The sequence below is a fragment of the Elephas maximus genome, chromosome 12 (genome assembly GCF_024166365.1).
Source record: "Elephas maximus indicus isolate mEleMax1 chromosome 12, mEleMax1 primary haplotype, whole genome shotgun sequence".
Classification (NCBI taxonomy): Eukaryota; Metazoa; Chordata; class Mammalia; order Proboscidea; family Elephantidae; genus Elephas; species Elephas maximus.
The window spans coordinates 21,734,550-21,806,638 of NC_064830.1; positions in this window are offsets into that span (position 1 = coordinate 21,734,550).

Here is a 72,089-nt window from a genome sequence, read left to right on the forward strand (position 1 = left end):
GGCTCCAACGGGGTCCATTCGGTTCAAATCGGTTTGATTTGGCTCAGTTCAGCTCGATTTGGCTCGATTTGGCTCTAATCAGCTCTATTCGACTCAACTTCTGTATTCGATGCCATTCGACTCCATTCAAAAACATTCAGCTCCACTCCAGCATTCTACTCCATTCTAATCTCTTCTACTCTATCCTATTGTAATCTGCTGTACCCTATCCTTCTCTACTATAATCCATTCTAATAGATTTGATTCGATGCAACACGATTCAACACGAATTGCAGGGATTCGACGCCATTCAAAGTGATTCGACACCATACGATGAGATTGGGCACGATTTGTCTCCATTTGGTTCTATTCGTCTCTACTCGACTCGACTCTATTCTTTCTCTTTTGTTCTGTCCTCTTCTATTCTAGTCTACTCTACCCTACCTTAACCTGCCCTACTCTAATCTATACAATTTGATTTGAGAGATTTTGACGCGATTCGGCACCATTCGGTTCAAATCAGCTCAGTTGGGTCAGTTCAGCTCGATTCGGCGCGATTTGGTGGAATTTGGCTCGATTCGGCCCTATTCTGCCCTATTTGGCTCTAGTCAACTCTTTTCTACTCTATTCATCATTATTCGACTCCATTCGATTCCATTCTACTCCATTCTGGTCTACTCTATTCTACCCTACCCTACCCTGCTCTAGTTCACTCGAATTGATTCTCTTCGACGCCATTCAAAGCAATTTGTCTCGTTTCATCTCCATTTGGCTCTATTCGCCTCCATTCAACTCTATTCTGCTTTACTCTATTCTACTCGACTCTATTCTATTGTATTCTTTCTGTTCAGTTCTATTTTACTCTATTCTATTTTTCTACCCTACTCTACTCCATTGGATTCGACTTGACACATTTCGACACGATTCGACGCGATTCAGCTCAAATACAATTCGATTTGATTCGATGCAATTCGACACGATTTGACGGGATGCGACACGATTCTCCGTGATACAATGCGATTAGGCGCAATTCGGCTCGATTTGTCTCGATTCATCTCGTTTCATCTTGATTCAGCTCAGTTCGGCTCCATTCGGCTCTAATCAGCTCTATTTGGCTCTTTTCGACTCTATTCAACTCCACTCTTCCCTATTCTACTCTCTGCTATGCTTTCTTTTGTGTTCTGTTCTATGCCATTCTGTTCTACCCTCCCCTCCCCTACTCTGTCCAACTCTAATCTATTCGACTCTTTTCAATTGAATTCTCTTCTCTTCTATTCTTCTACTCTCTATTCCACCCTGTGCTACCCTACCCTACCCTAATCTATTCTATTCCATTCTATTTGACTCTACAGTACCCTACTCAATTCTACCCTGCCCTACCCTGTTCTGTTCCTTTCAGTTGTGTTCTATGCCGTTCTGGTCTATTCTGTTCCTTTCCAGTCTATCCTTCCCTACCCTACTCTAATCTATTCTATTCCATGTGATTTCATGCGATTCCACGAAATTTGATACAATTCGACTCTATTCTCTTTTATTCTATTCTATTCTCCCCATCCTAACCTACTGTACGCTAATCTATCCTTTTCTATTCTGCTCTGTTCTGTTCTATTCTAGTCTTCTATTCTCTCTATTCCAACCTACCCTACCCTAATCGATTCTATTCTATTCTGTTCTCTTCTACTCGATTCTACTCTGCACGACCCTACACTACCGTAATCTATACTATTCTATTCTGTTCTGTTGTATTGTATTCTATTCTACTCTTTCCTGTCCTAGTCTATTCTATCCTACACTACCCTGCTCTAATAGACTCTATTCAATGCGATTCGATATGATTTGATGATATTCGATGCAACTCGAGGCAATTCAACACAATTCAACTCTCTTCTCTTCTCTTCTTCTACTGTCTCTATTCCACCCTTCGCTCCCCTACCCTACGCTATCCCACATTACCCTACTCTTGTCTACTCATCTAGGCTACTAGCCTAGGGTAATAGTCTAGACTACTAGTCTAGTTTGTTCTAGTCTACTATAGTCCACCCTAGTCGACCCTACTCAAACTTACTCTACCTTATTCCGTTCAAATCTATTCCATTGGCTCCGATTCAAAGCCATTCAATGTGATTGGTCGGCATTTCATGGCAATCGACGGGATTCGACAGGTATCGAAGCGATTCAACACGATTTGACACGATTAGAGGCAATCGACAGGATTCAACGTGATTCGACAAGATTCGACGGGATTCCATGCCATTCGACTTGATTCGACCCAATTCGACGGCACTCGACTTTCTTTGAAGGGATTCAGTGCAACATGACACAGATTGACACGATTCAACCAACTGAATGAGATGCGATGGGATGTGACAGGAATCGACCCGACCAGACGCCAGTCGAAGCCATTTGATGCGATTCAATGGAATTCAACGGGTTTGGAACCGACTTGAAGCGATTCGATGCCATTGATGCAATTTGACAGGAATCGAAGCATTTCGACGTGTTGTGATGGAACTCAATACGATTTGACACGATTCAACAGGATTCGACAAGAATCGACAGGGTTCAATGGGGTTTGAAGAGATTCGTCGTGATTTGACGAAATTCAATGCGATTCAAAGGGGTGTGACGGGATTCGACGCGATTGGATGGAATTCGATGCGATTCGATGCGATTTGTTGGAATTTGTTGGGATTCGATGGCATTCAACGAGATTCGTTCGAGCTGACTCGATCCGGTTGGAATCGGATGGAACCGGTTGGATTCGCTTGGAATAGGAGGGATCAGGTTGGATCTGGTTGGATCCAGATGGAACCGATAGCAACCGGTTGGAACTGGATGGAACGGGATGGATCCAGTTGGAACCGGATGGACCCAATTGGAACCTGTTGGATCTGGATGGAAGTGTTTGGAGACAGATGGATACGGTTGGAGCTGGATGGATCCGGTTGGAAGCGTATGGATCCGGATGGAACCGGTGGGAAGCAGATAGTTCCAGAATGAACCGGTTGGAACCAGATGGATCTAGTTGGAACCGGTTGGATCCAGCTGGAAGCAGTTGAAACCTGATGGATCCGGCTGGATCTGGTTGGAGGCGGAGGGATCCGGTTGGAACCGGTTGGATCCAGCTGGAAGCAGTTGAAACTTGATTGATCTGGCTGGATCCGGATGGGACCGGTTTGAACTGGATAGTTCCAGGAGGAACCGGTTGGAACCGGATGGATCCATTTGGAACCGGCTGGAACGGGTTGGATCCAGCCGGAACCAGTTGAAACCTGATTGATATGGCTGGATCTCGATGGATCCGGTTGGAAGCGGATGGATCTGGATGGAACCGGTTGGAACCGGATAGTCCCGGAAGGAACAGATTGGAGCCGGATGGATCCAGTTGGAACCGACTGGAACCGGTTGGATCCAGCTGGAACCAGTTGAAACCTGATTGATCTGGATGGATCTGGATGGATCCGGTTGGAAGCTGATTGATGCGGATGGAACAGGTTGGAACCAGATCGATCCAGATGGGACTGGTTGGAACCGGATAGTTCCGTAAGGATACGGATGGATTCAGTTCGAACAGGTTGGAACCGGTTGGATTCTGCTAGAACCAGTTCAAACCTGATGGATCCGGCTGGGTCCACAGGGAACCAGTTGGAACCGGACGGATCCTGTTCCAATCCGTTGGATCCGGTTGGAACCAGATGGGAAAGACTGGAACCGGATGGATCCGGTTGGAAGTGGTTGGGACTGGTTGGATCCAGGTGTATCTGTTTAGAACTGGTTGAATCCATTCGGATCTGACTGGATCCTTTTATGTCTGGCTGGATCCGGTTGTACTCGGCTGGATCTGCTTCTATCCACCTGCATTCGATTGGATCCACTTGGATCCATTAGGCCTGGTTGGATCTGGCTTGATGCGGTTGGGTCTAGTTCGACCTGGTTTGATCTGGTTATGCCCGGCTGCATCTGGTCATATCCAGCTTGGTCTGACTGGGTCCCGTTTGATCCTTGCCTTGCTTTGCTCCATTCAGGTCCTTTCGGCTCCATTCGGCTCGAATCGTGTGGATTCAGCTTGATTAGGCTCGATTCGGCTGGATTCGGCTCCATTCAGCTTGATTCGGCTCAGTTAGGCTCGATTTGACTCACGTTGGCTCTATTTGGCCTTATTCAGCCCTATTCCGCTCTATTTGGCTCTATTCGACTCTTTTCTACTCTGTTCGTATCTATTCCACTCCATTTGACTCCATTCCAAACAATTCCACTCTATTCTACACTATCCTACTCTATTCCTTTCTACCCTACCCTAACAAACTCTAATCGGTTCGATTCTATTTGACGCGATTTGTCTTATTTCCTATGCATTTGGATTGATTCGGCTCGATTCGGCTCTATCGGACTCTATTCTACTCTACACTACTCTATTCTACCCTGCTCTACTCTCCTTACCCTATTCTGTTTTATTCTGTTCCGTTGTATTCTCTTCTCTTCTACCCTAATCGACCCTACTCTATTCAATTCGATTTGTCGCATTGCAACACTCTTCGACGCGATTCGATGTGACTAGGCTCGAATCGGCTCCAACGGGGTCCATTCGGTTCAAATCGGTTTGATTTGGCTCAGTTCAGCTCGATTTGGCTCGATTTGGCTCTAATCAGCTCTATTCGACTCAACTTCTGTATTCGATGCCATTCGACTCCATTCAAAAACATTCAGCTCCACTCCAGCATTCTACTCCATTCTAATCTCTTCTACTCTATCCTATTGTAATCTGCTGTACCCTATCCTTCTCTACTATAATCCATTCTAATAGATTTGATTCGATGCAACACGATTCAACACGAATTGCAGGGATTCGACGCCATTCAAAGTGATTCGACACCATACGATGAGATTGGGCACGATTTGTCTCCATTTGGTTCTATTCGTCTCTACTCGACTCGACTCTATTCTTTCTCTTTTGTTCTGTCCTCTTCTATTCTAGTCTACTCTACCCTACCTTAACCTGCCCTACTCTAATCTATACAATTTGATTTGAGAGATTTTGACGCGATTCGGCACCATTCGGTTCAAATCAGCTCAGTTGGGTCAGTTCAGCTCGATTCGGCGCGATTTGGTGGAATTTGGCTCGATTCGGCCCTATTCTGCCCTATTTGGCTCTAGTCAACTCTTTTCTACTCCATTCATCATTATTCGACTCCACTCGATTCCATTCTACTCCATTCTGGTCTACTCTATTCTACCCTACCCTACCCTGCTCTAGTTCACTCGAATTGATTCTCTTCGACGCCATTCAAAGCAATTTGTCTCGTTTCATCTCCATTTGGCTCTATTCGCCTCTATTCAACTCTATTCTGCTTTACTCTATTCTACTCGACTCTATTCTATTGTATTCTTTCTGTTCAGTTCTATTTTACTCTATTCTATTTTTCTACCCTACTCTACTCCATTGGATTCGACTTGACACATTTCGACACGATTCGACGCGATTCAGCTCAAATACAATTCGATTTGATTCGATGCAATTCGACACGATTTGACGGGATGCGACACGATTCTCCGTGATACAATGCGATTAGGCGCAATTCGGCTCGATTTATCTCGATTCATCTCGTTTCATCTTGATTCAGCTCAGTTCGGCTCCATTCGGCTCTAATCAGCTCTATTTGGCTCTTTTCGACTCTATTCAACTCCACTCTTCCCTATTCTACTCTCTGCTATGCTTTCTTTTGTGTTCTGTTCTATGCCATTCTGTTCTACCCTCCCCTCCCCTACTCTGTCCAACTCTAATCTATTCGACTCTTTTCAATTGTATTCTCTTCTCTTCTATTCTTCTACTCTCTATTCCACCCTGTGCTACCCTACCCTACCCTAATCTATTCTATTCCATTCTATTTGACTCTACAGTACCCTACTCAATTCTACCCTGCCCTACCCTGTTCTGTTCCTTTCAGTTGTGTTCTATGCCGTTCTGGTCTATTCTGTTCCTTTCCAGTCTATCCTTCCCTACCCTACTCTAATCTATTCTATTCCATGTGATTTCATGCGATTCCACGAAATTTGATACAATTCGACTCTATTCTCTTTTATTCTATTCTATTCTCCCCATCCTAACCTACTGTACGCTAATCTATCCTTTTCTATTCTGCTCTGTTCTGTTCTATTCTAGTCTTCTATTCTCTCTATTCCAACCTACCCTACCCTAATCGATTCTATTCTATTCTGTTCTCTTCTACTCGATTCTACTCTGCACGACCCTACACTACCGTAATCTATACTATTCTATTCTGTTCTGTTGTATTGTATTCTATTCTACTCTTTCCTGTCCTAGTCTATTCTATCCTACACTACCCTGCTCTAATAGACTCTATTCAATGCGATTCGATATGATTTGATGATATTCGATGCAACTCGAGGCAATTCAACACAATTCAACTCTCTTCTCTTCTCTTCTTCTACTGTCTCTATTCCACCCTTCGCTCCCCTACCCTACGCTATCCCACATTACCCTACTCTTGTCTACTCATCTAGGCTACTAGCCTAGGGTAATAGTCTAGACTACTAGTCTAGTTTGTTCTAGTCTACTATAGTCCACCCTAGTCGACCCTACTCAAACTTACTCTACCTTATTCCGTTCAAATCTATTCCATTGGCTCCGATTCAAAGCCATTCAATGTGATTGGTCGGCATTTCATGGCAATCGACGGGATTCGACAGGTATCGAAGCGATTCAACACGATTTGACACGATTAGAGGCAATCCGACAGGATTCAACGTGATTCGACAAGATTCGACGGGATTCCATGCCATTCGACTTGATTCGACCCAATTCGACGGCACTCGACTTTCTTTGAAGGGATTCAGTGCAACATGACACAGATTGACACGATTCAACCAACTGAATGAGATGCGATGGGATGTGACAGGAATCGACCCGACCAGACGCCAGTCGAAGCCATTTGATGCGATTCAATGGAATTCAACGGGTTTGGAACCGACTTGAAGCGATTCGATGCCATTGATGCAATTTGACAGGAATCGAAGCATTTCGACGTGTTGTGATGGAACTCAATACGATTTGACACGATTCAACAGGATTCGACAAGAATCGACAGGGTTCAATGGGGTTTGAAGAGATTCGTCGTGATTTGACGAAATTCAATGCGATTCAAAGGGGTGTGACGGGATTCGACGCGATTGGATGGAATTCGATGCGATTCGATGCGATTTGTTGGAATTTGTTGGGATTCGATGGCATTCAACGAGATTCGTTCGAGCTGACTCGATCCGGTTGGAATCGGATGGAACCGGTTGGATTCGCTTGGAATAGGAGGGATCAGGTTGGATCTGGTTGGATCCAGATGGAACCGATAGCAACCGGTTGGAACTGGATGGAACGGGATGGATCCAGTTGGAACCGGATGGACCCAATTGGAACCTGTTGGATCTGGATGGAAGTGTTTGGAGACAGATGGATACGGTTGGAGCTGGATGGATCCGGTTGGAAGCGTATGGATCCGGATGGAACCGGTGGGAAGCAGATAGTTCCAGAATGAACCGGTTGGAACCAGATGGATCTAGTTGGAACCGGTTGGATCCAGCTGGAAGCAGTTGAAACCTGATGGATCCGGCTGGATCTGGTTGGAGGCGGAGGGATCCGGTTGGAACCGGTTGGATCCAGCTGGAACCAGTTGAAACTTGATTGATCTGGCTGGATCCGGATGGGACCGGTTTGAACTGGATAGTTCCAGGAGGAACCGGTTGGAACCGGATGGATCCATTTGGAACCGGCTGGAACGGGTTGGATCCAGCCGGAACCAGTTGAAACCTGATTGATATGGCTGGATCTCGATGGATCCGGTTGGAAGCGGATGGATCTGGATGGAACCGGTTGGAACCGGATAGTCCCGGAAGGAACAGATTGGAGCCGGATGGATCCAGTTGGAACCGACTGGAACCGGTTGGATCCAGCTGGAACCAGTTGAAACCTGATTGATCTGGATGGATCTGGATGGATCCGGTTGGAAGCTGATTGATGCGGATGGAACAGGTTGGAACCAGATCGATCCAGATGGGACTGGTTGGAACCGGATAGTTCCGTAAGGATACGGATGGATTCAGTTCGAACAGGTTGGAACCGGTTGGATTCTGCTAGAACCAGTTCAAACCTGATGGATCCGGCTGGGTCCACAGGGAACCAGTTGGAACCGGACGGATCCTGTTCCAATCCGTTGGATCCGGTTGGAACCAGATGGGAAAGACTGGAACCGGATGGATCCGGTTGGAAGTGGTTGGGACTGGTTGGATCCAGGTGTATCTGTTTAGAACTGGTTGAATCCATTCGGATCTGACTGGATCCTTTTATGTCTGGCTGGATCCGGTTGTACTCGGCTGGATCTGCTTCTATCCACCTGCATTCGATTGGATCCACTTGGATCCATTAGGCCTGGTTGGATCTGGCTTGATGCGGTTGGGTCTAGTTCGACCTGGTTTGATCTGGTTATGCCCGGCTGCATCTGGTCATATCCAGCTTGGTCTGACTGGGTCCCGTTTGATCCTTGCCTTGCTTTGCTCCATTCAGGTCCTTTCGGCTCCATTCGGCTCGAATCGTGTGGATTCAGCTTGATTAGGCTCGATTCGGCTGGATTCGGCTCCATTCAGCTTGATTCGGCTCAGTTAGGCTCGATTTGACTCACGTTGGCTCTATTTGGCCTTATTCAGCCCTATTCCGCTCTATTTGGCTCTATTCGACTCTTTTCTACTCTGTTCGTATCTATTCCACTCCATTTGACTCCATTCCAAACAATTCCACTCTATTCTACACTATCCTACTCTATTCCTTTCTACCCTACCCTAACAAACTCTAATCGGTTCGATTCTATTTGACGCGATTTGTCTTATTTCCTATGCATTTGGATTGATTCGGCTCGATTCGGCTCTATCGGACTCTATTCTACTCTACACTACTCTATTCTACCCTGCTCTACTCTCCTTACCCTATTCTGTTTTATTCTGTTCCGTTGTATTCTCTTCTCTTCTACCCTAATCGACCCTACTCTATTCAATTCGATTTGTCGCATTGCAACACTCTTCGACGCGATTCGATGTGACTAGGCTCGAATCGGCTCCAACGGGGTCCATTCGGTTCAAATCGGTTTGATTTGGCTCAGTTCAGCTCGATTTGGCTCGATTTGGCTCTAATCAGCTCTATTCGACTCAACTTCTGTATTCGATGCCATTCGACTCCATTCAAAAACATTCAGCTCCACTCCAGCATTCTACTCCATTCTAATCTCTTCTACTCTATCCTATTGTAATCTGCTGTACCCTATCCTTCTCTACTATAATCCATTCTAATAGATTTGATTCGATGCAACACGATTCAACACGAATTGCAGGGATTCGACGCCATTCAAAGTGATTCGACACCATACGATGAGATTGGGCACGATTTGTCTCCATTTGGTTCTATTCGTCTCTACTCGACTCGACTCTATTCTTTCTCTTTTGTTCTGTCCTCTTCTATTCTAGTCTACTCTACCCTACCTTAACCTACCCTACTCTAATCTATACAATTTGATTTGAGAGATTTTGACGCGATTCGGCACCATTCGGTTCAAATCAGCTCAGTTGGGTCAGTTCAGCTCGATTCGGCTCGATTTGGTGGAATTTGGCTCGATTCGGCCCAAATCTGCCCTATTTGGCTCTAGTCAACTCTTTTCTACTCTATTCATCATTATTCGACTCCATTCGATTCCATTCTACTCCATTCTGGTCTACTCTATTCTACCCTACCCTACCCTGCTCTAGTTCACTCGAATTGATTCTCTTCGACGCCATTCAAAGCAATTTGTCTCGTTTCATCTCCATTTGGCTCTATTCGCCTCTATTCAACTCTATTCTGCTTTACTCTATTCTACTCGACTCTATTCTATTGTATTCTTTCTGTTCAGTTCTATTTTACTCTATTCTATTTTTCTACCCTACTCTACTCCATTGGATTCGACTTGACACATTTCGACACGATTCGACGCGATTCAGCTCAAATACAATTCGATTTGATTCGATGCAATTCGACACGATTTGACGGGATGCGACACGATTCTCCGTGATACAATGTGCTTAGGCGCAATTCGGCTCGATTTGTCTCGATTCATCTCGTTTCATCTTGATTCAGCTCAGTTCGGCTCCATTCGGCTCTAATCAGCTCTATTTGGCTCTTTTCGACTCTATTCAACTCCACTCTTCCCTATTCTACTCTCTGCTATGCTTTCTTTTGTGTTCTGTTCTATGCCATTCTGTTCTACCCTCCCCTCCCCTACTCTGTCCAACTCTAATCTATTCGACTCTTTTCAATTGAATTCTCTTCTCTTCTATTCTTCTACTCTCTATTCCACCCTGTGCTACCCTACCCTACCCTAATCTATTCTATTCCATTCTATTTGACTCTACAGTACCCTACTCAATTCTACCCTGCCCTACCCTGTTCTGTTCCTTTCAGTTGTGTTCTATGCCGTTCTGGTCTATTCTGTTCCTTTCCAGTCTATCCTTCCCTACCCTACTCTAATCTATTCTATTCCATGTGATTTCATGCGATTCCACGAAATTTGATACAATTCGACTCTATTCTCTTTTATTCTATTCTATTCTCCCCATCCTAACCTACTGTACGCTAATCTATCCTTTTCTATTCTGCTCTGTTCTGTTCTATTCTAGTCTTCTATTCTCTCTATTCCAACCTACCCTACCCTAATCGATTCTATTCTATTCTGTTCTCTTCTACTCGATTCTACTCTGCACGACCCTACACTACCGTAATCTATACTATTCTATTCTGTTCTGTTGTATTGTATTCTATTCTACTCTTTCCTGTCCTAGTCTATTCTATCCTACACTACCCTGCTCTAATAGACTCTATTCAATGCGATTCGATATGATTTGATGATATTCGATGCAACTCGAGGCAATTCAACACAATTCAACTCTCTTCTCTTCTCTTCTTCTACTGTCTCTATTCCACCCTTCGCTCCCCTACCCTACGCTATCCCACATTACCCTACTCTTGTCTACTCATCTAGGCTACTAGCCTAGGGTAATAGTCTAGACTACTAGTCTAGTTTGTTCTAGTCTACTATAGTCCACCCTAGTCGACCCTACTCAAACTTACTCTACCTTATTCCGTTCAAATCTATTCCATTGGCTCCGATTCAAAGCCATTCAATGTGATTGGTCGGCATTTCATGGCAATCGACGGGATTCGACAGGTATCGAAGCGATTCAACACGATTTGACACGATTAGAGGCAATCCGACAGGATTCAACGTGATTCGACAAGATTCGACGGGATTCCATGCCATTCGACTTGATTCGACCCAATTCGACGGCACTCGACTTTCTTTGAAGGGATTCAGTGCAACATGACACAGATTGACACGATTCAACAAACTGAATGAGATGCGATGGGATGTGACAGGAATCGACCCGACCAGACGCCAATCGAAGCCATTTGATGCGATTCAATGGAATTCAACGGGTTTGGAACCGACTTGAAGTGATTCGATGCCATTGATGCAATTTGACAGGAATCGAAGCATTTCGACGTGTTGTGATGGAACTCAATACGATTTGACACGATTCAACAGGATTCGACAAGAATCGACAGGGTTCAATGGGGTTTGAAGAGATTCGTCGTGATTTGACGAAATTCAATGCGATTCAAAGGGGTGTGACGGGATTCGACGCGATTGGATGGAATTCGATGCGATTCGATGCGATTTGTTGGAATTTGTTGGGATTCGATGGCATTCAACGAGATTCGTTCGAGCTGACTCGATCCGGTTGGAATCGGATGGAACCGGTTGGATTCGCTTGGAATAGGAGGGATCAGGTTGGATCTGGTTGGATCCAGATGGAACCGATAGCAACCGGTTGGAACTGGATGGAACGGGATGGATCCAGTTGGAACCGGATGGACCCAATTGGAACCTGTTGGATCTGGATGGAAGTGTTTGGAGACAGATGGATACGGTTGGAGCTGGATGGATCCGGTTGGAAGCGTATGGATCCGGATGGAACCGGTGGGAAGCAGATAGTTCCAGAATGAACCGGTTGGAACCAGATGGATCTAGTTGGAACCGGTTGGATCCAGCTGGAAGCAGTTGAAACCTGATGGATCCGGCTGGATCTGGTTGGAGGCGGAGGGATCCGGTTGGAACCGGTTGGATCCAGCTGGAAGCAGTTGAAACTTGATTGATCTGGCTGGATCCGGATGGGACCGGTTTGAACTGGATAGTTCCAGGAGGAACCGGTTGGAACCGGATGGATCCATTTGGAACCGGCTGGAACGGGTTGGATCCAGCCGGAACCAGTTGAAACCTGATTGATATGGCTGGATCTCGATGGATCCGGTTGGAAGCGGATGGATCTGGATGGAACCGGTTGGAACCGGATAGTCCCGGAAGGAACAGATTGGAGCCGGATGGATCCAGTTGGAACCGACTGGAACCGGTTGGATCCAGCTGGAACCAGTTGAAACCTGATTGATCTGGATGGATCTGGATGGATCCGGTTGGAAGCTGATTGATGCGGATGGAACAGGTTGGAACCAGATCGATCCAGATGGGACTGGTTGGAACCGGATAGTTCCGTAAGGATACGGATGGATTCAGTTCGAACAGGTTGGAACCGGTTGGATTCTGCTAGAACCAGTTCAAACCTGATGGATCCGGCTGGGTCCACAGGGAACCAGTTGGAACCGGACGGATCCTGTTCCAATCCGTTGGATCCGGTTGGAACCAGATGGGAAAGACTGGAACCGGATGGATCCGGTTGGAAGTGGTTGGGACTGGTTGGATCCAGGTGTATCTGTTTAGAACTGGTTGAATCCATTCGGATCTGACTGGATCCTTTTATGTCTGGCTGGATCCGGTTGTACTCGGCTGGATCTGCTTCTATCCACCTGCATTCGATTGGATCCACTTGGATCCATTAGGCCCGGTTGGATCTGGCTTGATGCGGTTGGGTCTAGTTCGACCTGGTTTGATCTGGTTATGCCCGGCTGCATCTGGTCATATCCAGCTTGGTCTGACTGGGTCCCGTTTGATCCTTGCCTTGCTTTGCTCCATTCAGGTCCTTTCGGCTCCATTCGGCTCGAATCGTGTGGATTCAGCTTGATTAGGCTCGATTCGGCTGGATTCGGCTCCATTCAGCTTGATTCGGCTCAGTTAGGCTCGATTTGACTCACGTTGGCTCTATTTGGCCTTATTCAGCCCTATTCCGCTCTATTTGGCTCTATTCGACTCTTTTCTACTCTGTTCGTATCTATTCCACTCCATTTGACTCCATTCCAAACAATTCCACTCTATTCTACACTATCCTACTCTATTCCTTTCTACCCTACCCTAACAAACTCTAATCGGTTCGATTCTATTTGACGCGATTTGTCTTATTTCCTATGCATTTGGATTGATTCGGCTCGATTCGGCTCTATCGGACTCTATTCTACTCTACACTACTCTATTCTACCCTGCTCTACTCTCCTTACCCTATTCTGTTTTATTCTGTTCCGTTGTATTCTCTTCTCTTCTACCCTAATCGACCCTACTCTATTCAATTCGATTTGTCACATTGCAACACTCTTCGACGCGATTCGATGTGACTAGGCTCGAATCGGCTCCAACGGGGTCCATTCGGTTCAAATCGGTTTGATTTGGCTCAGTTCAGCTCGATTTGGCTCGATTTGGCTCTAATCAGCTCTATTCGACTCAACTTCTGTATTCGATGCCATTCGACTCCATTCAAAAACATTCAGCTCCACTCCAGCATTCTACTCCATTCTAATCTCTTCTACTCTATCCTATTGTAATCTGCTGTACCCTATCCTTCTCTACTATAATCCATTCTAATAGATTTGATTCGATGCAACACGATTCAACACGAATTGCAGGGATTCGACGCCATTCAAAGTGATTCGACACCATACGATGAGATTGGGCACGATTTGTCTCCATTTGGTTCTATTCGTCTCTACTCGACTCGACTCTATTCTTTCTCTTTTGTTCTGTCCTCTTCTATTCTAGTCTACTCTACCCTACCTTAACCTACCCTACTCTAATCTATACAATTTGATTTGAGAGATTTTGACGCGATTCGGCACCATTCGGTTCAAATCAGCTCAGTTGGGTCAGTTCAGCTCGATTCGGCTCGATTTGGTGGAATTTGGCTCGATTCGGCCCAAATCTGCCCTATTTGGCTCTAGTCAACTCTTTTCTACTCTATTCATCATTATTCGACTCCATTCGATTCCATTCTACTCCATTCTGGTCTACTCTATTCTACCCTACCCTACCCTGCTCTAGTTCACTCGAATTGATTCTCTTCGACGCCATTCAAAGCAATTTGTCTCGTTTCATCTCCATTTGGCTCTATTCGCCTCTATTCAACTCTATTCTGCTTTACTCTATTCTACTCGACTCTATTCTATTGTATTCTTTCTGTTCAGTTCTATTTTACTCTATTCTATTTTTCTACCCTACTCTACTCCATTGGATTCGACTTGACACATTTCGACACGATTCGACGCGATTCAGCTCAAATACAATTCGATTTGATTCGATGCAATTCGACACGATTTGACGGGATGCGACACGATTCTCCGTGATACAATGTGCTTAGGCGCAATTCGGCTCGATTTGTCTCGATTCATCTCGTTTCATCTTGATTCAGCTCAGTTCGGCTCCATTCGGCTCTAATCAGCTCTATTTGGCTCTTTTCGACTCTATTCAACTCCACTCTTCCCTATTCTACTCTCTGCTATGCTTTCTTTTGTGTTCTGTTCTATGCCATTCTGTTCTACCCTCCCCTCCCCTACTCTGTCCAACTCTAATCTATTCGACTCTTTTCAATTGAATTCTCTTCTCTTCTATTCTTCTACTCTCTATTCCACCCTGTGCTACCCTACCCTACCCTAATCTATTCTATTCCATTCTATTTGACTCTACAGTACCCTACTCAATTCTACCCTGCCCTACCCTGTTCTGTTCCTTTCAGTTGTGTTCTATGCCGTTCTGGTCTATTCTGTTCCTTTCCAGTCTATCCTTCCCTACCCTACTCTAATCTATTCTATTCCATGTGATTTCATGCGATTCCACGAAATTTGATACAATTCGACTCTATTCTCTTTTATTCTATTCTATTCTCCCCATCCTAACCTACTGTACGCTAATCTATCCTTTTCTATTCTGCTCTGTTCTGTTCTATTCTAGTCTTCTATTCTCTCTATTCCAACCTACCCTACCCTAATCGATTCTATTCTATTCTGTTCTCTTCTACTCGATTCTACTCTGCACGACCCTACACTACCGTAATCTATACTATTCTATTCTGTTCTGTTGTATTGTATTCTATTCTACTCTTTCCTGTCCTAGTCTATTCTATCCTACACTACCCTGCTCTAATAGACTCTATTCAATGCGATTCGATATGATTTGATGATATTCGATGCAACTCGAGGCAATTCAACACAATTCAACTCTCTTCTCTTCTCTTCTTCTACTGTCTCTATTCCACCCTTCGCTCCCCTACCCTACGCTATCCCACATTACCCTACTCTTGTCTACTCATCTAGGCTACTAGCCTAGGGTAATAGTCTAGACTACTAGTCTAGTTTGTTCTAGTCTACTATAGTCCACCCTAGTCGACCCTACTCAAACTTACTCTACCTTATTCCGTTCAAATCTATTCCATTGGCTCCGATTCAAAGCCATTCAATGTGATTGGTCGGCATTTCATGGCAATCGACGGGATTCGACAGGTATCGAAGCGATTCAACACGATTTGACACGATTAGAGGCAATCCGACAGGATTCAACGTGATTCGACAAGATTCGACGGGATTCCATGCCATTCGACTTGATTCGACCCAATTCGACGGCACTCGACTTTCTTTGAAGGGATTCAGTGCAACATGACACAGATTGACACGATTCAACAAACTGAATGAGATGCGAGGGGATGTGACAGGAATCGACCCGACCAGACGCCAATCGAAGCCATTTGATGCGATTCAATGGAATTCAACGGGTTTGGAACCGACTTGAAGCGATTCGATGCCATTGATGCAATTTGACAGGAATCGAAGCATTTCGACGTGTTGTGATGGAACTCAATACGATTTGACACGATTCAACAGGATTCGACAAGAATCGACAGGGTTCAATGGGGTTTGAAGAGATTCGTCGTGATTTGACGAAATTCAATGCGATTCAAAGGGGTGTGACGGGATTCGACGCGATTGGATGGAATTCGATGCGATTCGATGCGATTTGTTGGAATTTGTTGGGATTCGATGGCATTCAACGAGATTCGTTCGAGCTGACTCGATCCGGTTGGAATCGGATGGAACCGGTTGGATTCGCTTGGAATAGGAGGGATCAGGTTGGATCTGGTTGGATCCAGATGGAACCGATAGCAACCGGTTGGAACTGGATGGAACGGGATGGATCCAGTTGGAACCGGATGGACCCAATTGGAACCTGTTGGATCTGGATGGAAGTGTTTGGAGACAGATGGATACGGTTGGAGCTGGATGGATCCGGTTGGAAGCGTATGGATCCGGATGGAACTGGTGGGAAGCAGATAGTTCCAGAATGAACCGGTTGGAACCAGATGGATCCAGTTGGAACCGGTTGGATCCAGCTGGAAGCAGTTGAAACCTGATGGATCCGGCTGGATCTGGTTGGAGGCGGAGGGATCCGGTTGGAACCGGTTGGATCCAGCTGGAACCAGTTGAAACTTGATTGATCTGGCTGGATCCAGATGGGACCGGTTTGAACTGGATAGTTCCAGGAGGAACCGGTTGGAACCGGATGGATCCATTTGGAACCGGCTGGAACGGGTTGGATCCAGCCGGAACCAGTTGAAACCTGATTGATATGGCTGGATCTCGATGGATCCGGTTGGAAGCGGATGGATCTGGATGGAACCGGTTGGAACCGGATAGTCCCGGAAGGAACAGATTGGAGCCGGATGGATCCAGTTGGAACCGACTGGAACCGGTTGGATCCAGCTGGAACCAGTTGAAACCTGATTGATCTGGATGGATCTGGATGGATCCGGTTGGAAGCTGATTGATGCGGATGGAACAGGTTGGAACCAGATCGATCCAGATGGGACTGGTTGGAACCGGATAGTTCCGTAAGGATACGGATGGATTCAGTTCCAACAGGTTGGAACCGGTTGGATTCTGCTAGAACCAGTTCAAACCTGATGGATCCGGCTGGGTCCACAGGGAACCAGTTGGAACCGGAAGGATCCGGTTCCAATCCGTTGGATCCGGTTGGAACCAGATGGGAAAGACTGGAACCGGATGGATCCGGTTGGAAGTGGTTGGGACTGGTTGGATCCAGGTGTATCTGTTTAGAACTGGTTGAATCCATTCGGATCTGACTGGATCCTTTTATGTCTGGCTGGATCCGGTTGTACTCGGCTGGATCTGCTTCTATCCACCTGCATTCGATTGGATCCACTTGGATCCATTAGGCCCGGTTGGATCTGGCTTGATGCGGTTGGGTCTAGTTCGACCTGGTTTGATCTGGTTATGCCCGGCTGCATCTGGTCATATCCAGCTTGGTCTGACTGGGTCCCGTTTGATCCTTGCCTTGCTTTGCTCCATTCAGGTCCTTTCGGCTCCATTCGGCTCGAATCGTGTGGATTCAGCTTGATTAGGCTCGATTCGGCTGGATTCGGCTCCATTCAGCTTGATTCGGCTCAGTTAGGCTCGATTTGACTCACGTTGGCTCTATTTGGCCTTATTCAGCCCTATTCCGCTCTATTTGGCTCTATTCGACTCTTTTCTACTCTGTTCGTATCTATTCCACTCCATTTGACTCCATTCCAAACAATTCCACTCTATTCTACACTATCCTACTCTATTTCTTTCTACCCTACCCTAACAAACTCTAATCGGTTCGATTCTATTTGACGCGATTTGTCTTATTTCCTATGCATTTGGATTGATTCGGCTCGATTCGGCTCTATCGGACTCTATTCTACTCTACACTACTCTATTCTACCCTGCTCTACTCTCCTTACCCTATTCTGTTTTATTCTGTTCCGTTGTATTCTCTGCTCTTCTACCCTAATCGACCCTACTCTATTCAATTCGATTTGTCGCATTGCAACACTCTTCGACGCGATTCGATGTGACTAGGCTCGAATCGGCTCCAACGGGGTCCATTCGGTTCAAATCGGTTTGATTTGGCTCAGTTCAGCTCGATTTGGCTCGATTTGGCTCTAATCAGCTCTATTCGACTCAACTTCTGTATTCGATGCCATTCGACTCCATTCAAAAACATTCAGCTCCACTCCAGCATTCTACTCCATTCTAATCTCTTCTACTCTATCCTATTGTAATCTGCTGTACCCTATCCTTCTCTACTATAATCCATTCTAATAGATTTGATTCGATGCAACACGATTCAACACGAATTGCAGGGATTCGACGCCATTCAAAGTGATTCGACACCATACGATGAGATTGGGCACGATTTGTCTCCATTTGGTTCTATTCGTCTCTACTCGACTCGACTCTATTCTTTCTCTTTTGTTCTGTCCTCTTCTATTCTAGTCTACTCTACCCTACCTTAACCTGCCCTACTCTAATCTATACAATTTGATTTGAGAGATTTTGACGCGATTCGGCACCATTCGGTTCAAATCAGCTCAGTTGGGTCAGTTCAGCTCGATTCGGCGCGATTTGGTGGAATTTGGCTCGATTCGGCCCTATTCTGCCCTATTTGGCTCTAGTCAACTCTTTTCTACTCCATTCATCATTATTCGACTCCACTCGATTCCATTCTACTCCATTCTGGTCTACTCTATTCTACCCTACCCTACCCTGCTCTAGTTCACTCGAATTGATTCTCTTCGACGCCATTCAAAGCAATTTGTCTCGTTTCATCTCCATTTGGCTCTATTCGCCTCTATTCAACTCTATTCTGCTTTACTCTATTCTACTCGACTCTATTCTATTGTATTCTTTCTGTTCAGTTCTATTTTACTCTATTCTATTTTTCTACCCTACTCTACTCCATTGGATTCGACTTGACACATTTCGACACGATTCGACGCGATTCAGCTCAAATACAATTCGATTTGATTCGATGCAATTCGACACGATTTGACGGGATGCGACACGATTCTCCGTGATACAATGCGATTAGGCGCAATTCGGCTCGATTTATCTCGATTCATCTCGTTTCATCTTGATTCAGCTCAGTTCGGCTCCATTCGGCTCTAATCAGCTCTATTTGGCTCTTTTCGACTCTATTCAACTCCACTCTTCCCTATTCTACTCTCTGCTATGCTTTCTTTTGTGTTCTGTTCTATGCCATTCTGTTCTACCCTCCCCTCCCCTACTCTGTCCAACTCTAATCTATTCGACTCTTTTCAATTGTATTCTCTTCTCTTCTATTCTTCTACTCTCTATTCCACCCTGTGCTACCCTACCCTACCCTAATCTATTCTATTCCATTCTATTTGACTCTACAGTACCCTACTCAATTCTACCCTGCCCTACCCTGTTCTGTTCCTTTCAGTTGTGTTCTATGCCGTTCTGGTCTATTCTGTTCCTTTCCAGTCTATCCTTCCCTACCCTACTCTAATCTATTCTATTCCATGTGATTTCATGCGATTCCACGAAATTTGATACAATTCGACTCTATTCTCTTTTATTCTATTCTATTCTCCCCATCCTAACCTACTGTACGCTAATCTATCCTTTTCTATTCTGCTCTGTTCTGTTCTATTCTAGTCTTCTATTCTCTCTATTCCAACCTACCCTACCCTAATCGATTCTATTCTATTCTGTTCTCTTCTACTCGATTCTACTCTGCACGACCCTACACTACCGTAATCTATACTATTCTATTCTGTTCTGTTGTATTGTATTCTATTCTACTCTTTCCTGTCCTAGTCTATTCTATCCTACACTACCCTGCTCTAATAGACTCTATTCAATGCGATTCGATATGATTTGATGATATTCGATGCAACTCGAGGCAATTCAACACAATTCAACTCTCTTCTCTTCTCTTCTTCTACTGTCTCTATTCCACCCTTCGCTCCCCTACCCTACGCTATCCCACATTACCCTACTCTTGTCTACTCATCTAGGCTACTAGCCTAGGGTAATAGTCTAGACTACTAGTCTAGTTTGTTCTAGTCTACTATAGTCCACCCTAGTCGACCCTACTCAAACTTACTCTACCTTATTCCGTTCAAATCTATTCCATTGGCTCCGATTCAAAGCCATTCAATGTGATTGGTCGGCATTTCATGGCAATCGACGGGATTCGACAGGTATCGAAGCGATTCAACACGATTTGACACGATTAGAGGCAATCCGACAGGATTCAACGTGATTCGACAAGATTCGACGGGATTCCATGCCATTCGACTTGATTCGACCCAATTCGACGGCACTCGACTTTCTTTGAAGGGATTCAGTGCAACATGACACAGATTGACACGATTCAACCAACTGAATGAGATGCGATGGGATGTGACAGGAATCGACCCGACCAGACGCCAGTCGAAGCCATTTGATGCGATTCAATGGAATTCAACGGGTTTGGAACCGACTTGAAGCGATTCGATGCCATTGATGCAATTTGACAGGAATCGAAGCATTTCGACGTGTTGTGATGGAACTCAATACGATTTGACACGATTCAACAGGATTCGACAAGAATCGACAGGGTTCAATGGGGTTTGAAGAGATTCGTCGTGATTTGACGAAATTCAATGCGATTCAAAGGGGTGTGACGGGATTCGACGCGATTGGATGGAATTCGATGCGATTCGATGCGATTTGTTGGAATTTGTTGGGATTCGATGGCATTCAACGAGATTCGTTCGAGCTGACTCGATCCGGTTGGAATCGGATGGAACCGGTTGGATTCGCTTGGAATAGGAGGGATCAGGTTGGATCTGGTTGGATCCAGATGGAACCGATAGCAACCGGTTGGAACTGGATGGAACGGGATGGATCCAGTTGGAACCGGATGGACCCAATTGGAACCTGTTGGATCTGGATGGAAGTGTTTGGAGACAGATGGATACGGTTGGAGCTGGATGGATCCGGTTGGAAGCGTATGGATCCGGATGGAACCGGTGGGAAGCAGATAGTTCCAGAATGAACCGGTTGGAACCAGATGGATCTAGTTGGAACCGGTTGGATCCAGCTGGAAGCAGTTGAAACCTGATGGATCCGGCTGGATCTGGTTGGAGGCGGAGGGATCCGGTTGGAACCGGTTGGATCCAGCTGGAAGCAGTTGAAACTTGATTGATCTGGCTGGATCCGGATGGGACCGGTTTGAACTGGATAGTTCCAGGAGGAACCGGTTGGAACCGGATGGATCCATTTGGAACCGGCTGGAACGGGTTGGATCCAGCCGGAACCAGTTGAAACCTGATTGATATGGCTGGATCTCGATGGATCCGGTTGGAAGCGGATGGATCTGGATGGAACCGGTTGGAACCGGATAGTCCCGGAAGGAACAGATTGGAGCCGGATGGATCCAGTTGGAACCGACTGGAACCGGTTGGATCCAGCTGGAACCAGTTGAAACCTGATTGATCTGGATGGATCTGGATGGATCCGGTTGGAAGCTGATTGATGCGGATGGAACAGGTTGGAACCAGATCGATCCAGATGGGACTGGTTGGAACCGGATAGTTCCGTAAGGATACGGATGGATTCAGTTCGAACAGGTTGGAACCGGTTGGATTCTGCTAGAACCAGTTCAAACCTGATGGATCCGGCTGGGTCCACAGGGAACCAGTTGGAACCGGACGGATCCTGTTCCAATCCGTTGGATCCGGTTGGAACCAGATGGGAAAGACTGGAACCGGATGGATCCGGTTGGAAGTGGTTGGGACTGGTTGGATCCAGGTGTATCTGTTTAGAACTGGTTGAATCCATTCGGATCTGACTGGATCCTTTTATGTCTGGCTGGATCCGGTTGTACTCGGCTGGATCTGCTTCTATCCACCTGCATTCGATTGGATCCACTTGGATCCATTAGGCCTGGTTGGATCTGGCTTGATGCGGTTGGGTCTAGTTCGACCTGGTTTGATCTGGTTATGCCCGGCTGCATCTGGTCATATCCAGCTTGGTCTGACTGGGTCCCGTTTGATCCTTGCCTTGCTTTGCTCCATTCAGGTCCTTTCGGCTCCATTCGGCTCGAATCGTGTGGATTCAGCTTGATTAGGCTCGATTCGGCTGGATTCGGCTCCATTCAGCTTGATTCGGCTCAGTTAGGCTCGATTTGACTCACGTTGGCTCTATTTGGCCTTATTCAGCCCTATTCCGCTCTATTTGGCTCTATTCGACTCTTTTCTACTCTGTTCGTATCTATTCCACTCCATTTGACTCCATTCCAAACAATTCCACTCTATTCTACACTATCCTACTCTATTCCTTTCTACCCTACCCTAACAAACTCTAATCGGTTCGATTCTATTTGACGCGATTTGTCTTATTTCCTATGCATTTGGATTGATTCGGCTCGATTCGGCTCTATCGGACTCTATTCTACTCTACACTACTCTATTCTACCCTGCTCTACTCTCCTTACCCTATTCTGTTTTATTCTGTTCCGTTGTATTCTCTGCTCTTCTACCCTAATCGACCCTACTCTATTCAATTCGATTTGTCGCATTGCAACACTCTTCGACGCGATTCGATGTGACTAGGCTCGAATCGGCTCCAACGGGGTCCATTCGGTTCAAATCGGTTTGATTTGGCTCAGTTCAGCTCGATTTGGCTCGATTTGGCTCTAATCAGCTCTATTCGACTCAACTTCTGTATTCGATGCCATTCGACTCCATTCAAAAACATTCAGCTCCACTCCAGCATTCTACTCCATTCTAATCTCTTCTACTCTATCCTATTGTAATCTGCTGTACCCTATCCTTCTCTACTATAATCCATTCTAATAGATTTGATTCGATGCAACACGATTCAACACGAATTGCAGGGATTCGACGCCATTCAAAGTGATTCGACACCATACGATGAGATTGGGCACGATTTGTCTCCATTTGGTTCTATTCGTCTCTACTCGACTCGACTCTATTCTTTCTCTTTTGTTCTGTCCTCTTCTATTCTAGTCTACTCTACCCTACCTTAACCTGCCCTACTCTAATCTATACAATTTGATTTGAGAGATTTTGACGCGATTCGGCACCATTCGGTTCAAATCAGCTCAGTTGGGTCAGTTCAGCTCGATTCGGCGCGATTTGGTGGAATTTGGCTCGATTCGGCCCTATTCTGCCCTATTTGGCTCTAGTCAACTCTTTTCTACTCTATTCATCATTATTCGACTCCATTCGATTCCATTCTACTCCATTCTGGTCTACTCTATTCTACCCTACCCTACCCTGCTCTAGTTCACTCGAATTGATTCTCTTCGACGCCATTCAAAGCAATTTGTCTCGTTTCATCTCCATTTGGCTCTATTCGCCTCCATTCAACTCTATTCTGCTTTACTCTATTCTACTCGACTCTATTCTATTGTATTCTTTCTGTTCAGTTCTATTTTACTCTATTCTATTTTTCTACCCTACTCTACTCCATTGGATTCGACTTGACACATTTCGACACGATTCGACGCGATTCAGCTCAAATACAATTCGATTTGATTCGATGCAATTCGACACGATTTGACGGGATGCGACACGATTCTCCGTGATACAATGTGCTTAGGCGCAATTCGGCTCGATTTGTCTCGATTCATCTCGTTTCATCTTGATTCAGCTCAGTTCGGCTCCATTCGGCTCTAATCAGCTCTATTTGGCTCTTTTCGACTCTATTCAACTCCACTCTTCCCTATTCTACTCTCTGCTATGCTTTCTTTTGTGTTCTGTTCTATGCCATTCTGTTCTACCCTCCCCTCCCCTACTCTGTCCAACTCTAATCTATTCGACTCTTTTCAATTGAATTCTCTTCTCTTCTATTCTTCTACTCTCTATTCCACCCTGTGCTACCCTACCCTACCCTAATCTATTCTATTCCATTCTATTTGACTCTACAGTACCCTACTCAATTCTACCCTGCCCTACCCTGTTCTGTTCCTTTCAGTTGTGTTCTATGCCGTTCTGGTCTATTCTGTTCCTTTCCAGTCTATCCTTCCCTACCCTACTCTAATCTATTCTATTCCATGTGATTTCATGCGATTCCACGAAATTTGATACAATTCGACTCTATTCTCTTTTATTCTATTCTATTCTCCCCATCCTAACCTACTGTACGCTAATCTATCCTTTTCTATTCTGCTCTGTTCTGTTCTATTCTAGTCTTCTATTCTCTCTATTCCAACCTACCCTACCCTAATCGATTCTATTCTATTCTGTTCTCTTCTACTCGATTCTACTCTGCACGACCCTACACTACCGTAATCTATACTATTCTATTCTGTTCTGTTGTATTGTATTCTATTCTACTCTTTCCTGTCCTAGTCTATTCTATCCTACACTACCCTGCTCTAATAGACTCTATTCAATGCGATTCGATATGATTTGATGATATTCGATGCAACTCGAGGCAATTCAACACAATTCAACTCTCTTCTCTTCTCTTCTTCTACTGTCTCTATTCCACCCTTCGCTCCCCTACCCTACGCTATCCCACATTACCCTACTCTTGTCTACTCATCTAGGCTACTAGCCTAGGGTAATAGTCTAGACTACTAGTCTAGTTTGTTCTAGTCTACTATAGTCCACCCTAGTCGACCCTACTCAAACTTACTCTACCTTATTCCGTTCAAATCTATTCCATTGGCTCCGATTCAAAGCCATTCAATGTGATTGGTCGGCATTTCATGGCAATCGACGGGATTCGACAGGTATCGAAGCGATTCAACACGATTTGACACGATTAGAGGCAATCCGACAGGATTCAACGTGATTCGACAAGATTCGACGGGATTCCATGCCATTCGACTTGATTCGACCCAATTCGACGGCACTCGACTTTCTTTGAAGGGATTCAGTGCAACATGACACAGATTGACACGATTCAACAAACTGAATGAGATGCGATGGGATGTGACAGGAATCGACCCGACCAGACGCCAATCGAAGCCATTTGATGCGATTCAATGGAATTCAACGGGTTTGGAACCGACTTGAAGTGATTCGATGCCATTGATGCAATTTGACAGGAATCGAAGCATTTCGACGTGTTGTGATGGAACTCAATACGATTTGACACGATTCAACAGGATTCGACAAGAATCGACAGGGTTCAATGGGGTTTGAAGAGATTCGTCGTGATTTGACGAAATTCAATGCGATTCAAAGGGGTGTGACGGGATTCGACGCGATTGGATGGAATTCGATGCGATTCGATGCGATTTGTTGGAATTTGTTGGGATTCGATGGCATTCAACGAGATTCGTTCGAGCTGACTCGATCCGGTTGGAATCGGATGGAACCGGTTGGATTCGCTTGGAATAGGAGGGATCAGGTTGGATCTGGTTGGATCCAGATGGAACCGATAGCAACCGGTTGGAACTGGATGGAACGGGATGGATCCAGTTGGAACCGGATGGACCCAATTGGAACCTGTTGGATCTGGATGGAAGTGTTTGGAGACAGATGGATACGGTTGGAGCTGGATGGATCCGGTTGGAAGCGTATGGATCCGGATGGAACCGGTGGGAAGCAGATAGTTCCAGAATGAACCGGTTGGAACCAGATGGATCTAGTTGGAACCGGTTGGATCCAGCTGGAAGCAGTTGAAACCTGATGGATCCGGCTGGATCTGGTTGGAGGCGGAGGGATCCGATGGAACCGGTTGGATCCAGCTGGAAGCAGTTGAAACTTGATTGATCTGGCTGGATCCGGATGGGACCGGTTTGAACTGGATAGTTCCAGGAGGAACCGGTTGGAACCGGATGGATCCATTTGGAACCGGCTGGAACGGGTTGGATCCAGCCGGAACCAGTTGAAACCTGATTGATATGGCTGGATCTCGATGGATCCGGTTGGAAGCGGATGGATCTGGATGGAACCGGTTGGAACCGGATAGTCCCGGAAGGAACAGATTGGAGCCGGATGGATCCAGTTGGAACCGACTGGAACCGGTTGGATCCAGCTGGAACCAGTTGAAACCTGATTGATCTGGATGGATCTGGATGGATCCGGTTGGAAGCTGATTGATGCGGATGGAACAGGTTGGAACCAGATCGATCCAGATGGGACTGGTTGGAACCGGATAGTTCCGTAAGGATACGGATGGATTCAGTTCGAACAGGTTGGAACCGGTTGGATTCTGCTAGAACCAGTTCAAACCTGATGGATCCGGCTGGGTCCACAGGGAACCAGTTGGAACCGGACGGATCCTGTTCCAATCCGTTGGATCCGGTTGGAACCAGATGGGAAAGACTGGAACCGGATGGATCCGGTTGGAAGTGGTTGGGACTGGTTGGATCCAGGTGTATCTGTTTAGAACTGGTTGAATCCATTCGGATCTGACTGGATCCTTTTATGTCTGGCTGGATCCGGTTGTACTCGGCTGGATCTGCTTCTATCCACCTGCATTCGATTGGATCCACTTGGATCCATTAGGCCTGGTTGGATCTGGCTTGATGCGGTTGGGTCTAGTTCGACCTGGTTTGATCTGGTTATGCCCGGCTGCATCTGGTCATATCCAGCTTGGTCTGACTGGGTCCCGTTTGATCCTTGCCTTGCTTTGCTCCATTCAGGTCCTTTCGGCTCCATTCGGCTCGAATCGTGTGGATTCAGCTTGATTAGGCTCGATTCGGCTGGATTCGGCTCCATTCAGCTTGATTCGGCTCAGTTAGGCTCGATTTGACTCACGTTGGCTCTATTTGGCCTTATTCAGCCCTATTCCGCTCTATTTGGCTCTATTCGACTCTTTTCTACTCTGTTCGTATCTATTCCACTCCATTTGACTCCATTCCAAACAATTCCACTCTATTCTACACTATCCTACTCTATTCCTTTCTACCCTACCCTAACAAACTCTAATCGGTTCGATTCTATTTGACGCGATTTGTCTTATTTCCTATGCATTTGGATTGATTCGGCTCGATTCGGCTCTATCGGACTCTATTCTACTCTACACTACTCTATTCTACCCTGCTCTACTCTCCTTACCCTATTCTGTTTTATTCTGTTCCGTTGTATTCTCTTCTCTTCTACCCTAATCGACCCTACTCTATTCAATTCGATTTGTCACATTGCAACACTCTTCGACGCGATTCGATGTGACTAGGCTCGAATCGGCTCCAACGGGGTCCATTCGGTTCAAATCGGTTTGATTTGGCTCAGTTCAGCTCGATTTGGCTCGATTTGGCTCTAATCAGCTCTATTCGACTCAACTTCTGTATTCGATGCCATTCGACTCCATTCAAAAACATTCAGCTCCACTCCAGCATTCTACTCCATTCTAATCTCTTCTACTCTATCCTATTGTAATCTGCTGTACCCTATCCTTCTCTACTATAATCCATTCTAATAGATTTGATTCGATGCAACACGATTCAACACGAATTGCAGGGATTCGACGCCATTCAAAGTGATTCGACACCATACGATGAGATTGGGCACGATTTGTCTCCATTTGGTTCTATTCGTCTCTACTCGACTCGACTCTATTCTTTCTCTTTTGTTCTGTCCTCTTCTATTCTAGTCTACTCTACCCTACCTTAACCTACCCTACTCTAATCTATACAATTTGATTTGAGAGATTTTGACGCGATTCGGCACCATTCGGTTCAAATCAGCTCAGTTGGGTCAGTTCAGCTCGATTCGGCTCGATTTGGTGGAATTTGGCTCGATTCGGCCCAAATCTGCCCTATTTGGCTCTAGTCAACTCTTTTCTACTCTATTCATCATTATTCGACTCCATTCGATTCCATTCTACTCCATTCTGGTCTACTCTATTCTACCCTACCCTACCCTGCTCTAGTTCACTCGAATTGATTCTCTTCGACGCCATTCAAAGCAATTTGTCTCGTTTCATCTCCATTTGGCTCTATTCGCCTCTATTCAACTCTATTCTGCTTTACTCTATTCTACTCGACTCTATTCTATTGTATTCTTTCTGTTCAGTTCTATTTTACTCTATTCTATTTTTCTACCCTACTCTACTCCATTGGATTCGACTTGACACATTTCGACACGATTCGACGCGATTCAGCTCAAATACAATTCGATTTGATTCGATGCAATTCGACACGATTTGACGGGATGCGACACGATTCTCCGTGATACAATGTGCTTAGGCGCAATTCGGCTCGATTTGTCTCGATTCATCTCGTTTCATCTTGATTCAGCTCAGTTCGGCTCCATTCGGCTCTAATCAGCTCTATTTGGCTCTTTTCGACTCTATTCAACTCCACTCTTCCCTATTCTACTCTCTGCTATGCTTTCTTTTGTGTTCTGTTCTATGCCATTCTGTTCTACCCTCCCCTCCCCTACTCTGTCCAACTCTAATCTATTCGACTCTTTTCAATTGAATTCTCTTCTCTTCTATTCTTCTACTCTCTATTCCACCCTGTGCTACCCTACCCTACCCTAATCTATTCTATTCCATTCTATTTGACTCTACAGTACCCTACTCAATTCTACCCTGCCCTACCCTGTTCTGTTCCTTTCAGTTGTGTTCTATGCCGTTCTGGTCTATTCTGTTCCTTTCCAGTCTATCCTTCCCTACCCTACTCTAATCTATTCTATTCCATGTGATTTCATGCGATTCCACGAAATTTGATACAATTCGACTCTATTCTCTTTTATTCTATTCTATTCTCCCCATCCTAACCTACTGTACGCTAATCTATCCTTTTCTATTCTGCTCTGTTCTGTTCTATTCTAGTCTTCTATTCTCTCTATTCCAACCTACCCTACCCTAATCGATTCTATTCTATTCTGTTCTCTTCTACTCGATTCTACTCTGCACGACCCTACACTACCGTAATCTATACTATTCTATTCTGTTCTGTTGTATTGTATTCTATTCTACTCTTTCCTGTCCTAGTCTATTCTATCCTACACTACCCTGCTCTAATAGACTCTATTCAATGCGATTCGATATGATTTGATGATATTCGATGCAACTCGAGGCAATTCAACACAATTCAACTCTCTTCTCTTCTCTTCTTCTACTGTCTCTATTCCACCCTTCGCTCCCCTACCCTACGCTATCCCACATTACCCTACTCTTGTCTACTCATCTAGGCTACTAGCCTAGGGTAATAGTCTAGACTACTAGTCTAGTTTGTTCTAGTCTACTATAGTCCACCCTAGTCGACCCTACTCAAACTTACTCTACCTTATTCCGTTCAAATCTATTCCATTGGCTCCGATTCAAAGCCATTCAATGTGATTGGTCGGCATTTCATGGCAATCGACGGGATTCGACAGGTATCGAAGCGATTCAACACGATTTGACACGATTAGAGGCAATCCGACAGGATTCAACGTGATTCGACAAGATTCGACGGGATTCCATGCCATTCGACTTGATTCGACCCAATTCGATGGCACTCGACTTTCTTTGAAGGGATTCAGTGCAACATGACACAGATTGACACGATTCAACAAACTGAATGAGATGCGATGGGATGTGACAGGAATCGACCCGACCAGACGCCAATCGAAGCCATTTGATGCGATTCAATGGAATTCAACGGGTTTGGAACCGACTTGAAGCGATTCGATGCCATTGATGCAATTTGACAGGAATCGAAGCATTTCGACGTGTTGTGATGGAACTCAATACGATTTGACACGATTCAACAGGATTCGACAAGAATCGACAGGGTTCAATGGGGTTTGAAGAGATTCGTCGTGATTTGACGAAATTCAATGCGATTCAAAGGGGTGTGACGGGATTCGACGCGATTGGATGGAATTCGATGCGATTCGATGCGATTTGTTGGAATTTGTTGGGATTCGATGGCATTCAACGAGATTCGTTCGAGCTGACTCGATCCGGTTGGAATCGGATGGAACCGGTTGGATTCGCTTGGAATAGGAGGGATCAGGTTGGATCTGGTTGGATCCAGATGGAACCGATAGCAACCGGTTGGAACTGGATGGAACGGGATGGATCCAGTTGGAACCGGATGGACCCAATTGGAACCTGTTGGATCTGGATGGAAGTGTTTGGAGACAGATGGATACGGTTGGAGCTGGATGGATCCGGTTGGAAGCGTATGGATCCGGATGGAACTGGTGGGAAGCAGATAGTTCCAGAATGAACCGGTTGGAACCAGATGGATCCAGTTGGAACCGGTTGGATCCAGCTGGAAGCAGTTGAAACCTGATGGATCCGGCTGGATCTGGTTGGAGGCGGAGGGATCCGGTTGGAACCGGTTGGATCCAGCTGGAAGCAGTTGAAACTTGATTGATCTGGCTGGATCCAGATGGGACCGGTTTGAACTGGATAGTTCCAGGAGGAACCGGTTGGAACCGGATGGATCCATTTGGAACCGGCTGGAACGGGTTGGATCCAGCCGGAACCAGTTGAAACCTGATTGATATGGCTGGATCTCGATGGATCCGGTTGGAAGCGGATGGATCTGGATGGAACCGGTTGGAACCGGATAGTCCCGGAAGGAACAGATTGGAGCCGGATGGATCCAGTTGGAACCGACTGGAACCGGTTGGATCCAGCTGGAACCAGTTGAAACCTGATTGATCTGGATGGATCTGGATGGATCCGGTTGGAAGCTGATTGATGCGGATGGAACAGGTTGGAACCAGATCGATCCAGATGGGACTGGTTGGAACCGGATAGTTCCGTAAGGATACGGATGGATTCAGTTCCAACAGGTTGGAACCGGTTGGATTCTGCTAGAACCAGTTCAAACCTGATGGATCCGGCTGGGTCCACAGGGAACCAGTTGGAACCGGAAGGATCCGGTTCCAATCCGTTGGATCCGGTTGGAACCAGATGGGAAAGACTGGAACCGGATGGATCCGGTTGGAAGTGGTTGGGACTGGTTGGATCCAGGTGTATCTGTTTAGAACTGGTTGAATCCATTCGGATCTGACTGGATCCTTTTATGTCTGGCTGGATCCGGTTGTACTCGGCTGGATCTGCTTCTATCCACCTGCATTCGATTGGATCCACTTGGATCCATTAGGCCCGGTTGGATCTGGCTTGATGCGGTTGGGTCTAGTTCGACCTGGTTTGATCTGGTTATGCCCGGCTGCATCTGGTCATATCCAGCTTGGTCTGACTGGGTCCCGTTTGATCCTTGCCTTGCTTTGCTCCATTCAGGTCCTTTCGGCTCCATTCGGCTCGAATCGTGTGGATTCAGCTTGATTAGGCTCGATTCGGCTGGATTCGGCTCCATTCAGCTTGATTCGGCTCAGTTAGGCTCGATTTGACTCACGTTGGCTCTATTTGGCCTTATTCAGCCCTATTCCGCTCTATTTGGCTCTATTCGACTCTTTTCTACTCTGTTCGTATCTATTCCACTCCATTTGACTCCATTCCAAACAATTCCACTCTATTCTACACTATCCTACTCTATTCCTTTCTACCCTACCCTAACAAACTCTAATCGGTTCGATTCTATTTGACGCGATTTGTCTTATTTCCTATGCATTTGGATTGATTCGGCTCGATTCGGCTCTATCGGACTCTATTCTACTCTACACTACTCTATTCTACCCTGCTCTACTCTCCTTACCCTATTCTGTTTTATTCTGTTCCGTTGTATTCTCTGCTCTTCTACCCTAATCGACCCTACTCTATTCAATTCGATTTGTCGCATTGCAACACTCTTCGACGCGATTCGATGTGACTAGGCTCGAATCGGCTCCAACGGGGTCCATTCGGTTCAAATCGGTTTGATTTGGCTCAGTTCAGCTCGATTTGGCTCGATTTGGCTCTAATCAGCTCTATTCGACTCAACTTCTGTATTCGATGCCATTCGACTCCATTCAAAAACATTCAGCTCCACTCCAGCATTCTACTCCATTCTAATCTCTTCTACTCTATCCTATTGTAATCTGCTGTACCCTATCCTTCTCTACTATAATCCATTCTAATAGATTTGATTCGATGCAACACGATTCAACACGAATTGCAGGGATTCGACGCCATTCAAAGTGATTCGACACCATACGATGAGATTGGGCACGATTTGTCTCCATTTGGTTCTATTCGTCTCTACTCGACTCGACTCTATTCTTTCTCTTTTGTTCTGTCCTCTTCTATTCTAGTCTACTCTACCCTTCCTTAACCTGCCCTACTCTAATCTATACAATTTGATTTGAGAGATTTTGACGCGATTCGGCACCATTCGGTTCAAATCAGCTCAGTTGGGTCAGTTCAGCTCGATTCGGCTCGATTTGGTGGAATTTGGCTCGATTCGGCCCTATTCTGCCCTATTTGGCTCTAGTCAACTCTTTTCTACTCCATTCATCATTATTCGACTCCACTCGATTCCATTCTACTCCATTCTGGTCTACTCTATTCTACCCTACCCTACCCTGCTCTAGTTCACTCGAATTGATTCTCTTCGACGCCATTCAAAGCAATTTGTCTCGTTTCATCTCCATTTGGCTCTATTCGCCTCTATTCAACTCTATTCTGCTTTACTCTATTCTACTCGACTCTATTCTATTGTATTCTTTCTGTTCAGTTCTATTTTACTCTATTCTATTTTTCTACCCTACTCTACTCCATTGGATTCGACTTGACACATTTCGACACGATTCGACGCGATTCAGCTCAAATACAATTCGATTTGATTCGATGCAATTCGACACGATTTGACGGGATGCGACACGATTCTCCGTGATACAATGCGATTAGGCGCAATTCGGCTCGATTTGTCTCGATTCATCTCGTTTCATCTTGATTCAGCTCAGTTCGGCTCCATTCGGCTCTAATCAGCTCTATTTGGCTCTTTTCGACTCTATTCAACTCCACTCTTCCCTATTCTACTCTCTGCTATGCTTTCTTTTGTGTTCTGTTCTATGCCATTCTGTTCTACCCTCCCCTCCCCTACTCTGTCCAACTCTAATCTATTCGACTCTTTTCAATTGAATTCTCTTCTCTTCTATTCTTCTACTCTCTATTCCACCCTGTGCTACCCTACCCTACCCTAATCTATTCTATTCCATTCTATTTGACTCTACAGTACCCTACTCAATTCTACCCTGCCCTACCCTGTTCTGTTCCTTTCAGTTGTGTTCTATGCCGTTCTGGTCTATTCTGTTCCTTTCCAGTCTATCCTTCCCTACCCTACTCTAATCTATTCTATTCCATGTGATTTCATGCGATTCCACGAAATTTGATACAATTCGACTCTATTCTCTTTTATTCTATTCTATTCTCCCCATCCTAACCTACTGTACGCTAATCTATCCTTTTCTATTCTGCTCTGTTCTGTTCCATTCTAGTCTTCTATTCTCTCTATTCCAACCTACCCTACCCTAATCGATTCTATTCTATTCTGTTCTCTTCTACTCGATTCTACTCTGCACGACCCTACACTACCGTAATCTATACTATTCTATTCTGTTCTGTTGTATTGTATTCTATTCTACTCTTTCCTGTCCTAGTCTATTCTATCCTACACTACCCTGCTCTAATAGACTCTATTCAATGCGATTCGATATGATTTGATGATATTCGATGCAACTCGAGGCAATTCAACACAATTCAACTCTCTTCTCTTCTCTTCTTCTACTGTCTCTATTCCACCCTTCGCTCCCCTACCCTACGCTATCCCACATTACCCTACTCTTGTCTACTCATCTAGGCTACTAGCCTAGGGTAATAGTCTAGACTACTAGTCTAGTTTGTTCTAGTCTACTATAGTCCACCCTAGTCGACCCTACTCAAACTTACTCTACCTTATTCCGTTCAAATCTATTCCATTGGCTCCGATTCAAAGCCATTCAATGTGATTGGTCGGCATTTCATGGCAATCGACGGGATTCGACAGGTATCGAAGCGATTCAACACGATTTGACACGATTAGAGGCAATCCGACAGGATTCAACGTGATTCGACAAGATTCGACGGGATTCCATGCCATTCGACTTGATTCGACCCAATTCGACGGCACTCGACTTTCTTTGAAGGGATTCAGTGCAACATGACACAGATTGACACGATTCAACAAACTGAATGAGATGCGATGGGATGTGACAGGAATCGACCCGACCAGACGCCAATCAAAGCCATTTGATGCGATTCAATGGAATTCAACGGGTTTGGAACCGACTTGAAGCGATTCGATGCCATTGATGCAATTTGACAGGAATCGAAGCATTTCGACGTGTTGTGATGGAACTCAATACGATTTGACACGATTCAACAGGATTCGACAAGAATCGACAGGGTTCAATGGGGTTTGAAGAGATTCGTCGTGATTTGACGAAATTCAATGCGATTCAAAGGGGTGTGACGGGATTCGACGCGATTGGATGGAATTCGATGCGATTCGATGCGATTTGTTGGAATTTGTTGGGATTCGATGGCATTCAACGAGATTCGTTCGAGCTGACTCGATCCGGTTGGAATCGGATGGAACCGGTTGGATTCGCTTGGAATAGGAGGGATCAGGTTGGATCTGGTTGGATCCAGATGGAACCGATAGCAACCGGTTGGAACTGGATGGAACGGGATGGATCCAGTTGGAACCGGATGGACCCAATTGGAACCTGTTGGATCTGGATGGAAGTGTTTGGAGACAGATGGATACGGTTGGAGCTGGATGGATCCGGTTGGAAGCGTATGGATCCGGATGGAACTGGTGGGAAGCAGATAGTTCCAGAATGAACCGGTTGGAACCAGATGGATCCAGTTGGAACCGGTTGGATCCAGCTGGAAGCAGTTGAAACCTGATGGATCCGGCTGGATCTGGTTGGAGGCGGAGGGATCCGGTTGGAACCGGTTGGATCCAGCTGGAAGCAGTTGAAACTTGATTGATCTGGCTGGATCCAGATGGGACCGGTTTGAACTGGATAGTTCCAGGAGGAACCGGTTGGAACCGGATGGATCCATTTGGAACCGGCTGGAACGGGTTGGATCCAGCCGGAACCAGTTGAAACCTGATTGATATGGCTGGATCTCGATGGAGCCGGTTGGAAGCGGATGGATCTGGATGGAACCGGTTGGAACCGGATAGTCCCGGAAGGAACAGATTGGAGCCGGATGGATCCAGTTGGAACCGACTGGAACCGGTTGGATCCAGCTGGAACCAGTTGAAACCTGATTGATCTGGATGGATCTGGATGGATCCGGTTGGAAGCTGATTGATGCGGATGGAACAGGTTGGAACCAGATCGATCCAGATGGGACTGGTTGGAACCGGATAGTTCCGTAAGGATACGGATGGATTCAGTTCCAACAGGTTGGAACCGGTTGGATTCTGCTAGAACCAGTTCAAACCTGATGGATCCGGCTGGGTCCACAGGGAACCAGTTGGAACCGGAAGGATCCGGTTCCAATCCGTTGGATCCGGTTGGAACCAGATGGGAAAGACTGGAAGCGGATGGATCCGGTTGGAAGTGGTTGGGACTGGTTGGATCCAGGTGTATCTGTTTAGAACTGGTTGAATCCATTCGGATCTGACTGGATCCTTTTATGTCTGGCTGGATCCGGTTGTACTCGGCTGGATCTGCTTCTATCCACCTGCATTCGATTGGATCCACTTGGATCCATTAGGCCCGGTTGGATCTGGCTTGATGCGTTTGGGTCTAGTTCGACCTGGTTTGATCTGGTTATGCCCGGCTGCATCTGGTCATATCCAGCTTGGTCTGACTGGGTCCCGTTTGATCCTTGCCTTGCTTTGCTCCATTCAGGTCCTTTCGGCTCCATTCGGCTCGAATCGTGTGGATTCAGCTTGATTAGGCTCGATTCGGCTGGATTCGGCTCCATTCAGCTTGATTCGGCTCAGTTAGGCTCGATTTGACTCACGTTGGCTCTATTTGGCCTTATTCAGCCCTATTCCGCTCTATTTGGCTCTATTCGACTCTTTTCTACTCTGTTCGTATCTATTCCACTCCATTTGACTCCATTCCAAACAATTCCACTCTATTCTACACTATCCTACTCTATTCCTTTCTACCCTACCCTAACAAACTCTAATCGGTTCGATTCTATTTGACGCGATTTGTCTTATTTCCTATGCATTTGGATTGATTCGGCTCGATTCGGCTCTATCGGACTCTATTCTACTCTACACTACTCTATTCTACCCTGCTCTACTCTCCTTACCCTATTCTGTTTTATTCTGTTCCGTTGTATTCTCTGCTCTTCTACCCTAATCGACCCTACTCTATTCAATTCGATTTGTCGCATTGCAACACTCTTCGACGCGATTCGATGTGACTAGGCTCGAATCGGCTCCAACGGGGTCCATTCGGTTCAAATCGGTTTGATTTGGCTCAGTTCAGCTCGATTTGGCTCGATTTGGCTCTAATCAGCTCTATTCGACTCAACTTCTGTATTCGATGCCATTCGACTCCATTCAAAAACATTCAGCTCCACTCCAGCATTCTACTCCATTCTAATCTCTTCTACTCTATCCTATTGTAATCTGCTGTACCCTATCCTTCTCTACTATAATCCATTCTAATAGATTTGATTCGATGCAACACAATTCAACACGAATTGCAGGGATTCGACGCCATTCAAAGTGATTCGACACCATACGATGAGATTGGGCACGATTTGTCTCCATTTGGTTCTATTCGTCTCTACTCGACTCGACTCTATTCTTTCTCTTTTGTTCTGTCCTCTTCTATTCTAGTCTACTCTACCCTTCCTTAACCTGCCCTACTCTAATCTATACAATTTGATTTGAGAGATTTTGACGCGATTCGGCACCATTCGGTTCAAATCAGCTCAGTTGGGTCAGTTCAGCTCGATTCGGCTCGATTTGGTGGAATTTGGCTCGATTCGGCCCTATTCTGCCCTATTTGGCTCTAGTCAACTCTTTTCTACTCCATTCATCATTATTCGACTCCACTCGATTCCATTCTACTCCATTCTGGTCTACTCTATTCTACCCTACCCTACCCTGCTCTAGTTCACTCGAATTGATTCTCTTCGACGCCATTCAAAGCAATTTGTCTCGTTTCATCTCCATTTGGCTCTATTCGCCTCTATTCAACTCTATTCTGCTTTACTCTATTCTACTCGACTCTATTCTATTGTATTCTTTCTGTTCAGTTCTATTTTACTCTATTCTATTTTTCTACCCTACTCTACTCCATTGGATTCGACTTGACACATTTCGACACGATTCGACGCGATTCAGCTCAAATACAATTCGATTTGATTCGATGCAATTCGACACGATTTGACGGGATGCGACACGATTCTCCGTGATACAATGCGATTAGGCGCAATTCGGCTCGATTTGTCTCGATTCATCTCGTTTCATCTTGATTCAGCTCAGTTCGGCTCCATTCGGCTCTAATCAGCTCTATTTGGCTCTTTTCGACTCTATTCAACTCCACTCTTCCCTATTCTACTCTCTGCTATGCTTTCTTTTGTGTTCTGTTCTATGCCATTCTGTTCTACCCTCCCCTCCCCTACTCTGTCCAACTCTAATCTATTCGACTCTTTTCAATTGAATTCTCTTCTCTTCTATTCTTCTACTCTCTATTCCACCCTGTGCTACCCTACCCTACCCTAATCTATTCTATTCCATTCTATTTGACTCTACAGTACCCTACTCAATTCTACCCTGCCCTACCCTGTTCTGTTCCTTTCAGTTGTGTTCTATGCCGTTCTGGTCTATTCTGTTCCTTTCCAGTCTATCCTTCCCTACCCTACTCTAATCTATTCTATTCCATGTGATTTCATGCGATTCCACGAAATTTGATACAATTCGACTCTATTCTCTTTTATTCTATTCTATTCTCCCCATCCTAACCTACTGTACGCTAATCTATCCTTTTCTATTCTGCTCTGTTCTGTTCCATTCTAGTCTTCTATTCTCTCTATTCCAACCTACCCTACCCTAATCGATTCTATTCTATTCTGTTCTCTTCTACTCGATTCTACTCTGCACGACCCTACACTACCGTAATCTATACTATTCTATTCTGTTCTGTTGTATTGTATTCTATTCTACTCTTTCCTGTCCTAGTCTATTCTATCCTACACTACCCTGCTCTAATAGACTCTATTCAATGCGATTCGATATGATTTGATGATATTCGATGCAACTCGAGGCAATTCAACACAATTCAACTCTCTTCTCTTCTCTTCTTCTACTGTCTCTATTCCACCCTTCGCTCCCCTACCCTACGCTATCCCACATTACCCTACTCTTGTCTACTCATCTAGGCTACTAGCCTAGGGTAATAGTCTAGACTACTAGTCTAGTTTGTTCTAGTCTACTATAGTCCACCCTAGTCGACCCTACTCAAACTTACTCTACCTTATTCCGTTCAAATCTATTCCATTGGCTCCGATTCAAAGCCATTCAATGTGATTGGTCGGCATTTCATGGCAATCGACGGGATTCGACAGGTATCGAAGCGATTCAACACGATTTGACACGATTAGAGGCAATCCGACAGGATTCAACGTGATTCGACAAGATTCGACGGGATTCCATGCCATTCGACTTGATTCGACCCAATTCGACGGCACTCGACTTTCTTTGAAGGGATTCAGTGCAACATGACACAGATTGACACGATTCAACAAACTGAATGAGATGCGATGGGATGTGACAGGAATCGACCCGACCAGACGCCAATCAAAGCCATTTGATGCGATTCAATGGAATTCAACGGGTTTGGAACCGACTTGAAGCGATTCGATGCCATTGATGCAATTTGACAGGAATCGAAGCATTTCGACGTGTTGTGATGGAACTCAATACGATTTGACACGATTCAACAGGATTCGACAAGAATCGACAGGGTTCAATGGGGTTTGAAGAGATTCGTCGTGATTTGACGAAATTCAATGCGATTCAAAGGGGTGTGACGGGATTCGACGCGATTGGATGGAATTCGATGCGATTCGATGCGATTTGTTGGAATTTGTTGGGATTCGATGGCATTCAACGAGATTCGTTCGAGCTGACTCGATCCGGTTGGAATCGGATGGAACCGGTTGGATTCGCTTGGAATAGGAGGGATCAGGTTGGATCTGGTTGGATCCAGATGGAACCGATAGCAACCGGTTGGAACTGGATGGAACGGGATGGATCCAGTTGGAACCGGATGGACCCAATTGGAACCTGTTGGATCTGGATGGAAGTGTTTGGAGACAGATGGATACGGTTGGAGCTGGATGGATCCGGTTGGAAGCGTATGGATCCGGATGGAACCGGTGGGAAGCAGATAGTTCCAGAATGAACCGGTTGGAACCAGATGGATCCAGTTGGAACCGGTTGGATCCAGCTGGAAGCAGTTGAAACCTGATGGATCCGGCTGGATCTGGTTGGAGGCGGAGGGATCCGGTTGGAACCGGTTGGATCCAGCTGGAAGCAGTTGAAACTTGATTGATCTGGCTGGATCCAGATGGGACCGGTTTGAACTGGATAGTTCCAGGAGGAACCGGTTGGAACCGGATGGATCCATTTGGAACCGGCTGGAACGGGTTGGATCCAGCCGGAACCAGTTGAAACCTGATTGATATGGCTGGATCTCGATGGAGCCGGTTGGAAGCGGATGGATCTGGATGGAACCGGTTGGAACCGGATAGTCCCGGAAGGAACAGATTGGAGCCGGATGGATCCAGTTGGAACCGACTGGAACCGGTTGGATCCAGCTGGAACCAGTTGAAACCTGATTGATCTGGATGGATCTGGATGGATCCGGTTGGAAGCTGATTGATGCGGATGGAACAGGTTGGAACCAGATCGATCCAGATGGGACTGGTTGGAACCGGATAGTTCCGTAAGGATACGGATGGATTCAGTTCCAACAGGTTGGAACCGGTTGGATTCTGCTAGAACCAGTTCAAACCTGATGGATCCGGCTGGGTCCACAGGGAACCAGTTGGAACCGGAAGGATCCGGTTCCAATCCGTTGGATCCGGTTGGAACCAGATGGGAAAGACTGGAAGCGGATGGATCCGGTTGGAAGTGGTTGGGACTGGTTGGATCCAGGTGTATCTGTTTAGAACTGGTTGAATCCATTCGGATCTGACTGGATCCTTTTATGTCTGGCTGGATCCGGTTGTACTCGGCTGGATCTGCTTCTATCCACCTGCATTCGATTGGATCCACTTGGATCCATTAGGCCCGGTTGGATCTGGCTTGATGCGGTTGGGTCTAGTTCGACCTGGTTTGATCTGGTTATGCCCGGCTGCATCTGGTCATATCCAGCTTGGTCTGACTGGGTCCCGTTTGATCCTTGCCTTGCTTTGCTCCATTCAGGTCCTTTCGGCTCCATTCGGCTCGAATCGTGTGGATTCAGCTTGATTAGGCTCGATTCGGCTGGATTCGGCTCCATTCAGCTTGATTCGGCTCAGTTAGGCTCGATTTGACTCACGTTGGCTCTATTTGGCCTTATTCAGCCCTATTCCGCTCTATTTGGCTCTATTCGACTCTTTTCTACTCTGTTCGTATCTATTCCACTCCATTTGACTCCATTCCAAACAATTCCACTCTATTCTACACTATCCTACTCTATTCCTTTCTACCCTACCCTAACAAACTCTAATCGGTTCGATTCTATTTGACGCGATTTGTCTTATTTCCTATGCATTTGGATTGATTCGGCTCGATTCGGCTCTATCGGACTCTATTCTACTCTACACTACTCTATTCTACCCTGCTCTACTCTCCTTACCCTATTCTGTTTTATTCTGTTCCGTTGTATTCTCTGCTCTTCTACCCTAATCGACCCTACTCTATTCAATTCGATTTGTCGCATTGCAACACTCTTCGACGCGATTCGATGTGACTAGGCTCGAATCGGCTCCAACGGGGTCCATTCGGTTCAAATCGGTTTGATTTGGCTCAGTTCAGCTCGATTTGGCTCGATTTGGCTCTAATCAGCTCTATTCGACTCAACTTCTGTATTCGATGCCATTCGACTCCATTCAAAAACATTCAGCTCCACTCCAGCATTCTACTCCATTCTAATCTCTTCTACTCTATCCTATTGTAATCTGCTGTACCCTATCCTTCTCTACTATAATCCATTCTAATAGATTTGATTCGATGCAACACGATTCAACACGAATTGCAGGGATTCGACGCCATTCAAAGTGATTCGACACCATACGATGAGATTGGGCACGATTTGTCTCCATTTGGTTCTATTCGTCTCTACTCGACTCGACTCTATTCTTTCTCTTTTGTTCTGTCCTCTTCTATTCTAGTCTACTCTACCCTTCCTTAACCTGCCCTACTCTAATCTATACAATTTGATTTGAGAGATTTTGACGCGATTCGGCACCATTCGGTTCAAATCAGCTCAGTTGGGTCAGTTCAGCTCGATTCGGCTCGATTTGGTGGAATTTGGCTCGATTCGGCCCTATTCTGCCCTATTTGGCTCTAGTCAACTCTTTTCTACTCCATTCATCATTATTCGACTCCACTCGATTCCATTCTACTCCATTCTGGTCTACTCTATTCTACCCTACCCTACCCTGCTCTAGTTCACTCGAATTGATTCTCTTCGACGCCATTCAAAGCAATTTGTCTCGTTTCATCTCCATTTGGCTCTATTCGCCTCTATTCAACTCTATTCTGCTTTACTCTATTCTACTCGACTCTATTCTATTGTATTCTTTCTGTTCAGTTCTATTTTACTCTATTCTATTTTTCTACCCTACTCTACTCCATTGGATTCGACTTGACACATTTCGACACGATTCGACGCGATTCAGCTCAAATACAATTCGATTTGATTCGATGCAATTCGACACGATTTGACGGGATGCGACACGATTCTCCGTGATACAATGCGATTAGGCGCAATTCGGCTCGATTTGTCTCGATTCATCTCGTTTCATCTTGATTCAGCTCAGTTCGGCTCCATTCGGCTCTAATCAGCTCTATTTGGCTCTTTTCGACTCTATTCAACTCCACTCTTCCCTATTCTACTCTCTGCTATGCTTTCTTTTGTGTTCTGTTCTATGCCATTCTGTTCTACCCTCCCCTCCCCTACTCTGTCCAACTCTAATCTATTCGACTCTTTTCAATTGAATTCTCTTCTCTTCTATTCTTCTACTCTCTATTCCACCCTGTGCTACCCTACCCTACCCTAATCTATTCTATTCCATTCTATTTGACTCTACAGTACCCTACTCAATTCTACCCTGCCCTACCCTGTTCTGTTCCTTTCAGTTGTGTTCTATGCCGTTCTGGTCTATTCTGTTCCTTTCCAGTCTATCCTTCCCTACCCTACTCTAATCTATTCTATTCCATGTGATTTCATGCGATTCCACGAAATTTGATACAATTCGACTCTATTCTCTTTTATTCTATTCTATTCTCCCCATCCTAACCTACTGTACGCTAATCTATCCTTTTCTATTCTGCTCTGTTCTGTTCCATTCTAGTCTTCTATTCTCTCTATTCCAACCTACCCTACCCTAATCGATTCTATTCTATTCTGTTCTCTTCTACTCGATTCTACTCTGCACGACCCTACACTACCGTAATCTATACTATTCTATTCTGTTCTGTTGTATTGTATTCTATTCTACTCTTTCCTGTCCTAGTCTATTCTATCCTACACTACCCTGCTCTAATAGACTCTATTCAATGCGATTCGATATGATTTGATGATATTCGATGCAACTCGAGGCAATTCAACACAATTCAACTCTCTTCTCTTCTCTTCTTCTACTGTCTCTATTCCACCCTTCGCTCCCCTACCCTACGCTATCCCACATTACCCTACTCTTGTCTACTCATCTAGGCTACTAGCCTAGGGTAATAGTCTAGACTACTAGTCTAGTTTGTTCTAGTCTACTATAGTCCACCCTAGTCGACCCTACTCAAACTTACTCTACCTTATTCCGTTCAAATCTATTCCATTGGCTCCGATTCAAAGCCATTCAATGTGATTGGTCGGCATTTCATGGCAATCGACGGGATTCGACAGGTATCGAAGCGATTCAACACGATTTGACACGATTAGAGGCAATCCGACAGGATTCAACGTGATTCGACAAGATTCGACGGGATTCCATGCCATTCGACTTGATTCGACCCAATTCGACGGCACTCGACTTTCTTTGAAGGGATTCAGTGCAACATGACACAGATTGACACGATTCAACAAACTGAATGAGATGCGATGGGATGTGACAGGAATCGACCCGACCAGACGCCAATCAAAGCCATTTGATGCGATTCAATGGAATTCAACGGGTTTGGAACCGACTTGAAGCGATTCGATGCCATTGATGCAATTTGACAGGAATCGAAGCATTTCGACGTGTTGTGATGGAACTCAATACGATTTGACACGATTCAACAGGATTCGACAAGAATCGACAGGGTTCAATGGGGTTTGAAGAGATTCGTCGTGATTTGACGAAATTCAATGCGATTCAAAGGGGTGTGACGGGATTCGACGCGATTGGATGGAATTCGATGCGATTCGATGCGATTTGTTGGAATTTGTTGGGATTCGATGGCATTCAACGAGATTCGTTCGAGCTGACTCGATCCGGTTGGAATCGGATGGAACCGGTTGGATTCGCTTGGAATAGGAGGGATCAGGTTGGATCTGGTTGGATCCAGATGGAACCGATAGCAACCGGTTGGAACTGGATGGAACGGGATGGATCCAGTTGGAACCGGATGGACCCAATTGGAACCTGTTGGATCTGGATGGAATTTTTGGAGACAGATGGATACGGTTGGAGCTGGATGGATCCGGTTCAAGCGTATGGATCCGGATGGAACCGGTGGGAAGCAGATAGTTCCAGAATGAACCGGTTGGAACCAGATGGATCCAGTTGGAACCGGTTGGATCCAGCTGGAAGCAGTTGAAACCTGATGGATCCGGCTGGTTCTGGTTGGAGGCGGAGGGATCCGGTTGGAACCGGTTGGATCCAGCTGGAACCAGTTGAAACTTGATTGATCTGGCTGGATCCGGATGGGACCGGATTGAACTGGATAGTTCCAGGAGGAACCGGTTGGAACCGGATGGATCCATTTGGAACCGGCTGGAACGGGTTGGATCCAGCCGGAACCAGTTGAAACCTGATTGATATGGCTGGATCTCGATGGATCCGGTTGGAAGCGGATGGATCTGGATGGAACCGGTTGGAACCGGATAGTCCCGGAAGGAACAGATTGGAGCCGGATGGATCCAGTTGGAACCGACTGGAACCGGTTGGATCCAGCTGGAACCAGTTGAAACCTGATTGATCTGGCTGGATCTGGATGGATCCGGTTGGAAGCTGATTGATGCGGATGGAACAGGTTGGAACCAGATCGATCCAGATGGGACTGGTTGGAACCGGATAGTTCCGTAAGGATACGGATGGATTCAGTTCCAACAGGTTGGAACCGGTTGGATTCTGCTAGAACCAGTTCAAACCTGATGGATCCGGCTGGGTCCGCAGGGAACCAGTTGGAACCGGACGGATCCGGTTCCAATCCGTTGGATCCGGTTGGAACCAGATGGGAAAGACTGGAAGCGGATGGATCCGGTTGGAAGTGGTTGGGACTGGTTGGATCCAGGTGTATCTGTTTAGAACTGGTTGAATCCATTCGGATCTGACTGGATCCTTTTATGTCTGGCTGGATCCGGTTGTACTCGGCTGGATCTGCTTCTATCCACCTGCATTCGATTGGATCCACTTGGATCCATTAGGCCCGGTTGGATCTGGCTTGATGCGGTTGGGTCTAGTTCGACCTGGTTTGATCTGGTTATGCCCGGCTGCATCTGGTCATATCCAGCTTGGTCTGACTGGGTCCCGTTTGATCCTTGCCTTGCTTTGCTCCATTCAGGTCCTTTCGGCTCCATTCGGCTCGAATCGTGTGGATTCAGCTTGATTAGGCTCGATTCGGCTGGATTCGGCTCCATTCAGCTTGATTCGGCTCAGTTAGGCTCGATTCGACTCACGTTGGCTCTATTTGGCCTTATTCAGCCCTATTCCGCTCTATTTGGCTCTATTCGACTCTTTTCTACTCTGTTCGTATCTATTCCACTCCATTTGACTCCATTCCAAACAATTCCACTCTATTCTACACTATCCTACTCTATTCCTTTCTACCCTACCCTAACAAACTCTAATCGGTTCGATTCTATTTGACGCGATTTGTCTTATTTCCTATGCATTTGGATTGATTCGGCTCGATTCGGCTCTATCGGACTCTATTCTACTCTACACTACTCTATTCTACCCTGCTCTACTCTCCTTACCCTATTCTGTTTTATTCTGTTCCGTTGTATTCTCTGCTCTTCTACCCTAATCGACCCTACTCTATTCAATTCGATTTGTCGCATTGCAACCCTCTTCGACGCGATTCGATGTGACTAGGCTCGAATCGGCTCCAACGGGGTCCATTCGGTTCAAATCGGTTTGATTTGGCTCAGTTCAGCTCGATTTGGCTCGATTTGGCTCTAATCAGCTCTATTCGACTCAACTTCTGTATTCGATGCCATTCGACTCCATTCAAAAACATTCAGCTCCACTCCAGCATTCTACTCCATTCTAATCTCTTCTACTCTATCCTATTGTAATCTGCTGTACCCTATCCTTCTCTACTATAATCCATTCTAATAGATTTGATTCGATGCAACACGATTCAACACGAATTGCAGGGATTCGACGCCATTCAAAGTGATTCGACACCATACGATGAGATTGGGCACGATTTGTCTCCATTTGGTTCTATTCGTCTCTACTCGACTCGACTCTATTCTTTCTCTTTTGTTCTGTCCTCTTCTATTCTAGTCTACTCTACCCTACCTTAACCTGCCCTACTCTAATCTATACAATTTGATTTGAGAGATTTTGACGCGATTCGGCACCATTCGGTTCAAATCAGCTCAGTTGGGTCAGTTCAGCTCGATTCGGCGCGATTTGGTGGAATTTGGCTCGATTCGGCCCTATTCTGCCCTATTTGGCTCTAGTCAACTCTTTTCTACTCCATTCATCATTATTCGACTCCACTCGATTCCATTCTACTCCATTCTGGTCTACTCTATTCTACCCTACCCTACCCTGCTCTAGTTCACTCGAATTGATTCTCTTCGACGCCATTCAAAGCAATTTGTCTCGTTTCATCTCCATTTGGCTCTATTCGCCTCTATTCAACTCTATTCTGCTTTACTCTATTCTACTCGACTCTATTCTATTGTATTCTTTCTGTTCAGTTCTATTTTACTCTATTCTATTTTTCTACCCTACTCTACTCCATTGGATTCGACTTGACACATTTCGACACGATTCGACGCGATTCAGCTCAAATACAATTCGATTTGATTCGATGCAATTCGACACGATTTGACGGGATGCGACACGATTCTCCGTGATACAATGCGATTAGGCGCAATTCGGCTCGATTTGTCTCGATTCATCTCGTTTCATCTTGATTCAGCTCAGTTCGGCTCCATTCGGCTCTAATCAGCTCTATTTGGCTCTTTTCGACTCTATTCAACTCCACTCTTCCCTATTCTACTCTCTGCTATGCTTTCTTTTGTGTTCTGTTCTATGCCATTCTGTTCTACCCTCCCCTCCCCTACTCTGTCCAACTCTAATCTATTCGACTCTTTTCAATTGAATTCTCTTCTCTTCTATTCTTCTACTCTCTATTCCACCCTGTGCTACCCTACCCTACCCTAATCTATTCTATTCCATTCTATTTGACTCTACAGTACCCTACTCAATTCTACCCTGCCCTACCCTGTTCTGTTCCTTTCAGTTGTGTTCTATGCCGTTCTGGTCTATTCTGTTCCTTTCCAGTCTATCCTTCCCTACCCTACTCTAATCTATTCTATTCCATGTGATTTCATGCGATTCCACGAAATTTGATACAATTCGACTCTATTCTCTTTTATTCTATTCTATTCTCCCCATCCTAACCTACTGTACGCTAATCTATCCTTTTCTATTCTGCTCTGTTCTGTTCTATTCTAGTCTTCTATTCTCTCTATTCCAACCTACCCTACCCTAATCGATTCTATTCTATTCTGTTCTCTTCTACTCGATTCTACTCTGCACGACCCTACACTACCGTAATCTATACTATTCTATTCTGTTCTGTTGTATTGTATTGTATTCTACTCTTTCCTGTCCTAGTCTATTCTATCCTACACTACCCTGCTCTAATAGACTCTATTCAATGCGATTCGATATGATTTGATGATATTCGATGCAACTCGAGGCAATTCAACACAATTCAACTCTCTTCTCTTCTCTTCTTCTACTGTCTCTATTCCACCCTTCGCTCCCCTACCCTACGCTATCCCACATTACCCTACTCTTGTCTACTCATCTAGGCTACTAGCCTAGGGTAATAGTCTAGACTACTAGTCTAGTTTGTTCTAGTCTACTATAGTCCACCCTAGTCGACCCTACTCAAACTTACTCTACCTTATTCCGTTCAAATCTATTCCATTGGCTCCGATTCAAAGCCATTCAATGTGATTGGTCGGCATTTCATGGCAATCGACGGGATTCGACAGGTATCGAAGCGATTCAACACGATTTGACACGATTAGAGGCAATCCGACAGGATTCAACGTGATTCGACAAGATTCGACGGGATTCCATGCCATTCGACTTGATTCGACCCAATTCGACGGCACTCGACTTTCTTTGAAGGGATTCAGTGCAACATGACACAGATTGACACGATTCAACAAACTGAATGAGATGCGATGGGATGTGACAGGAATCGACCCGACCAGACGCCAATCGAAGCCATTTGATGCGATTCAATGGAATTCAACGGGTTTGGAACCGACTTGAAGCGATTCGATGCCATTGATGCAATTTGACAGGAATCGAAGCATTTCGACGTGTTGTGATGGAACTCAATACGATTTGACACGATTCAACAGGATTCGACAAGAATCGACAGGGTTCAATGGGGTTTGAAGAGATTCGTCGTGATTTGACGAAATTCAATGCGATTCAAAGGGGTGTGACGGGATTCGACGCGATTGGATGGAATTCGATGCGATTCGATGCGATTTGTTGGAATTTGTTGGGATTCGATGGCATTCAACGAGATTCGTTCGAGCTGACTCGATCCGGTTGGAATCGGATGGAACCGGTTGGATTCGCTTGGAATAGGAGGGATCAGGTTGGATCTGGTTGGATCCAGATGGAACCGATAGCAACCGGTTGGAACTGGATGGAACGGGATGGATCCAGTTGGAACCGGATGGACCCAATTGGAACCTGTTGGATCTGGATGGAATTTTTGGAGACAGATGGATACGGTTGGAGCTGGATGGATCCGGTTCAAGCGTATGGATCCGGATGGAACCGGTGGGAAGCAGATAGTTCCAGAATGAACCGGTTGGAACCAGATGGATCCAGTTGGAACCGGTTGGATCCAGCTGGAAGCAGTTGAAACCTGATGGATCCGGCTGGTTCTGGTTGGAGGCGGAGGGATCCGGTTGGAACCGGTTGGATCCAGCTGGAACCAGTTGAAACTTGATTGATCTGGCTGGATCCGGATGGGACCGGATTGAACTGGATAGTTCCAGGAGGAACCGGTTGGAACCGGATGGATCCATTTGGAACCGGCTGGAACGGGTTGGATCCAGCCGGAACCAGTTGAAACCTGATTGATATGGCTGGATCTCGATGGATCCGGTTGGAAGCGGATGGATCTGGATGGAACCGTTTGGAACCGGATAGTCCCGGAAGGAACAGATTGGAGCCGGATGGATCCAGTTGGAACCGACTGGAACCGGTTGGATCCAGCTGGAACCAGTTGAAACCTGATTGATCTGGCTGGATCTGGATGGATCCGGTTGGAAGCTGATTGATGCGGATGGAACAGGTTGGAACCAGATCGATCCAGATGGGACTGGTTGGAACCGGATAGTTCCGTAAGGATACGGATGGATTCAGTTCCAACAGGTTGGAACCGGTTGGATTCTGCTAGAACCAGTTCAAACCTGATGGATCCGGCTGGGTCCGCAGGGAACCAGTTGGAACCGGAAGGATCCGGTTCCAATCCGTTGGATCCGGTTGGAACCAGATGGGAAAGACTGGAACCGGATGGATCCGGTTGGAAGTGGTTGGGACTGGTTGGATCCAGGTGTATCTGTTTAGAACTGGTTGAATCCATTCGGATCTGACTGGATCCTTTTATGTCTGGCTGGATCCGGTTGTACTCGGCTGGATCTGCTTCTATCCACCTGCATTCGATTGGATCCACTTGGATCCATTAGGCCCGGTTGGATCTGGCTTGATGCGGTTGGGTCTAGTTCGACCTGGTTTGATCTGGTTATGCCCGGCTGCATCTGGTCATATCCAGTTTGGTCTGACTGGGTCCCGTTTGATCCTTGCCTTGCTTTGCTCCATTCAGGTCCTTTCGGCTCCATTCGGCTCGAATCGTGTGGATTCAGCTTGATTAGGCTCGATTCGGCTGGATTCGGCTCCATTCAGCTTGATTCGGCTCAGTTAGGCTCGATTTGACTCACGTTGGCTCTATTTGGCCTTATTCAGCCCTATTCCGCTCTATTTGGCTCTATTCGACTCTTTTCTACTCTGTTCGTATCTATTCCACTCCATTTGACTCCATTCCAAACAATTCCACTCTATTCTACACTATCCTACTCTATTTCTTTCTACCCTACCCTAACAAACTCTAATCGGTTCGATTCTATTTGACGCGATTTGTCTTATTTCCTATGCATTTGGATTGATTCGGCTCGATTCGGCTCTATCGGACTCTATTCTACTCTACACTACTCTATTCTACCCTGCTCTACTCTCCTTACCCTATTCTGTTTTATTCTGTTCCGTTGTATTCTCTGCTCTTCTACCCTAATCGACCCTACTCTATTCAATTCGATTTGTCGCATTGCAACACTCTTCGACGCGATTCGATGTGACTAGGCTCGAATCGGCTCCAACGGGGTCCATTCGGTTCAAATCGGTTTGATTTGGCTCAGTTCAGCTCGATTTGGCTCGATTTGGCTCTAATCAGCTCTATTCGACTCAACTTCTGTATTCGATGCCATTCGACTCCATTCAAAAACATTCAGCTCCACTCCAGCATTCTACTCCATTCTAATCTCTTCTACTCTATCCTATTGTAATCTGCTGTACCCTATCCTTCTCTACTATAATCCATTCTAATAGATTTGATTCGATGCAACACGATTCAACACGAATTGCAGGGATTCGACGCCATTCAAAGTGATTCGACACCATACGATGAGATTGGGCACCATTTGTCTCCATTTGGTTCTATTCGTCTCTACTCGACTCGACTCTATTCTTTCTCTTTTGTTCTGTCCTCTTCTATTCTAGTCTACTCTACCCTACCTTAACCTGCCCTACTCTAATCTATACAATTTGATTTGAGAGATTTTGACGCGATTCGGCACCATTCGGTTCAAATCAGCTCAGTTGGGTCAGTTCAGCTCGATTCGGCGCGATTTGGTGGAATTTGGCTCGATTCGGCCCTATTCTGCCCTATTTGGCTCTAGTCAACTCTTTTCTACTCCATTCATCATTATTCGACTCCACTCGATTCCATTCTACTCCATTCTGGTCTACTCTATTCTACCCTACCCTACCCTGCTCTAGTTCACTCGAATTGATTCTCTTCGACGCCATTCAAAGCAATTTGTCTCGTTTCATCTCCATTTGGCTCTATTCGCCTCTATTCAACTCTATTCTGCTTTACTCTATTCTACTCGACTCTATTCTATTGTATTCTTTCTGTTCAGTTCTATTTTACTCTATTCTATTTTTCTACCCTACTCTACTCCATTGGATTCGACTTGACACATTTCGACACGATTCGACGCGATTCAGCTCAAATACAATTCGATTTGATTCGATGCAATTCGACACGATTTGACGGGATGCGACACGATTCTCCGTGATACAATGCGATTAGGCGCAATTCGGCTCGATTTGTCTCGATTCATCTCGTTTCATCTTGATTCAGCTCAGTTCGGCTCCATTCGGCTCTAATCAGCTCTATTTGGCTCTTTTCGACTCTATTCAACTCCACTCTTCCCTATTCTACTCTCTGCTATGCTTTCTTTTGTGTTCTGTTCTATGCCATTCTGTTCTACCCTCCCCTCCCCTACTCTGTCCAACTCTAATCTATTCGACTCTTTTCAATTGAATTCTCTTCTCTTCTATTCTTCTACTCTCTATTCCACCCTGTGCTACCCTACCCTACCCTAATCTATTCTATTCCATTCTATTTGACTCTACAGTACCCTACTCAATTCTACCCTGCCCTACCCTGTTCTGTTCCTTTCAGTTGTGTTCTATGCCGTTCTGGTCTATTCTGTTCCTTTCCAGTCTATCCTTCCCTACCCTACTCTAATCTATTCTATTCCATGTGATTTCATGCGATTCCACGAAATTTGATACAATTCGGCTCTATTCTCTTTTATTCTATTCTATTCTCCCCATCCTAACCTACTGTACGCTAATCTATCCTTTTCTATTCTGCTCTGTTCTGTTCTATTCTAGTCTTCTATTCTCTCTATTCCAACCTACCCTACCCTAATCGATTCTATTCTATTCTGTTCTCTTCTACTCGATTCTACTCTGCACGACCCTACACTACCGTAATCTATACTATTCTATTCTGTTCTGTTGTATTGTATTCTATTCTACTCTTTCCTGTCCTAGTCTATTCTATCCTACACTACCCTGCTCTAATAGACTCTATTCAATGCGATTCGATATGATTTGATGATATTCGATGCAACTCGAGGCAATTCAACACAATTCAACTCTCTTCTCTTCTCTTCTTCTACTGTCTCTATTCCACCCTTCGCTCCCCTACCCTACGCTATCCCACATTACCCTACTCTTGTCTACTCATCTAGGCTACTAGCCTAGGGTAATAGTCTAGACTACTAGTCTAGTTTGTTCTAGTCTACTATAGTCCACCCTAGTCGACCCTACTCAAACTTACTCTACCTTATTCCGTTCAAATCTATTCCATTGGCTCCGATTCAAAGCCATTCAATGTGATTGGTCGGCATTTCATGGCAATCGACGGGATTCGACAGGTATCGAAGCGATTCAACACGATTTGACACGATTAGAGGCAATCCGACAGGATTCAACGTGATTCGACAAGATTCGACGGGATTCCATGCCATTCGACTTGATTCGACCCAATTCGACGGCACTCGACTTTCTTTGAAGGGATTCAGTGCAACATGACACAGATTGACACGATTCAACAAACTGAATGAGATGCGATGGGATGTGACAGGAATCGACCCGACCAGACGCCAATCGAAGCCATTTGATGCGATTCAATGGAATTCAACGGGTTTGGAACCGACTTGAAGCGATTCGATGCCATTGATGCAATTTGACAGGAATCGAAGCATTTCGACGTGTTGTGATGGAACTCAATACGATTTGACACGATTCAACAGGATTCGACAAGAATCGACAGGGTTCAATGGGGTTTGAAGAGATTCGTCGTGATTTGACGAAATTCAATGCGATTCAAAGGGGTGTGACGGGATTCGACGCGATTGGATGGAATTCGATGCGATTCGATGCGATTTGTTGGAATTTGTTGGGATTCGATGGCATTCAACGAGATTCGTTCGAGCTGACTCGATCCGGTTGGAATCGGATGGAACCGGTTGGATTCGCTTGGAATAGGAGGGATCAGGTTGGATCTGGTTGGATCCAGATGGAACCGATAGCAACCGGTTGGAACTGGATGGAACGGGATGGATCCAGTTGGAACCGGATGGACCCAATTGGAACCTGTTGGATCTGGATGGAAGTGTTCGGAGACAGATGGATACGGTTGGAGCTGGGTGGATCCGGTTGGAAGCGTATGGATCCGGATGGAACCGGTGGGAAGCAGATAGTTCCAGAATGAACCGGTTGGAACCAGATGGATCCAGTTGGAACCAGTTGGATCCAGCTGGAAGCAGTTGAAACCTGATGGATCCGGCTGGATCTGGTTGGAGGCGGAGGGATCCGGTTGGAACCGGTTGGATCCAGCTGGAACCAGTTGAAACTTGATTGATCTGGCTGGATCCGGATGGGACCGGTTTGAACTGGATAGTTCCAGGAGGAACCGGTTGGAACCGGATGGATCCATTTGGAACCGGCTGGAACGGGTTGGATCCAGCCGGAACCAGTTGAAACCCGATTGATATGGCTGGATCTCGATGGATCCGGTTGGAAGCGGATGGATCTGGATGGAACCGTTTGGAACCGGATAGTCCCGGAAGGAACAGATTGGAGCCGGATGGATCCAGTTGGAACCGACTGGAACCGGTTGGATCCAGCTGGAACCAGTTGAAACCTGATTGATCTGGCTGGATCTGGATGGATCCGGTTGGAAGCTGATTGATGCGGATGGAACAGGTTGGAACCAGATCGATCCAGATGGGACTGGTTGGAACCGGATAGTTCCGTAAGGATACGGATGGATTCAGTTCCAACAGGTTGGAACCGGTTGGATTCTGCTAGAACCAGTTCAAACCTGATGGATCCGGCTGGGTCCACAGGGAACCAGTTGGAACCGGACGGATCCGGTTCCAATCCGTTGGATCCGGTTGGAACCAGATGGGAAAGACTGGAAGCGGATGGATCCGGTTGGAAGTGGTTGGGACTGGTTGGATCCAGGTGTATCTGTTTAGAACTGGTTGAATCCATTCGGATCTGACTGGATCCTTTTATGTCTGGCTGGATCCGGTTGTACTCGGCTGGATCTGCTTCTATCCACCTGCATTCGATTGGATCCACTTGGATCCATTAGGCCCGGTTGGATCTGGCTTGATGCGGTTGGGTCTAGTTCGACCTGGTTTGATCTGGTTATGCCCGGCTGCATCTGGTCATATCCAGCTTGGTCTGACTGGGTCCCGTTTGATCCTTGCCTTGCTTTGCTCCATTCAGGTCCTTTCGGCTCCATTCGGCTCGAATCGTGTGGATTCAGCTTGATTAGGCTCGATTCGGCTGGATTCGGCTCCATTCAGCTTGATTCGGCTCAGTTAGGCTCGATTTGACTCACGTTGGCTCTATTTGGCCTTATTCAGCCCTATTCCGCTCTATTTGGCTCTATTCGACTCTTTTCTACTCTGTTCGTATCTATTCCACTCCATTTGACTCCATTCCAAACAATTCCACTCTATTCTACACTATCCTACTCTATTCCTTTCTACCCTACCCTAACAAACTCTAATCGGTTCGATTCTATTTGACGCGATTTGTCTTATTTCCTATGCATTTGGATTGATTCGGCTCGATTCGGCTCTATCGGACTCTATTCTACTCTACACTACTCTATTCTACCCTGCTCTACTCTCCTTACCCTATTCTGTTTTATTCTGTTCCGTTGTATTCTCTTCTCTTCTACCCTAATCGACCCTACTCTATTCAATTCGATTTGTCGCATTGCAACACTCTTCGACGCGATTCGATGTGACTAGGCTCGAATCGGCTCCAACGGGGTCCATTCGGTTCAAATCGGTTTGATTTGGCTCAGTTCAGCTCGATTTGGCTCGATTTGGCTCTAATCAGCTCTATTCGACTCAACTTCTGTATTCGATGCCATTCGACTCCATTCAAAAACATTCAGCTCCACTCCAGCATTCTACTCCATTCTAATCTCTTCTACTCTATCCTATTGTAATCTGCTGTACCCTATCCTTCTCTACTATAATCCATTCTAATAGATTTGATTCGATGCAACACGATTCAACACGAATTGCAGGGATTCGACGCCATTCAAAGTGATTCGACACCATACGATGAGATTGGGCACCATTTGTCTCCATTTGGTTCTATTCGTCTCTACTCGACTCGACTCTATTCTTTCTCTTTTGTTCTGTCCTCTTCTATTCTAGTCTACTCTACCCTACCTTAACCTGCCCTACTCTAATCTATACAATTTGATTTGAGAGATTTTGACGCGATTCGGCACCATTCGGTTCAAATCAGCTCAGTTGGGTCAGTTCAGCTCGATTCGGCGCGATTTGGTGGAATTTGGCTCGATTCGGCCCTATTCTGCCCTATTTGGCTCTAGTCAACTCTTTTCTACTCTATTCATCATTATTCGACTCCATTCGATTCCATTCTACTCCATTCTGGTCTACTCTATTCTACCCTACCCTACCCTGCTCTAGTTCACTCGAATTGATTCTCTTTGACGCCATTCAAAGCAATTTGTCTCGTTTCATCTCCATTTGGCTCTATTCGCCTCTATTCAACTCTATTCTGCTTTACTCTATTCTACTCGACTCTATTCTATTGTATTCTTTCTGTTCAGTTCTATTTTACTCTATTCTATTTTTCTACCCTACTCTACTCCATTGGATTCGACTTGACACATTTCGACACGATTCGACGCGATTCAGCTCAAATACAATTCGATTTGATTCGATGCAATTCGACACGATTTGACGGGATGCGACACGATTCTCCGTGATACAATGCGATTAGGCGCAATTCGGCTCGATTTGTCTCGATTCATCTCGTTTCATCTTGATTCAGCTCAGTTCGGCTCCATTCGGCTCTAATCAGCTCTATTTGGCTCTTTTCGACTCTATTCAACTCCACTCTTCCCTATTCTACTCTCTGCTATGCTTTCTTTTGTGTTCTGTTCTATGCCATTCTGTTCTACCCTCCCCTCCCCTACTCTGTCCAACTCTAATCTATTCGACTCTTTTCAATTGAATTCTCTTCTCTTCTATTCTTCTACTCTCTATTCCACCCTGTGCTACCCTACCCTACCCTAATCTATTCTATTCCATTCTATTTGACTCTACAGTACCCTACTCAATTCTACCCTGCCCTACCCTGTTCTGTTCCTTTCAGTTGTGTTCTATGCCGTTCTGGTCTATTCTGTTCCTTTCCAGTCTATCCTTCCCTACCCTACTCTAATCTATTCTATTCCATGTGATTTCATGCGATTCCACGAAATTTGATACAATTCGACTCTATTCTCTTTTATTTTATTCTATTCTCCCCATCCTAACCTACTGTACGCTAATCTATCCTTTTCTATTCTGCTCTGTTCTGTTCTATTCTAGTCTTCTATTCTCTCTATTCCAACCTACCCTACCCTAATCGATTCTATTCTATTCTGTTCTCTTCTACTCGATTCTACTCTGCACGACCCTACACTACTGTAATCTATACTATTCTATTCTGTTCTGTTGTATTGTATTCTATTCTACTCTTTCCTGTCCTAGTCTATTCTATCCTACACTACCCTGCTCTAATAGACTCTATTCAATGCGATTCGATATGATTTGATGATATTCGATGCAACTCGAGGCAATTCAACACAATTCAACTCTCTTCTCTTCTCTTCTTCTACTGTCTCTATTCCACCCTTCGCTCCCCTACCCTACGCTATCCCACATTACCCTACTCTTGTCTGCTCATCTAGGCTACTAGCCTAGGGTAATAGTCTAGACTACTAGTCTAGTTTGTTCTAGTCTACTATAGTCCACCCTAGTCGACCCTACTCAAACTTACTCTACCTTATTCCGTTCAAATCTATTCCATTGGCTCCGATTCAAAGCCATTCAATGTGATTGGTCGGCATTTCATGGCAATCGAGGGGATTCGACAGGTATCGAAGCGATTCAACACGATTTGACACGATTAGAGGCAATCCGACAGGATTCAACGTGATTCGACAAGATTCGACGGGATTCCATGCCATTCGACTTGATTCGACCCAATTCGACGGCACTCGACTTTCTTTGAAGGGATTCAGTGCAACATGACACAGATTGACACGATTCAACAAACTGAATGAGATGCGATGGGATGTGACAGGAATCGACCCGACCAGACGCCAGTCGAAGCCATTTGATGCGATTCAATGGAATTCAACAGGTTTGGAACCGACTTGAAGCGATTCGATGCCATTGATGCAATTTGACAGGAATCGAAGCATTTCGACGTGTTGTGATGGAACTCAATACGATTTGACACGATTCAACAGGATTCGACAAGAATCGACAGGGTTCAATGGGGTTTGAAGAGATTCGTCGTGATTTGACGAAATTCAATGCGATTCAAAGGGGTGTGACGGGATTCGACGCGATTGGATGGAATTCGATGCGATTCGATGCGATTTGTTGGAATTTGTTGGGATTCGATGGCATTCAACGAGATTCGTTCGAGCTGACTCGATCCGGTTGGAATCGGATGGAACCGGTTGGATTCGCTTGGAATAGGAGGGATCAGGTTGGATCTGGTTGGATCCAGATGGAACCGATAGCAACCGGTTGGAACTGGATGGAACGGGATGGATCCAGTTGGAACCGGATGGACCCAATTGGAACCTGTTGGACCTGGATGGAAGTGTTCGGAGACAGATGGATACGGTTGGAGCTGGATGGATCCGGTTGGAAGCGTATGGATCCGGATGGAACCGGTGGGAAGCAGATAGTTCCAGAATGAACCGGTTGGAACCAGATGGATCCAGTTGGAACCGGTTGGATCCAGCTGGAAGCAGTTGAAACCTGATGGATCCGGCTGGATCTGGTTGGAGGCGGAGGGATCCGGTTGGAACCGGTTGGATCCAGCTGGAACCAGTTGAAACTTGATTGATCTGGCTGGATCCGGATGGGACCGGTTTGAACTGGATAGTTCCAGGAGGAACCGGTTGGAACCGGATGGATCCATTTGGAACCGGCTGGAACGGGTTGGATCCAGCCGGAACCAGTTGAAACCCGATTGATATGGCTGGATCTCGATGGATCCGGTTGGAAGCGGATGGATCTGGATGGAACCGTTTGGAACCGGATAGTCCCGGAAGGAACAGATTGGAGCCGGATGGATCCAGTTGGAACCGACTGGAACCGGTTGGATCCAGCTGGAACCAGTTGAAACCTGATTGATCTGGCTGGATCTGGATGGATCCGGTTGGAAGCTGATTGATGCGGATGGAACAGGTTGGAACCAGATCGATCCAGATGGGACTGGTTGGAACCGGATAGTTCCGTAAGGATACGGATGGATTCAGTTCCAACAGGTTGGAACCGGTTGGATTCTGCTAGAACCAGTTCAAACCTGATGGATCCGGCTGGGTCCACAGGGAACCAGTTGGAACCGGACGGATCCGGTTCCAATCCGTTGGATCCGGTTGGAACCCGATGGGAAAGACTGGAAGCGGATGGATCCGGTTGGAAGTGGTTGGGACTGGTTGGATCCAGGTGTATCTGTTTAGAACTGGTTGAATCCATTCGGATCTGACTGGATCCTTTTATGTCTGGCTGGATCCGGTTGTACTCGGCTGGATCTGCTTCTATCCACCTGCATTCGATTGGATCCACTTGGATCCATTAGGCCCGGTTGGATCTGGCTTGATGCGGTTGGGTCTAGTTCGACCTGGTTTGATCTGGTTATGCCCGGCTGCATCTGGTCATATCCAGCTTGGTCTGACTGGGTCCCGTTTGATCCTTGCCTTGCTTTGCTCCATTCAGGTCCTTTCGGCTCCATTCGGCTCGAATCGTGTGGATTCAGCTTGATTAGGCTCGATTCGGCTGGATTCGGCTCCATTCAGCTTGATTCGGCTCAGTTAGGCTCGATTTGACTCACGTTGGCTCTATTTGGCCTTATTCAGCCCTATTCCGCTCTATTTGGCTCTATTCGACTCTTTTCTACTCTGTTCGTATCTATTCCACTCCATTTGACTCCATTCCAAACAATTCCACTCTATTCTACACTATCCTACTCTATTCCTTTCTACCCTACCCTAACAAACTCTAATCGGTTCGATTCTATTTGACGCGATTTGTCTTATTTCCTATGCATTTGGATTGATTCGGCTCGATTCGGCTCTATCGGACTCTATTCTACTCTACACTACTCTATTCTACCCTGCTCTACTCTCCTTACCCTATTCTGTTTTATTCTGTTCCGTTGTATTCTCTTCTCTTCTACCCTAATCGACCCTACTCTATTCAATTCGATTTGTCGCATTGCAACCCTCTTCGACGCGATTCGATGTGACTAGGCTCGAATCGGCTCCAACGGGGTCCATTCGGTTCAAATCGGTTTGATTTGGCTCAGTTCAGCTCGATTTGGCTCGATTTGGCTCTAATCAGCTCTATTCGACTCAACTTCTGTATTCGATGCCATTCGACTCCATTCAAAAACATTCAGCTCCACTCCAGCATTCTACTCCATTCTAATCTCTTCTACTCTATCCTATTGTAATCTGCTGTACCCTATCCTTCTCTACTATAATCCATTCTAATAGATTTGATTCGATGCAACACGATTCAACACGAATTGCAGGGATTCGACGCCATTCAAAGTGATTCGACACCATACGATGAGATTGGGCACCATTTGTCTCCATTTGGTTCTATTCGTCTCTACTCGACTCGACTCTATTCTTTCTCTTTTGTTCTGTCCTCTTCTATTCTAGTCTACTCTACCCTACCTTAACCTGCCCTACTCTAATCTATACAATTTGATTTGAGAGATTTTGACGCGATTCGGCACCATTCGGTTCAAATCAGCTCAGTTGGGTCAGTTCAGCTCGATTCGGCGCGATTTGGTGGAATTTGGCTCGATTCGGCCCTATTCTGCCCTATTTGGCTCTAGTCAACTCTTTTCTACTCTATTCATCATTATTCGACTCCATTCGATTCCATTCTACTCCATTCTGGTCTACTCTATTCTACCCTACCCTACCCTGCTCTAGTTCACTCGAATTGATTCTCTTTGACGCCATTCAAAGCAATTTGTCTCGTTTCATCTCCATTTGGCTCTATTCGCCTCTATTCAACTCTATTCTGCTTTACTCTATTCTACTCGACTCTATTCTATTGTATTCTTTCTGTTCAGTTCTATTTTACTCTATTCTATTTTTCTACCCTACTCTACTCCATTGGATTCGACTTGACACATTTCGACACGATTCGACGCGATTCAGCTCAAATACAATTCGATTTGATTCGATGCAATTCGACACGATTTGACGGGATGCGACACGATTCTCCGTGATACAATGCGATTAGGCGCAATTCGGCTCGATTTGTCTCGATTCATCTCGTTTCATCTTGATTCAGCTCAGTTCGGCTCCATTCGGCTCTAATCAGCTCTATTTGGCTCTTTTCGACTCTATTCAACTCCACTCTTCCCTATTCTACTCTCTGCTATGCTTTCTTTTGTGTTCTGTTCTATGCCATTCTGTTCTACCCTCCCCTCCCCTACTCTGTCCAACTCTAATCTATTCGACTCTTTTCAATTGAATTCTCTTCTCTTCTATTCTTCTACTCTCTATTCCACCCTGTGCTACCCTACCCTACCCTAATCTATTCTATTCCATTCTATTTGACTCTACAGTACCCTACTCAATTCTACCCTGCCCTACCCTGTTCTGTTCCTTTCAGTTGTGTTCTATGCCGTTCTGGTCTATTCTGTTCCTTTCCAGTCTATCCTTCCCTACCCTACTCTAATCTATTCTATTCCATGTGATTTCATGCGATTCCACGAAATTTGATACAATTCGACTCTATTCTCTTTTATTTTATTCTATTCTCCCCATCCTAACCTACTGTACGCTAATCTATCCTTTTCTATTCTGCTCTGTTCTGTTCTATTCTAGTCTTCTATTCTCTCTATTCCAACCTACCCTACCCTAATCGATTCTATTCTATTCTGTTCTCTTCTACTCGATTCTACTCTGCACGACCCTACACTACTGTAATCTATACTATTCTATTCTGTTCTGTTGTATTGTATTCTATTCTACTCTTTCCTGTCCTAGTCTATTCTATCCTACACTACCCTGCTCTAATAGACTCTATTCAATGCGATTCGATATGATTTGATGATATTCGATGCAACTCGAGGCAATTCAACACAATTCAACTCTCTTCTCTTCTCTTCTTCTACTGTCTCTATTCCACCCTTCGCTCCCCTACCCTACGCTATCCCACATTACCCTACTCTTGTCTACTCATCTAGGCTACTAGCCTAGGGTAATAGTCTAGACTACTAGTCTAGTTTGTTCTAGTCTACTATAGTCCACCCTAGTCGACCCTACTCAAACTTACTCTACCTTATTCCGTTCAAATCTATTCCATTGGCTCCGATTCAAAGCCATTCAATGTGATTGGTCGGCATTTCATGGCAATCGACGGGATTCGACAGGTATCGAAGCGATTCAACACGATTTGACACGATTAGAGGCAATCCGACAGGATTCAACGTGATTCGACAAGATTCGACGGGATTCCATGCCATTCGACTTGATTCGACCCAATTCGACGGCACTCGACTTTCTTTGAAGGGATTCAGTGCAACATGACACAGATTGACACGATTCAACAAACTGAATGAGATGCGATGGGATGTGACAGGAATCGACCCGACCAGACGCCAGTCGAAGCCATTTGATGCGATTCAATGGAATTCAACAGGTTTGGAACCGACTTGAAGCGATTCGATGCCATTGATGCAATTTGACAGGAATCGAAGCATTTCGACGTGTTGTGATGGAACTCAATACGATTTGACACGATTCAACAGGATTCGACAAGAATCGACAGGGTTCAATGGGGTTTGAAGAGATTCGTCGTGATTTGACGAAATTCAATGCGATTCAAAGGGGTGTGACGGGATTCGACGCGATTGGATGGAATTCGATGCGATTCGATGCGATTTGTTGGAATTTGTTGGGATTCGATGGCATTCAACGAGATTCGTTCGAGCTGACTCGATCCGGTTGGAATCGGATGGAACCGGTTGGATTCGCTTGGAATAGGAGGGATCAGGTTGGATCTGGTTGGATCCAGATGGAACCGATAGCAACCGGTTGGAACTGGATGGAACGGGATGGATCCAGTTGGAACCGGATGGACCCAATTGGAACCTGTTGGACCTGGATGGAAGTGTTCGGAGACAGATGGATACGGTTGGAGCTGGATGGATCCGGTTGGAAGCGTATGGATCCGGATGGAACCGGTGGGAAGCAGATAGTTCCAGAATGAACCGGTTGGAACCAGATGGATCCAGTTGGAACCGGTTGGATCCAGCTGGAAGCAGTTGAAACCTGATGGATCCGGCTGGATCTGGTTGGAGGCGGAGGGATCCGGTTGGAACCGGTTGGATCCAGCTGGAACCAGTTGAAACTTGATTGATCTGGCTGGATCCGGATGGGACCGGTTTGAACTGGATAGTTCCAGGAGGAACCGGTTGGAACCGGATGGATCCATTTGGAACCGGCTGGAACGGGTTGGATCCAGCCGGAACCAGTTGAAACCTGATTGATATGGCTGGATCTCGATGGATCCGGTTGGAAGCGGATGGATCTGGATGGAACCGGTTGGAACCGGATAGTCCCGGAAGGAACAGATTGGAGCCGGATGGATCCAGTTGGAACCGACTGGAACCGGTTGGATCCAGCTGGAACCAGTTGAAACCTGATTGATCTGGCTGGATCTGGATGGATCCGGTTGGAAGCTGATTGATGCGGATGGAACAGGTTGGAACCAGATCGATCCAGATGGGACTGGTTGGAACCGGATAGTTCCGTAAGGATACGGATGGATTCAGTTCCAACAGGTTGGAACCGGTTGGATTCTGCTAGAACCAGTTCAAACCTGATGGATCCGGCTGGGTCCACAGGGAACCAGTTGGAACCGGACGGATCCGGTTCCAATCCGTTGGATCCGGTTGGAACCAGATGGGAAAGACTGGAAGCGGATGGATCCGGTTGGAAGTGGTTGGGACTGGTTGGATCCAGGTGTATCTGTTTAGAACTGGTTGAATCCATTCGGATCTGACTGGATCCTTTTATGTCTGGCTGGATCCGGTTGTACTCGGCTGGATCTGCTTCTATCCACCTGCATTCGATTGGATCCACTTGGATCCATTAGGCCCGGTTGGATCTGGCTTGATGCGGTTGGGTCTAGTTCGACCTGGTTTGATCTGGTTATGCCCGGCTGCATCTGGTCATATCCAGCTTGGTCTGACTGGGTCCCGTTTGATCCTTGCCTTGCTTTGCTCCATTCAGGTCCTTTCGGCTCCATTCGGCTCGAATCGTGTGGATTCAGCTTGATTAGGCTCGATTCGGCTGGATTCGGCTCCATTCAGCTTGATTCGGCTCAGTTAGGCTCGATTCGACTCACGTTGGCTCTATTTGGCCTTATTCAGCCCTATTCCGCTCTATTTGGCTCTATTCGACTCTTTTCTACTCTGTTCGTATCTATTCCACTCCATTTGACTCCATTCCAAACAATTCCACTCTATTCTACACTATCCTACTCTATTCCTTTCTACCCTACCCTAACAAACTCTAATCGGTTCGATTCTATTTGACGCGATTTGTCTTATTTCCTATGCATTTGGATTGATTCGGCTCGATTCGGCTCTATCGGACTCTATTCTACTCTACACTACTCTATTCTACCCTGCTCTACTCTCCTTACCCTATTCTGTTTTATTCTGTTCCGTTGTATTCTCTTCTCTTCTACCCTAATCGACCCTACTCTATTCAATTCGATTTGTCGCATTGCAACCCTCTTCGACGCGATTCGATGTGACTAGGCTCGAATCGGCTCCAACGGGGTCCATTCGGTTCAAATCGGTTTGATTTGGCTCAGTTCAGCTCGATTTGGCTCGATTTGGCTCTAATCAGCTCTATTCGACTCAACTTCTGTATTCGATGCCATTCGACTCCATTCAAAAACATTCAGCTCCACTCCAGCATTCTACTCCATTCTAATCTCTTCTACTCTATCCTATTGTAATCTGCTGTACCCTATCCTTCTCTACTATAATCCATTCTAATAGATTTGATTCGATGCAACACGATTCAACACGAATTGCAGGGATTCGACGCCATTCAAAGTGATTCGACACCATACGATGAGATTGGGCACCATTTGTCTCCATTTGGTTCTATTCGTCTCTACTCGACTCGACTCTATTCTTTCTCTTTTGTTCTGTCCTCTTCTATTCTAGTCTACTCTACCCTACCTTAACCTGCCCTACTCTAATCTATACAATTTGATTTGAGAGATTTTGACGCGATTCGGCACCATTCGGTTCAAATCAGCTCAGTTGGGTCAGTTCAGCTCGATTCGGCGCGATTTGGTGGAATTTGGCTCGATTCGGCCCTATTCTGCCCTATTTGGCTCTAGTCAACTCTTTTCTACTCCATTCATCATTATTCGACTCCACTCGATTCCATTCTACTCCATTCTGGTCTACTCTATTCTACCCTACCCTACCCTGCTCTAGTTCACTCGAATTGATTCTCTTCGACGCCATTCAAAGCAATTTGTCTCGTTTCATCTCCATTTGGCTCTATTCGCCTCTATTCAACTCTATTCTGCTTTACTCTATTCTACTCGACTCTATTCTATTGTATTCTTTCTGTTCAGTTCTATTTTACTCTATTCTATTTTTCTACCCTACTCTACTCCATTGGATTCGACTTGACACATTTCGACACGATTCGACGCGATTCAGCTCAAATACAATTCGATTTGATTCGATGCAATTCGACACGATTTGACGGGATGCGACACGATTCTCCGTGATACAATGCGATTAGGCGCAATTCGGCTCGATTTGTCTCGATTCATCTCGTTTCATCTTGATTCAGCTCAGTTCGGCTCCATTCGGCTCTAATCAGCTCTATTTGGCTCTTTTCGACTCTATTCAACTCCACTCTTCCCTATTCTACTCTCTGCTATGCTTTCTTTTGTGTTCTGTTCTATGCCATTCTGTTCTACCCTCCCCTCCCCTACTCTGTCCAACTCTAATCTATTCGACTCTTTTCAATTGAATTCTCTTCTCTTCTATTCTTCTACTCTCTATTCCACCCTGTGCTACCCTACCCTACCCTAATCTATTCTATTCCATTCTATTTGACTCTACAGTACCCTACTCAATTCTACCCTGCCCTACCCTGTTCTGTTCCTTTCAGTTGTGTTCTATGCCGTTCTGGTCTATTCTGTTCCTTTCCAGTCTATCCTTCCCTACCCTACTCTAATCTATTCTATTCCATGTGATTTCATGCGATTCCACGAAATTTGATACAATTCGACTCTATTCTCTTTTATTCTATTCTATTCTCCCCATCCTAACCTACTGTACGCTAATCTATCCTTTTCTATTCTGCTCTGTTCTGTTCTATTCTAGTCTTCTATTCTCTCTATTCCAACCTACCCTACCCTAATCGATTCTATTCTATTCTGTTCTCTTCTACTCGATTCTACTCTGCACGACCCTACACTACCGTAATCTATACTATTCTATTCTGTTCTGTTGTATTGTATTGTATTCTACTCTTTCCTGTCCTAGTCTATTCTATCCTACACTACCCTGCTCTAATAGACTCTATTCAATGCGATTCGATATGATTTGATGATATTCGATGCAACTCGAGGCAATTCAACACAATTCAACTCTCTTCTCTTCTCTTCTTCTACTGTCTCTATTCCACCCTTCGCTCCCCTACCCTACGCTATCCCACATTACCCTACTCTTGTCTACTCATCTAGGCTACTAGCCTAGGGTAATAGTCTAGACTACTAGTCTAGTTTGTTCTAGTCTACTATAGTCCACCCTAGTCGACCCTACTCAAACTTACTCTACCTTATTCCGTTCAAATCTATTCCATTGGCTCCGATTCAAAGCCATTCAATGTGATTGGTCGGCATTTCATGGCAATCGACGGGATTCGACAGGTATCGAAGCGATTCAACACGATTTGACACGATTAGAGGCAATCCGACAGGATTCAACGTGATTCGACAAGATTCGACGGGATTCCATGCCATTCGACTTGATTCGACCCAATTCGACGGCACTCGACTTTCTTTGAAGGGATTCAGTGCAACATGACACAGATTGACACGATTCAACAAACTGAATGAGATGCGATGGGATGTGACAGGAATCGACCCGACCAGACGCCAATCGAAGCCATTTGATGCGATTCAATGGAATTCAACGGGTTTGGAACCGACTTGAAGCGATTCGATGCCATTGATGCAATTTGACAGGAATCGAAGCATTTCGACGTGTTGTGATGGAACTCAATACGATTTGACACGATTCAACAGGATTCGACAAGAATCGACAGGGTTCAATGGGGTTTGAAGAGATTCGTCGTGATTTGACGAAATTCAATGCGATTCAAAGGGGTGTGACGGGATTCGACGCGATTGGATGGAATTCGATGCGATTCGATGCGATTTGTTGGAATTTGTTGGGATTCGATGGCATTCAACGAGATTCGTTCGAGCTGACTCGATCCGGTTGGAATCGGATGGAACCGGTTGGATTCGCTTGGAATAGGAGGGATCAGGTTGGATCTGGTTGGATCCAGATGGAACCGATAGCAACCGGTTGGAACTGGATGGAACGGGATGGATCCAGTTGGAACCGGATGGACCCAATTGGAACCTGTTGGACCTGGATGGAAGTGTTCGGAGACAGATGGATACGGTTGGAGCTGGATGGATCCGGTTGGAAGCGTATGGATCCGGATGGAACCGGTGGGAAGCAGATAGTTCCAGAATGAACCGGTTGGAACCAGATGGATCCAGTTGGAACCGGTTGGATCCAGCTGGAAGCAGTTGAAACCTGATGGATCCGGCTGGATCTGGTTGGAGGCGGAGGGATCCGGTTGGAACCGGTTGGATCCAGCTGGAACCAGTTGAAACTTGATTGATCTGGCTGGATCCGGATGGGACCGGTTTGAACTGGATAGTTCCAGGAGGAACCGGTTGGAACCGGATGGATCCATTTGGAACCGGCTGGAACGGGTTGGATCCAGCCGGAACCAGTTGAAACCTGATTGATATGGCTGGATCTCGATGGATCCGGTTGGAAGCGGATGGATCTGGATGGAACCGGTTGGAACCGGATAGTCCCGGAAGGAACAGATTGGAGCCGGATGGATCCAGTTGGAACCGACTGGAACCGGTTGGATCCAGCTGGAACCAGTTGAAACCTGATTGATCTGGCTGGATCTGGATGGATCCGGTTGGAAGCTGATTGATGCGGATGGAACAGGTTGGAACCAGATCGATCCAGATGGGACTGGTTGGAACCGGATAGTTCCGTAAGGATACGGATGGATTCAGTTCCAACAGGTTGGAACCGGTTGGATTCTGCTAGAACCAGTTCAAACCTGATGGATCCGGCTGGGTCCACAGGGAACCAGTTGGAACCGGACGGATCCGGTTCCAATCCGTTGGATCCGGTTGGAACCAGATGGGAAAGACTGGAAGCGGATGGATCCGGTTGGAAGTGGTTGGGACTGGTTGGATCCAGGTGTATCTGTTTAGAACTGGTTGAATCCATTCGGATCTGACTGGATCCTTTTATGTCTGGCTGGATCCGGTTGTACTCGGCTGGATCTGCTTCTATCCACCTGCATTCGATTGGATCCACTTGGATCCATTAGGCCCGGTTGGATCTGGCTTGATGCGGTTGGGTCTAGTTCGACCTGGTTTGATCTGGTTATGCCCGGCTGCATCTGGTCATATCCAGCTTGGTCTGACTGGGTCCCGTTTGATCCTTGCCTTGCTTTGCTCCATTCAGGTCCTTTCGGCTCCATTCGGCTCGAATCGTGTGGATTCAGCTTGATTAGGCTCGATTCGGCTGGATTCGGCTCCATTCAGCTTGATTCGGCTCAGTTAGGCTCGATTCGACTCACGTTGGCTCTATTTGGCCTTATTCAGCCCTATTCCGCTCTATTTGGCTCTATTCGACTCTTTTCTACTCTGTTCGTATCTATTCCACTCCATTTGACTCCATTCCAAACAATTCCACTCTATTCTACACTATCCTACTCTATTCCTTTCTACCCTACCCTAACAAACTCTAATCGGTTCGATTCTATTTGACGCGATTTGTCTTATTTCCTATGCATTTGGATTGATTCGGCTCGATTCGGCTCTATCGGACTCTATTCTACTCTACACTACTCTATTCTACCCTGCTCTACTCTCCTTACCCTATTCTGTTTTATTCTGTTCCGTTGTATTCTCTTCTCTTCTACCCTAATCGACCCTACTCTATTCAATTCGATTTGTCGCATTGCAACCCTCTTCGACGCGATTCGATGTGACTAGGCTCGAATCGGCTCCAACGGGGTCCATTCGGTTCAAATCGGTTTGATTTGGCTCAGTTCAGCTCGATTTGGCTCGATTTGGCTCTAATCAGCTCTATTCGACTCAACTTCTGTATTCGATGCCATTCGACTCCATTCAAAAACATTCAGCTCCACTCCAGCATTCTACTCCATTCTAATCTCTTCTACTCTATCCTATTGTAATCTGCTGTACCCTATCCTTCTCTACTATAATCCATTCTAATAGATTTGATTCGATGCAACACGATTCAACACGAATTGCAGGGATTCGACGCCATTCAAAGTGATTCGACACCATACGATGAGATTGGGCACCATTTGTCTCCATTTGGTTCTATTCGTCTCTACTCGACTCGACTCTATTCTTTCTCTTTTGTTCTGTCCTCTTCTATTCTAGTCTACTCTACCCTACCTTAACCTGCCCTACTCTAATCTATACAATTTGATTTGAGAGATTTTGACGCGATTCGGCACCATTCGGTTCAAATCAGCTCAGTTGGGTCAGTTCAGCTCGATTCGGCGCGATTTGGTGGAATTTGGCTCGATTCGGCCCTATTCTGCCCTATTTGGCTCTAGTCAACTCTTTTCTACTCCATTCATCATTATTCGACTCCACTCGATTCCATTCTACTCCATTCTGGTCTACTCTATTCTACCCTACCCTACCCTGCTCTAGTTCACTCGAATTGATTCTCTTCGACGCCATTCAAAGCAATTTGTCTCGTTTCATCTCCATTTGGCTCTATTCGCCTCTATTCAACTCTATTCTGCTTTACTCTATTCTACTCGACTCTATTCTATTGTATTCTTTCTGTTCAGTTCTATTTTACTCTATTCTATTTTTCTACCCTACTCTACTCCATTGGATTCGACTTGACACATTTCGACACGATTCGACGCGATTCAGCTCAAATACAATTCGATTTGATTCGATGCAATTCGACACGATTTGACGGGATGCGACACGATTCTCCGTGATACAATGCGATTAGGCGCAATTCGGCTCGATTTGTCTCGATTCATCTCGTTTCATCTTGATTCAGCTCAGTTCGGCTCCATTCGGCTCTAATCAGCTCTATTTGGCTCTTTTCGACTCTATTCAACTCCACTCTTCCCTATTCTACTCTCTGCTATGCTTTCTTTTGTGTTCTGTTCTATGCCATTCTGTTCTACCCTCCCCTCCCCTACTCTGTCCAACTCTAATCTATTCGACTCTTTTCAAGTGTATTCTCTTCTCTTCTTCTACTCTCTATTCCACTCTGTGCTACCCTATCCTACCCTAATCTATTCTATTCCATTCTATTTGACTCTACAGTACCCTACTCAATTCTACCCTGCCCTACCCTGTTCTGTTCCTTTCAGTTGTGTTCTATGCCGTTCTGGTCTATTCTGTTCCTTTCCAGTCTATCCTTCCCTACCCTACTCTAATCTATTCTATTCCATGTGATTTCATGCGATTCCACGAAATTTGATACAATTCGACTCTATTCTCTTTTATTCTATTCTATTCTCCCCATCCTAACCTACTGTACGCTAATCTATCCTTTTCTATTCTGCTCTGTTCTGTTCTATTCTAGTCTTCTATTCTCTCTATTCCAACCTAACCTACCCTAATCGATTCTATTCTATTCTGTTCTCTTCTACTCGATTCTACTCTGCACGACCCTACACTACTGTAATCTATACTATTCTATTCTGTTCTGTTGTATTGTATTCTATTCTACTCTTTCCTGTCCTAGTCTATTCTATCCTACACTACCCTGCTCTAATAGACTCTATTCAATGCGATTCGATATGATTTGATGATATTCGATGCAACTCGAGGCAATTCAACACAATTCAACTCTCTTCTCTTCTCTTCTTCTACTGTCTCTATTCCACCCTTCGCTCCCCTACCCTACGCTATCCCACATTACCCTACTCTTGTCTACTCATCTAGGCTACTAGCCTAGGGTAATAGTCTAGACTACTAGTCTAGTTTGTTCTAGTCTACTATAGTCCACCCTAGTCGACCCTACTCAAACTTACTCTACCTTATTCCGTTCAAATCTATTCCATTGGCTCCGATTCAAAGCCATTCAATGTGATTGGTCGGCATTTCATGGCAATCGACGGGATTCGACAGGTATCGAAGCGATTCAACACGATTTGACACGATTAGAGGCAATCCGACAGGATTCAACGTGATTCGACAAGATTCGACGGGATTCCATGCCATTCGACTTGATTCGACCCAATTCGACGGCACTCGACTTTCTTTGAAGGGATTCAGTGCAACATGACACAGATTGACACGATTCAACAAACTGAATGAGATGCGATGGGATGTGACAGGAATCGACCCGACCAGACGCCAGTCGAAGCCATTTGATGCGATTCAATGGAATTCAACAGGTTTGGAACCGACTTGAAGCGATTCGATGCCATTGATGCAATTTGACAGGAATCGAAGCATTTCGACGTGTTGTGATGGAACTCAATACGATTTGACACGATTCAACAGGATTCGACAAGAATCGACAGGGTTCAATGGGGTTTGAAGAGATTCGTCGTGATTTGACGAAATTCAATGCGATTCAAAGGGGTGTGACGGGATTCGACGCGATTGGATGGAATTCGATGCGATTCGATGCGATTTGTTGGAATTTGTTGGGATTCGATGGCATTCAACGAGATTCGTTCGAGCTGACTCGATCCGGTTGGAATCGGATGGAACCGGTTGGATTCGCTTGGAATAGGAGGGATCAGGTTGGATCTGGTTGGATCCAGATGGAACCGATAGCAACCGGTTGGAACTGGATGGAACGGGATGGATCCAGTTGGAACCGGATGGACCCAATTGGAACCTGTTGGACCTGGATGGAAGTGTTCGGAGACAGATGGATACGGTTGGAGCTGGATGGATCCGGTTGGAAGCGTATGGATCCGGATGGAACCGGTGGGAAGCAGATAGTTCCAGAATGAACCGGTTGGAACCAGATGGATCCAGTTGGAACCGGTTGGATCCAGCTGGAAGCAGTTGAAACCTGATGGATCCGGCTGGATCTGGTTGGAGGCGGAGGGATCCGGTTGGAACCGGTTGGATCCAGCTGGAACCAGTTGAAACTTGATTGATCTGGCTGGATCCGGATGGGACCGGTTTGAACTGGATAGTTCCAGGAGGAACCGGTTGGAACCGGATGGATCCATTTGGAACCGGCTGGAACGGGTTGGATCCAGCCAGAACCAGTTGAAACCCGATTGATATGGCTGGATCTCGATGGATCCGGTTGGAAGCGGATGGATCTGGATGGAACCGTTTGGAACCGGATAGTCCCGGAAGGAACAGATTGGAGCCGGATGGATCCAGTTGGAACCGACTGGAACCGGTTGGATCCAGCTGGAACCAGTTGAAACCTGATTGATCTGGCTGGATCTGGATGGATCCGGTTGGAAGCTGATTGATGCGGATGGAACAGGTTGGAACCAGATCGATCCAGATGGGACTGGTTGGAACCGGATAGTTCCGTAAGGATACGGATGGATTCAGTTCCAACAGGTTGGAACCGGTTGGATTCTGCTAGAACCAGTTCAAACCTGATGGATCCGGCTGGGTCCACAGGGAACCAGTTGGAACCGGACGGATCCGGTTCCAATCCGTTGGATCCGGTTGGAACCAGATGGGAAAGACTGGAAGCGGATGGATCCGGTTGGAAGTGGTTGGGACTGGTTGGATCCAGGTGTATCTGTTTAGAACTGGTTGAATCCATTCGGATCTGACTGGATCCTTTTATGTCTGGCTGGATCCGGTTGTACTCGGCTGGATCTGCTTCTATCCACCTGCATTCGATTGGATCCACTTGGATCCATTAGGCCCGGTTGGATCTGGCTTGATGCGGT